Raw genomic sequence first — 69,331 nt, 5'->3', positions numbered from 1 at the left:
CCCTTATAGTTTGAGTAACTCTGTATGTCTCCTTTATTTTTAAAAATAGGTACTAAAATACTCCTCCATTCATCAGACATTTTATTTGAATTTAAAATCTTATTAAACAATTTAATTAACCATGCCACTCTCATATCTCCCAAACACTTCCATACTTCAATTGGTATTCCATCGGGTCCACAGGCTTTATCCACTTTTATTTTCTTGCGTGCTTCCTTTAATTCTAAAAATTTAATCCTTCTAGTATAATTCACATTTTTTTCTATTGCTCTGTAGTCTATATTCACGCTATTACCATTTTGACTATTATTAAAGAGATCATCAAAATAATTTTCCTATCTTTCTTTAATGTCCTCATCTTTCACCAACATTTTTCCTTCTTTATCCTTAATGCACCTAACTTGATTGAGATCTTGACATTTCTTTTCTCTCCTCGTTGCTAATCTATAAATATATTTTTACCCTTCTTTAGTTCCAAGTTTCTCATATAACTTTTCAAAGGCCTGCACTCTTGTTTGACTAATTACCTTTTTTGCTTCTTTCTTTGCTATTTTGTACTGTTCATATACCTCATTATTATCACACTTAGGTAATTTCGTATACCATTCTCTCTTTCTCTTCACTGCCTTTTGTACTTCCTCATTCCACCACCATCTCTCTTTTGAGGGTGGTCCATGTCCTCTAGACTCTCCAAGTACTTTTCTAACTACTTCTCTAATCTTTGATGCTATCTGTATCCACATATCATTGGCCTCCATATTTAGCTTCCATGCTTCGGACTCGAGAAGCTCATTTTTGAAATTCACTTGCTTTACTCCTTTGAACTCCCATCACTTTGTTCGAGCTACATTATTTCTTCTAACCTTACTTGAATTGTTCCTAAACTTGACATCCAAGACCACTTACCGACTTTGACTTGTAAAAGCTTCTCCCGGAATGATCTTACAATCTTTACATAGAGCTTTATTTGTCTTCCTGGTTAAGAGGAAATCAATTTGGCTTCTATGTTGCCCACTTTTGAAAGTCACTAAATGTGACTCTCTTTTTATAAAGTAAGTATTTGCTAGTATTAGGTCGTATGCCATAGCAAAATCCAGAATGCTTTTTCCCTCATTTCAGTTGCCAAATCCAAAACCTCCATGAACATTCTCATAGCTTTGCCTATCACTTCCTACATGTCCATTCAAATCTCCACCGATGAAAACATTCTCTTCATTCGGTATGTTTTGTATTAGATTATCCATATCTTTCCAAAACCTTTGTTTACTCTCACTATTTAGTTCTATTTGTGGGGCATAAGCACTAACTACATTTATTGTTTCTCGTTTTAGTACTAGCTTTACTAGTATAATTCTATCTACTACTCTTTCCACAGTTATTACAACATCTTTCAACGTCTTGTTTAAGATTATGCTCACACCGTTCTTATTTCTCTCCTTTTCGGTAAATAACAGTTTGTACCCTGAATTACCCACTTTCTTACTTTTCTCTCATATCCATTTAGTCTCCTGAATGCAAGCAATATTCACCATTCTCCTCTCCAAGGTATCCACAAGCTCCATTAATTTTCCTGTAAGTGATCCAACATTCCAAGTACCAACCCTGATTCTCCTCATATCATGTTCCTTCCTAATTGATCTTATTCTATGATATCTTCTATTATTCTCTATGCCTATCTGGTATTTTATTCTACTATCTGTTCTATTATCTGTCCTATGGACTAACTTCTTTACCCACACCCGTCCATGATGTGGGAACTTTTGCTTATTTAACACCACACCTGGGCGCTGGCATGGCGCGTTGTTTTTGATGAACACCCTATACCCTTGCATATTTCTCACTACACCCGGGCTCCGATGTAGCGCGTCGTAAGTAAAGGACGCCCTAACGTTTATATCATTTGAATCCATATCATAAGATGTGACGAAATTTTTACGCTGATTGTCACCTGCCGCAACCCTTCTCCTTTATCTGGGCTGGGGACCGGCTAAGCGCAAACTACTTAGGCAGAGTTATTTGACTTCTTGGTGATAATCTATTTTATTTTGTTTTTTCAAGAACCATGGTTTTTCAGGATTAGTGAGACAGACAGGTTAGTTTATTAAATCAGGATTAGTGAGACAGGCAAGTTAGTTTCTGAAATCATGGTTTATCAACACCCAAATTAAAATAACTATGAATACAACTTCCATAATTTTTTCTTTCCCTAAGATGGTTATATTCTTTGAAATAATGCTTACACTTGTCTTATTTTTTTCATGCATAGTACTGATGCTCAATAGTGTAGTATCATGTTGATGTCACCATTAATGAAATGCTTTTCATGTTACAAATTATGTCCTGGTCTCAAAAATTCATATTGAATGTGGAATGGGAGATGCTATCCTTTTTGGCATGGTAGCCCATGTGCTGAATCCTATTTTCAGGTTCAAGAATGTTAGCTATGGTTTCTTCTTTTATGAATTTTGACAATAGGAATGTAGCTTGAGAGTTGAGACATGAATGTTGTTCAGAATGTTCAACATTGCAAGTTAAGAATTAGCTTTTAGATATTTCAAAATGTTGTATCCAACATTTGCAGAGACTCTTCCACGTGGATATTGATAAAGGGAGCTGCTTTAATGTTTCAATAAGCTTTAGGGATGAGGTTTCTTCGAAGCTAAGTTCGACTTTCCTTGGACAAATTTTTAGAAGCCTGAGGCTTCTAAAATGATGTTTTCTTATTTGTTTGTTTTTGATTGAGAAGCTGCTTTGAAGAGCATTCTAACTATAAATGATTCCTGGAAGAGGACTATAGTTAATAGATGTTCCCTTCATAAGGATGATGCTATATTAGTGTGGTATCTTTCATTTTATAACTGAGCTAGGCTGCTGTAGGAGTTACCATGATCATGTGTAGACGCTTATTGAGTTGCTACTTGTAGGACTGTGAACGGTTCTCGGGGGTCTCGAACTGAGCTGAAGAACCGTATTGAACCGAACTTATTTTAATACTTTGGTTCAATTTTGGTTCTTTAGTAAGAAATGATCGGAGCCGTACTGAAACTGAATCAAAACCGTATCGAAACTAAACCGGAATGGGAACGGGAACCGTACCGAACTAAGAGTCGATTTTATACATATCCTTTTTTAGATGTATTATATACTTTTAATATAATCATATTTACATGCAATTAAGATTGTGTGTGTGTGTGTGTGTATGTATATAATTATAGACTATACACGATCTAATATTATCTTTTAGTTCTCTACCTTTTGCTTAATAATTTTAGTTATAAATATATTAAATTACCTTGTAATTATTAATTATAAGTGAATTATTATATTATATATATGTTTAATTCATAATTATATTTATATTTTATAATTAAATTTTATAGAATTAATAAATAACTTAATGGTATATTATATGATCTACTTATAATATCATATAATATGTTTGATCCTAAATTATATATATACCTTATACTTAAAGATTATATAATTGAAAAATAACTGAAAGATATATTATATGATATATTGTGTATTAATGACATACGTCAAAGGTTAAATGTTAATTCAAGCATTACTTTTTATAGAAACAATTACATAAAAATTATTTCCAAAACAGAGAACTAAACGGGAACTGAAGAACCATGAACCAAACCGAAACAATAAAGAATCAAACCGGAATCGTATCGAAATTTGAGTTCGGTTCTAGTTTCTAAGTAGACTCCGAATTTGAATCACACACCTCTCTAGCTACTTAGTCTCTAGATGAAGATTTGTAGCTAGGAGAGGCATATTTTCTTGTAAATAGAATTTTTTTTTTTAAAAAAAAAAGATCTTTTATCTGTCACTTTTTTTGGTTATTGTGAGGGAGAAATAGAACTTGTGAGGGAGAGAGGTCTGGGACACTCACTACGCAAGGAGATAAGTGGCTGTAAATTTTACACTTCTAATCACTAAATGCTGTACTTTTAATGTGGAAAATATGTTTTTATCTCTTTCATTTTTATAACCAGTTGGTTTCTCTCTGAAAAAGGAAAAAGGCTAACCGATAGCCGTGACGGTACATGGCATTTTTTCCCCAGAGGGTTTTGGGTGAAGTGATCATTTTTTAATGTATCATTGCAAAACCTGCGTAGTTCTAGTTTTGCAGCTGCAAGAATATTTTTGCTCTGTTGAGAAGAAAAAATGGCTGTTCCAAATATGATCTCATCGATTTTTATTTCTTTTGCAGTTGCCTGGACGCACAGATAATGAGATAAAGAACTACTGGAATACTAGAATAAAGAGACTGCAACGTGCTGGTTTACCAATTTATCCTCCAGAAGTATGCCTGCAAGTATTAAACGGAAGTCAAGAAAGTCAAAACATAGGCACACTGCAAACTACTGACACATATGGTCCTGATCTGATACAGACGGACCCTTTTGAGATTCCAGAAGTGGAATTCGAGAATTTAGGACTCAATCTTCCATCTTATTCCCCAACAGTTCTTGATATTCCTACTAGCAGTGCGCTGAAGCAAGATATAGGTTCCTCCAATAGTAATAGCTTTATGTTTCCAACTATGCATCCTCACAAACGCCTTCGAGAGTCACAGACCATATTCCCTAGTCTGGATGGTAGTGTTAGCGGTGGCCTCTCAGCTTTCATTCAATCAACAAATTACTTTTCTGAGAATATCACAGAATCCGCTGGTATATCTTCTCAATATGATTCTCATACTAACACCTTTCGCCAGCCACCACTGGATGTTCTTCCTGGCAGTCATGCCCTATTAAATGACAATTCTTCTTCTTCTGAGCCCTTATATGGGGCTATGAAGTTGGAGCTCCCTTCACTCCAATATTCAGAAACTCAACAGGATAGCTGGGGAACACCTACTTCCCCATTGCCTTCACTTGAGTCTGTTGATACTTTGATTCTGTCTCCTCCAAATGAACAGACCCAGTCAGAGTGCCTTTCACCACGAAGCAGTGGTCTGTTGGAAGCAGTACTATATGAATCGCAGACCAAAAACTCAAAGAAATGCTCTGGTCACCAAACTTCAGATACTTCTGTTGCACCTGGTGATGTAGAGGATTGCCCCTTGAATCCCTATGAGACAGAATGGGAAGTACATGTTGACCCAAATTCTCCTTTAGGTCACTCTGCTGCGTCAGTATTCAGTGCATGTACTCCCATCAGTGGAAGCTCATCAGATGAACCAGGTGAGAATATTTTATGCTGCAAGGCTACCAGGACTTTCTTATTAGTAATGTTTTTTGTGTTTCACGTAGGAGATGATATATTTTATATTGCAAGGACGTTCTAGGACTTGGTCTTTTCTTTGTCTATTTAACATGTGTTTCATGTAGGATTTGATCTGAAGCCTGAAACAACCAATCAGGTTTCAACCTCATACGTTAAAGAGAAAGAAGTTCTTAATCAGATTGACTTTATGAGGCCAGATGTTTTGCTCGGCTCAGGCTGGTTTGCGCTTGGTGGTGGGTGTGCTGGGAGTGCTAATGACCAACCTGTTCGAACTAATGCAGCAGGGGCATCACTCGGTGATGATATTGACAACGAAGGCTAGTAAATGGATGCTCGGAATTTTAGTCAATATTGCAAATGAGAGAAGTTGCCTATTTGTTAGCTCTGGTACTTCAATTCATCTTTGTAACTACATTCACCTTTATCTTTTTGTTACGATTGCTGAGAGGTGGCCTTTCCAAGATCTTGTGAACTATGGCGTGACAATTTATATGTTAGTATGCTCAAGTACATCTTGATTATTTCTTTTGTTGGCAGTGGTGGTCTTGGAAGATTTTATATTATGAAACATTATTGTGTTCATTTTGTGTAGTGGCAATCAATAATAAAAGATTTGCACTATAAATAATCACAAAACTTGATTAGTCTTGATGTCAGACTTGATGAACGCAGTGCTATGAATGCCATTCAAGTAGGGAATTCATTGCCGTAGAAGATCCAACTTGCCTGAGCTTCTTCTTTAAATTGCTCTATTGAGCTGGTTGGTTGTTAAATAAACTAAACATGATTATGAATCTCAGCTCAATTATCTAGGTAATTATTACACATGATCACTCAATTGTATATGTATTTTTATAAAAATTTTTGATTTAATTTTATAAAAGTTACTGTAATTGGTAATTAAAAGATTTTAGATTAATCTATTAATTAATTAATTATTTTATAAATAAAATTATCAAATTGAAGTTCATTGAATTTTATGAAAGCAATTAAAATTTAAAAATTTTTATGAAAACATTTATAAAATTAAGTCAACGCGTGTGTTATTTACTATAGTTGTTTTAACGAGCAATTTCAAGTATCTCTAAACTCAACTTAGACTTGATCATAATCTAATATCCATATCCATATTATTATGATTACAGCCTTGAAAAACATTTCCATATTATTTATGATTTAATTCTTGGACCAGACATGAATGGCTAAGCTCTAATGTCCATTTCAATTGCTACTGATCAAGCACAAGACCCAGCAGAGAGATTTTAGAAATTCTTAAAAGGAATGATTCTGACACATACATACTCTGATAATGCCAAAGAAGTTTTCCTTAATTGCTTTCCATGATCTAATTCTAGACCTGCAATGGATCAGTTGGTCAGAGCATAAATCATCTTGAAAATCTTTTTTTAAGAAAATTAGGTTAAATGGAAGGAAGAGAGAGAGAGAGGAGGAAGAGCATATAGAGAGTCAAGAGAGAAGTAAAGGGTTACAGTAGGAGGAGAAGGAAGAGAGATAGAGTGTGCAAGTTAAAGAGAGAAAATTTAGTTAATTATAAAAATAATTTTAAATATCATAAAAGATGCTGGTATGGAAGCAATACTAACACCTTGCCATGGCAATGATTAGAATTTAATTTGAAAAAAAAAATTAATGAGTGCTTAATATGAGTGATTTGATATTCTTATTCTTTAAAAGAAATTGTTATAACATTTTATCTTTTATAAACTGATTCGGCGTAAATAGAATTAATCATGATTTATTAATATGAAGGATGGATACCTATAAAATATAAAAAAAATAAAAATAAAAATAGCTATTAAGACACTTCAATTAAAATTTAATGAATTTTGTGATATAAATAGATGTCTAAAGATATTATTATTATTATTATTATTATTATTATTATATTTTAAATTGAGAGATGGCTAAAATTTGTCCTTAGCTGATCACATGACATGAGATAATTAACTAGAGTTTTTTTTTTTTAATAATAAAGATTTTCTTAAGTTTGCTTGCATTTTTAGATTCAAATTTTGTATTAACATCCTTCACAATGGTTTGATTTAAGTAATTGACTTAAGATATGTTATCCGTCAGTCAATTTTCATTACCTTCTACTAATTTGTACATGCCACTTGCAAAGAATGCGACTTGCCAAAATAAATTGATTATTTGATATGTCATGGACAAATAATATTCATTAATTGATATGTAAATAAATATATAAAAATAATAATTATTTAATATTTACTTGACTTTATTTATTCTTTTAATTTTTAAAATTTAAATTATAGAATGTTGTTAAATATTGGTTTTACTCTTTTTTATCTGATAATATATATATATATGAATTAATTTATTTTAAATAATTAACTTAAAAATATATCATTTATTAGTCGATTGTCATTATCTGATTTGTATAAGTGAATCGGTATAAATGAATTGATAAAAAGTATCACTCGGTAAAAGATATTGATTAATTAATATATCACGTGATAAAAAATATTAATTAATTGATATACAAATAAAATATAAAGATAATGATTATTTAAAATTTAATTGAGTTAGTTTATCTTTTTAATTTTTAAAATTTAGATCGAAGAAGGATGTTGAATATTGGTTCTCCTTTTTCTAATCCGATAATATATATATATAAATTAATTAAAAAATATAAATTTATTATTATTAAATTTCAAAATTTAAAATTTAATAAAATTTATTAATACTAGAAAATAAATCTATTTTTCACTTTTCTTATATATTGAATATAGTGCTTATTAAAATCTCTTATTTCACTTGTTGATTTTTGTAATTTAATTATTTTTTATATAATTATTTTTTAATTATTTATTATGTTGTTTTTTCAAAATTTTGATGTTTATGTTTGATAAATTATTTGTTGAATCTCATCTATTTATGTGCATAAGTATATATTGTGCTTCAAAAAATTAAATATTTCTAAAAGAAAATTTAGATCTTGAAATCATTTAATGTCAAAAAAATATAAAAATAATAGATAGTTTCTGTTTATAATTTAAAAAATAATATATTAATTAATTAATTTATTTATTTATTCATACTAAAAATAAAATTATAATTAACTAAAAATTTTACTATCAACAAAATTTTATAATATAATTATAAAAATATAAAATATAAAAAATATATAAATTTATATTATTTAAATAAAATTATAAATAATCTATGCAACCGGTAGATTGACCGGTTGTCATTGTAATTTCAATTAATTACGTTGAAATCTATCTCTAAGTTTTGACATTAATTTTTATTATACGAAAACAATTTTTATTTTTATTTTCATTAATTAAATAGTTATTTATTTAAATTTTAATATTTTTATTATTAATAACCTCGTAAAAATTAAAATATTTTAAAATAACACTAAAAAAATGTTCTATATAGATGTAAAAAAATAATTTCTTTCTTAATTTTAAAAGGTGAGTACCATTGTTTAGTTGTTTTGTGAGAAGAGTATAAATTCTCAATACACTCAATAATTTTTAGTAGAAATTAGTCTGAAGTGAAAAATTTATAATTCTAATTTTACCTTCATGTCCTATAGCTCCTCCCACATCTCTCCTCTCCTCTCTCTCTCTCTCTCTCTATCTCTCTCTATATATATATACATAGTCTCTTCCCTCCATGTGTCTCTTCCCATTTCTATCTCTCTTCCTCTTCCCTCTCACAATCATCATTTCTTTTTAGTCGTGGTGCCTCTCTCGTATTCCCTCTTCTCTTTTCCTCCTTTCATAACCCCTTTGCACATTGTATCGGACATTCTATTTTTGCTAAAGTTAAGAATTAATTTGTCTAATTCATTGCACTTCTCAAACAATGAAGAAGGAAAAATATGAAAAGTGCCTATGTATCCCAATATAACAAGGAAGGTTTTGGATAAATATTTAAGAGATATCAAAAAGAAAATCAAGCATTAAAAATGAATTACCATATCCATATTAAGTTGATCAACTGAGAGAAAAGTGTATATCCAACTTCTCACATACACCTATTTGGATGTCATGCGAGCAAATTGATTCTTGAGACCCCTGAGTGCCACAAATGGTGCAATGGCAAGGCAAATCCAATTCTAAAATGATTGGAAATTTCTGGGGCATCAAATCAATGCCATGACAGGCAGGAACATGGCAAATGCAATAAAAACAAAGGGCATACTCCAGTTGCCAGAAACCAAAATACATTTAAGAGCTTTTCCTGAAGGAAAAGTTGTTGGAAATTCCCATGCATGTCTCTTGCTTCAGTCAACAAGTAATAGAAAGAAACATGCAAAAAAAGCATTAGTTTCTTGCCATTGTTTACATTAAATATGAATAAAACAAGATGAATTTTTCTAAAAAATACTATACTTCAAAAATCAACAATAATCAATCCACACTATTAATGTAATATCCAGGCATAATTGCCTTCACAATTTAGGATGCTGATCTTATAATCATCAAATCTTGAAAGCCTGGATGTGATGTAAAGCTGCTTACAAACAAAGTTCTACAACAGTTGAAGACTTGAAGTTGTCTAATGGTTACCTTTGCCTTTTGAAACGGTAGCCTTGAATTTGAGGGCGTCGTTAGGGCATTCCCCTATCAGATATGAGAGGGAAGGCTGAAGCAACTCCTCTGAGCCAGCTTCTGTAGTAAAGGCAGTCTAAAATGGAGGAAGAAAGAAAAGTACAGCCAGCTGGAGTAGAAAAGCCTAAACTTGGGGAAGACATTGATGAGAACAGTGGTGAGTGAAGATCCAAAATGAGCACCTGTGGCCTTGAGGGCAGAGGATATATAAGAGCTTGAAGGCTGGAGGGAAAGGGTAGAGCATAGGCATGAAGGATGAGGGAGAGATCAAGGATAGGGGAATAAGAGAATTTAAAAAGGGCAATTTGGTCTTTTCATAACGAACTCATAGTCAAAAGCTAAAAATTAAAATGGATGGACTAAATAAAATTAATTAAAAGTTAATGAATTGTTAATATAATTATAAAAAAATAATGAATAAAAAAAATATATGGAGCTTATTATTCGGTTTAACTCATGATTTAAAAAATTAAGTTAATATAGGTTTTTAAAAAAAAAAATAAAAATAAAAAGTAAATATATAAATAGCGATAAATACATGGAAACTGAAACGAAGAGTTCTAATGGCTAATGGTTTCCAAGGACGTTCACTCACTTGTTAACGAAGAATCAAAGACAGCCTCCACAGATCCATTATTATTTGGAAATCTAATAAAGACTAACCTAATTTTCTGAGATATTGTCGCCAATATGATTCTGTCTATCCAATCCAAGAACTTCTTTCCACTTTCCCCGAAATATAGATCCCTTGCTTTTCTCTTTCTCTCCTATAATATATTTTGTCTTGCACTGCTTTTACTCTAAACCCTAATTCACCCATCTCTCATGGACGATCACGAGCTTCAAAATCAGCCTCCAATGGAGGATCCTGCTTCTCAAACTTTTAAGCTTTGTATAAAGATCAAGATTCCCAATAACATCACCTCATCCACCACGGAACCTGGTGGAGAAGAAGGAGCAGGAGGAGGAGAAGGCGGCAGCAGCTCTGGCAGCATCCAGGCAGGCCAACCTGGATATCGTGTCTGTGAGTTTTGTGGCAAGAAGTTTTCTTCTGGCAAGGCATGGGGTGGGCACAAACGACATCATCTCAAGATCATGAAGAATAATAGTGAAAGAACCCAAGAAGAAGCATCGAATATAAAGATGAAGAAACACAAACATGGAGGCTCCAAGCGGTGCAATACCGTCAAAGCAGGTGATGTGACGATTGATAGTAGTGGAAAACCAATTTGTTGTTTATGTGGAAAGATTTTTCTTTCAACGAGTTCCTTGTTTAGGCATATGAGATACCATCCTGATAGAGACTTGAAAGTGATTCAACCTCCTCCTGCTGCTCCAGGCTCTCCAAAAGATCAGATCGATCCGGCCGCGGAGATGGGTTCACAAAGCAGTATTGATTTACTTTGTTCTTTATCTGGAACCTGGCACAAGAAAGGCAAGCGAGGAATATGCATATCTGACTCGATACCTGAAGCAGCTTATGGTCTGTTGACATTATCTCGCGACATTGGTCTGGCCACCCCACTAGCATACGGTCATGGACATGGATCTGAGACCAGTGGGCTTGCAACAAAATCCTTGGGAAAGACCATTAGGTCTGAAATTGGATCTGGGTCTGGGTCAGGGTCTGATCACAGGTCTAAAAAAGATGAATACATTGTGAATTACAGTGAAGAAATTTGTGGATTGGTCAATAAGAAGAAAAGGAAAATGAGCTATATAAGCAAGATGAAAAATTCAGAAACGGAGCATCGTGAATTCAAATGCAGCTCCTGTGGTAAATCTTTCCCAACTTTTCAGCCACTGGGAGGTCATAGATCATCATGCCCTTGCAAGAATAAGAGCAATGAACATGTGAGAGAATCTGCATTGATAGATGATGATGCCTTTGCGTCCCAGGAAATTCCTGCTTCAGAAACTGATGAAGAAACAGGAGAGATTGGAGACGACGAACCAGACCCAGTAGCGTCAACCGAAACTTCCTTTCATTGTGATATTTGTAGCAAAACATTCCCTACAGGTCAGGCACTTGGTGGCCACAAGAGAAGCCACTGGAAAGCACCAGCTAAACCTCTATCAAATAAAGTAGTTTCGGGAGAAGCAAGTAATAATGTTGCTTCTAGCGAAGCATCACCAGGAGAAGCAGAAGCTACTAAGGCAGGTGAGCCGTTGTTAGGCATTGATCTAAACAAGCCTTATTTGATTCAGGGAGAAGAAGAGGATGCTTTTTAGCTAACTTCAATGGGGATTGATCATTCAGATGCTTTTGCTTTGAACCTGTTATTCAGCTTTCAGATTTTACTACTTGATTTTCAGTATATTCATCCTGGAATTTAAAAGTTTGCTGCTTTCGCCAAATAAAATAGAACTTTATGATTTATATTCCTTTATACCATCCAAGAATTATTGAACTGTCTGATTGTAATTCAACTTTTGGCGTAATTGAGCTCTTGTTGCTACATAATTTCTTCCCCTCCTTCTCATATGTATATGGAGGTGAAAAGAATGAAGTATATCTGAAAATCAAGAATTCCATATTACTTTCCAATTCAGCTTAATTTGCTACTTTTTCTGCGTATATATATATGGGCTGCTTAATGTGTTTATATATATATATATATATATATATATATATATATATACACCGATTAATTTCAATATTAAAAAATTCTAAAAAAGAAATTTACTATCTTCGAAAGCTTTTCCGGTGAAAGAGAATAAGCACAAGCTCGTAATTCCTCATACCAACATCAAACAAAGTTCAATCAAACAGCCCATATATATATATATATATATATATATATATATATATATATGGGCTATTTGATTGAACTTTGTTCGGTGTTGTTACGATGAATTACAAGCTTGTACAAAGAGCAATTCGCAATCAAATTCGTTTTGAATAACAGTTGATAATTAAATTGATTATTAAATTAATTAAATTAAAAAAATATATAATTTTTAGTAAAAAAAATTATTAGTTGTTAATAGTAACTGAAATATAATTAATTGTAAAAAATTTAGTATCTTTAATTTTATGATTTTATAACTATTTTATAAATCGATCGTTATTTATAACTAATTTAGCAATCGAAAAGTTAGTTTTTAATTTAAAAAAATATATAAAAAAATAAATTTTCAAATAAAAAATTTAAAAAAATAAATTTTTCAAAAAATTACTAAAATAATAAATATTAATAAAAATTAGTTCTAAAAATTAATATAACAATATTACAAAAAAATTACTAATAATTAATATTATAAAAAATATTAACAAAAAATTAAATATAAAAACATACTTATAAGACTTATTAATATATATATATATATATATATATATATATAACAAAAAATTACTAAAAATTAATATTAAAAATAATTTACTAACAAAAATATATTTGTATAAAAATTTTTATTTTATGAAAAAATTAAATTAAATAAAAAAATGAGAAATAAAAAGATGATTAGATAATAGATGAGAAAAAAAATAATAAATAAAATAGATGAGAAAAAAAATGATAAAGAAAATATGTTATAAAATAAAAGATGATAAATAAAAATGATAAGAATGAAAAAGAAGTTGAAGAAAAGAAGAGAAAAGGGAATAAAAGAGAAGAAAATGAGTAGTAGCAAAAAAATATGAGTAGTGGGAAAAGAAAATGAGTAGAAGTTTATATAAGCGAATTAGTAATCGATTTTAACAATCGATTATCGATTGCTAATTTCTTTTAAAAAATTGGGTGAAAATTTTTGAGGAAAAAATTTTGTGACTAATTCATAATTATCGTAAAATCGTTTGCTAATAACAATCAATTTCAATCGATTGCTGTTAGCAACTGATTTGAAAATCTGTTGCAAATAAAAAAAAATTGGCGAGAATTTTTAGAGAAAAAAATCAGTTGCTAATAGCAATCGATATTAATCGGTTGCAAATCAAAAAAAGAAAATAAAAAAATTAGACAAGAATCTTTTGAGGGAAAAAATCAATTAAGCAATTAATTTGTAAATCAATTACAGATCTAAAAAAAAAAATTAGGTAAAAATTTTTGGGGGAAATAATTTAGCAACTGATTTACAATTAATTGTAAAAATTAGTTGCTATTAGCAAACAACAAGAATTAATTGTTAAATCTAAAACTAATTAAAATAATTCTTTAATTTAACAATCAATTCTTTAAATCCGTTGTTGTTAGTAACCCATTTTAAAATAGGTTGTTATCAATAACAGATTTTAGTAACCGATTTCTTAATTGGTTGTCAATAGAAATCCATTTTAAGATTTAAAATTTTTCTAATATCGATTAGCAACCGATTTAACAACTAATTATAAATTGATTATTACTAGCAATCAATTTTAGTAATCAATTATAAATCGATTATTAATAACAATCGGTTTAATAATCGATTCTTGAATCGATTGCTAAATTTTTTTTTAAATTAATTATTTTATTAAAAAAAATCAAAATTATAAATCAATTACAAAATTAGTTACTAATAGTAATCGATTTCAATCAGTTATAATAATTTGTTGTAATTTTTTTTTTTGTTTATATATATAGTGAATGCTGCGTTTGTGGCTAAAAAAAAATCATTATGTAACTTCTATTAGTCATAAATTAATTTTTATATCTTTAAATGAATCTAATTACTTAAATATATAAAATCTTCACTATCATCACAAATTCAAATTTTAAAACTCTCTAACTCTTGAGATAGAGAAAACTCTAAAAACTTTAAGATAACAATAAAGAGATTGCAAGTCTTTCACCAAAAAGAGTACAAATCTCTTTTAAAAAAATATTAAATAAAAAAAGTAAATTTATATCTAAAAAGGTTTAGATTAATAGATTTATTCTTATATTTATTAAAAAAAAAAACAGCATCAGTGGGAAAATTAATAATGGCTTTAATAAAAAAAAATAAAAAATAAAAAATAAACAGGGGCCACTAGAATTGTGTTATATTTGAAAGAAGGTTTACTAAAAGGTTATCAAATGCAATTTTAATAAATTTATTTAATTATTTAAATATCTATTAACAATCAGCCCCATCTAAAAAAGACTGAAAAAAAGCACATGTATTAAAATTGAAACTTATAATATTTTAGATGATAATTTAGTAATTAATTACTTAATTATTATATTAAATTAATGGTATGTATTTTTTTGTCAAATGTTTTTTTAATATAATTAATTTTGAAACAATTTTACTAAAAATTTTAACTTCATTCTTCATAACAATGGATGATAAGCTAAATAATTAATAAATTAATGAATTTTAACAGTATAAAATGATATTGATATGCATTATCTTTTTCTTTTCCCCAAAGATAGGTAAGGTTTCCATTAAAATTAAGTGAAATTAAATATACTCTTTCAAGAGAATTAATATTCAACTCAACACAACTAAGCCTTTATCTCAAAAATTTAGGATTGACTATATGAATTCGCTTTCTCTACTCTAAATGATTTTGGATTAAATCCTAAAAGGTATATAATGATTTTAACGCAATTAGTTTCATTATATTCAAACTATACTTAAGATAAAAATATTAAACGAACGGTGATATTTGTATTCTTTTGAAAAGAAAAAGTCATTTTCCTTAAAAATAATTTAATTTTCCTTTGATTAGAAAAATATCAATTGATTCATTTTTTTAGTGTGGAAAAACAGGAAAAAATTTTTTATGAAATAAATAGAATCTTAGTTATCTTATTTGAAAATTAAATTATAAAAATAAAATATGAAATTTGTTAATAAAACATTAAAAATTCACAGGTTATTTAGAGATTATTATCTTTGATTATTATAGATATACTCACACCAAACAGATTATTATTTTTTATGTTATAAGAATTAAAACATCAACAGTAAAAAAAACACAACTCGAAAAATTTTGAAATTTTATAAAAAATTATATTTTTAAAAAATCTATGACTTTTATTTAAAAAAAAATTACATATTATCCAACAATAAGTAAGAATATTAGCTGGAGTACTAATATATAAAAACAAAATTTGAGGATTGCCAATTTACAGTTAATTGATCTTTGCAAAAAAAAAAATAAAAATACAGTTTGATGGTTTAGAAGAAAAGTGAGAGGAGAGAAAATTAATTTAATTTTCTTTATTTAAGAAACTATATAAGAAGGGAAAGGAAATAAGGGAAAATATCATTTTAAAAATAATTTAAACTTTTAACGATTTAATTCAAATTTTTTTGTATAAAGGTGCCTTCTCCGCGGGATTACAATGGGTTTACAGATTGGATAGTTAATAAGATAGTTAATAAGATTCAAACTTTCAATCTGATAAGAATTTTAAATGAATTTTATTAACCGAAGCAATCCTCATTGGTTAATGCCTTCTAAATTTTAATTTTATATTTACTTTTTTATATTTTATTATTTATATGGATAAATAAATCATTGTTAATTTATAAAGTAAATTTTACTCAAAGTAATGAGAAATTTTTCTAAGTTTTATTTAAAATCTTCATTTTGTATTTGAGAGAATCCATGATTTTATTAAGTAGAATTTTTAAGATAGGTAAGAATATTTTCTGTTTAAAGACTCTCCTCTCAAATAATATATTATTTTTAAAAGCCTAGTTTAAAAAAAAAAAAAAAAAAAAAACTGTATATGACGGAAGAAAGAAACAAATTGATCAACTCCAGGTAAAGAGAATAAGGGTCTATGGAAAACCATAAACCAAAAGTGACAACAGTTTTATGTTTCAAAGAAAATAAAATTCCCAAAACCATAAACAAACTCTTATTTATTACCAAGCTTTAATTAGGTTCAAACAAACCATATTTCAGCAATATGGTGACGGATTCAGTTGCTTAAAACTCAAATCAATTACAACCCAACAATTGTTAATTTTGATTAAACTTTCTTCTTGTCATTTATTTTGTTCAGATCATAATTGCTTTAAAAAAATTATTTATAAGAAATAAAATCGTATATAAATTTTTTAAGTTAAAAAGAACTAAATTTCCATACAAGCTTAATAAGTGGAGAAAATTCAATTATTGTTAAAATAATTATTTTTAAAAAATAATAATTAAGTAAAAAAATTATACGATTGTAAAAAAATTCAATTGAATTGTATAAGATTCAATATTAAATGATTTTTATAATGATTTTGGAAGTGGAAGAATCATTAAGTACTAAACTCAAAAAAAGGGTGGTAAATAGTACAAGGGCAAGCCTCTTTTTTCTCCCTTATTAAAGGGTACTTGATATTTCAACTCTCACCAATCTAAAAAAACATAAGCAGAACCAGGAAAATGTTGCCAAAAACTAAAGATGCCAAAATGGGGACGCTAGAATCAGTTGAATTTAACAATATTATGCTTTCTTCTTATATTTTGTTGAAGGCAACGATGTCGCAGCTCTGAACATATTCGCTGCATGGCTCAACTGTCAGATGCTCCTCTATGAGGGAATCCACAGATACAAGGTCATCCACAATGGTGAGCATGATCTGCAATTTCTTGATGCCATAACCAACTGGAACCAGTTTTGCTGTTACAAATCCAAAATGGAAGCATTAATTTTAGATACTGCTGAAGACTGAAGCAAACTGAAATTTATTACAAGTAATGTGTCTTAATAAATAATATCAACTCAAACCGTACATGCTCCCCATAGGAGACCAGGCATCTCAACACTCCGGACTGACTCCTCCAACTTCTTCATATCTGTCTCATCATCCCAAGGTTTCACATCCAAAAGAACCGAAGATTTTCCACCTATAAAATGAACGACAGATCAAAATGACAGAATATTCGATGACTTGTAATCCTTCACTACTAAGTACTGTAAAAACTCACCTAATTTGGACCACAAGGGAGGATCTCAATTTCCATTGCCAAAAGTTTGGGACTTTCCTAGCAGGCTAGATATGCAATTCAGAGACAAAACAGAATGTGAAACTTACTCTCTTTCTTCTTGGCAGGCTTTTTAGCTGCCTCCCTCTCCTCCGCTGCCTTCTTTTCCTCCTCTGTCTCATCACCAAATAGATCCAAGTCATCATCATCTCCATCAGCAGCAGCCTAAAATAGTTAGTGGAAAAATTGCAAAACCAACTAAGAAACAAGGAATTCATTTATTATCTTGCAAATGGAAAGTGATCAATCCTTGATCCAAATGCTCATAAAGACGAAAAGCTAACTGTACACGTTGCATGTGAAACAATAGGAAACAATAGGCAGAAAGTAAAGACCTAACGAGTTAATATTCACATAGGTAATCTATGGTTGAATCAAACTAAATCTTTGCTGAAAAGATCCAATTTTGGATTCATCCTTCAGATCATTTAATCAAGATCAGTTTTCAAAATTAAAACAAAAACACAAACCTCCTTAGCAGAGGTAGCAGCTTCAGCTGGAGCAGCAGCTGTGCCTCCAATTCTTACTCCAACAGCTTTACCGGGAAAGCTATCAATAATCAAATAAAGCCAAACCAATCAAAACAAGCATTAAAAAAATATATGCATCTTGAAGAAACCCACAAAAATAATTGAAAAGAAAGAAAAGAAAAAGCTAACCTTGCCGCAAGATGTGAAGATACACAGTCGTACCACTTGCTGGCATTGGGGGAGGCATCTCCAGGCTTCGCCAGAACAGCAGCGTACACCTTTATGTCATCCCTTGATAGTTTATCCCTAATGAGAATTGGGAACGAGGAAGATCAATTAGCAAATTCATGGATTTGCTATTTCAGAGCAAGAAATTATTTAAAAATAAAAAAATAAAAATACCCAGAAATATAAGATTTTCCGGCAAGAAACCCATCGAGAAACTTGAGACCTAATTCAGTGTGGAGATCTGAAAAAGTGACTGCCATTGCTTACAGAGGAAGATAGTAAGCGGACACGAGACAGTGGGAGCAAGAGGAGATATTGTACTTGAACATGTGATATTTATATGGGTACGGAACCTCAAAAGAAATAAACCCTAGAAATGGAATGACTTAGATATTATATGGTTTTTTTTTTTGCCGTATTTTCCGACAATTTATACTCGAGAAGGAGATACTAGAGATTTTTTGATCTCAATTGGATTAGCTATAAATATCTGAGAAGGGGATACTAGAGATTTTTTGATTTCAATTGGATTAGCTATAAATCCTTACTTTTTTACATTAATTTTAGATGAATTGATGAAACATATACAAGAGAGTATTCATTGATGCATGATATTTGCAGATGATATTGTTCTGATAGATAAGACGCGATAATGAGTCAATAGAAAGTAGAGCTTTGGAGAAGTACTATAGAGTCAAAGGATTTTAAACTAAGTAGAACAAAGATAAAATACATGCATTACAAGTTTAGTGAAGGCCAAACTGGTGATAGTGAAGGAATTAGTTTGGATGGAGTGGTACTGTCCCAAAGTAATCACTTTAAATATCTCGGCTCAGTCCTTCAAGTAGATGGAGGATGTATGGAGAATGTTAGTCATATGATTAAAGCTGGATGGTTGAAGTGGAGACGTGCTATGAGAGTTTTATGTGATCGCAAGATCCCCAATAAGTTGAAAAGAAAATTTTACCGTACAGCCATACGATCGGCTATGTTATATGGTAGTAAGTGTTGGGCACTGAATGAGTCGTATGGGTCTAAAATAAGAATTACGGAGATGAGAATGTTAAGGTGGATGAGTGGCCATACTAGACTAGATAAAGTTCGTAATGAGAGTATTAGAGAAAAGGTAGGAGTGGTGCCAATTGAGGATAAGTTGAGAGAATGAAGATTAAGGTGGTTTGGTCATGTGAAGCGTAGACATACGGAGGCTCCAGTTAGACAAGTAGAGCACATTAAGTTAGAGGATAGAAAGAAAAAAAATGGGTAGACCTAAATTGACTTGGAGGAGATTAGTATAACATGACCTAGAAGCATTACACATTTCTGAGGATTTAACCAAAATTTGTTTAGAATGGAGAAAGCGAATCCATATAGCCGACCTCAAATTTTTGGGATAAAAGTTTAGTTGAATTGAGTTGAATTTATATCTGAGAAGGCTCTCAATCAAACTCCATGGGACCTAAGCTACCAAAATATATAAAATGAATTCTCCAAATATAACCGTCACTCCTCACCCGTCTATAGTGTAGTCGAGCAAGGCGTGTTACACAGCGTGCCGGAGTACATAATCTTATCTGATTCCATTATAGTTATTGATTTACTTGTTCAAAAACTTTATCTGAGGTTTAGGCTATTTTTACTGTTTATCAAAATCTGACTAATTTAAAAAATTCAAAAATTTTAATGATAATCCGGCAGAGTGCCGGCTGTAATTTGGACTAACAGTTCTTCTGAACCTGCCAAAAACAATTTCAATATATGCTCAAATTCATAACTCAGATTATCTCAAGGCATTCTCATCAGTTTCTCAAACTCAGATTCAGTCTCAAAATTTCTCAAATTCAATCTCATTCAGAATCATTATGATTAGATAATCAATTCAAATATCTGAATCCTTATATTTCATTAACTTATATAATTTGCCAATTAAGTACATAAATTTATCAAGTACTGGATATACAAAAGAAATTATAGTTACTAATTCACATTACAATATAAGCAGTAGTTATAATGTACAGATTAGAAAACATGCTTAAAATGAGCCCTATCTACATGCATTGCTGAGAAGGTGACAACCTTGAACTCTTCTGACATTTCTGTAGATCTGGACTCCAAAAATCTCAGTCGACAGTCTACTGGTTTTACCTTCAATACCTGCGTGAGGAAGCAATTCCATCGCGCTAAGCATTTCTGCTTAGTAGTGCAATAATATAACAAGAAATAATATATACAAATAAAGAAAGAAATAAATCATAATTCGGATATTCAAGAATCAATTATTATAACTGTATTGTATTTTAAGTCTCTACGGTTCTGTAAATTGTATTTTTTTTATGTTTCTGTTGCTAATCTCTTTTACTCATTTCATTCAATGCTTAATTTAATTGTACTGAAATTTTTATATACTTAACTTAACTTAACTTAACTGCCTGAATTGAATAATATTTTAATTGAATGCCTATGTAACCTATACACTGACTAGACTGGATAAACGAATATACTAGCACTGGGTACCTAGTACCTCGGGTCGTCACACCATCGGTCACAAAGTATCTCTCGGTGTGCAAACAGTGTGACTAAAAAGCCATAAAATCAATCAGGCATTAAGCCGAGTATAATAACACAATCTGTATAGCCATAGGCTATTAAAATCATAGTATGACATAATAAGCCAGAAAACACAATATGGCGTAGAGCCATTTATAGAACAGCTGTCAGAATCCTATTGGCATGCCAACCTATCCAAACTAGTCAATTAGGCAAACTAGGGCATATTACAAGATTAAATATTTATTTCTTTATTTTCAGGGTTTACTGGTCATTATACAATTCACTGGTCAATGAAAATGTTGACCTTTTCATACATCATGCATAAGTTAATTCTAGTATCAACATGTCACAATTCACATTTCAATATGCTGCCAATATAGTGCCATTTACAATTTTCACCAGTTGGCATTTATTGCCAAATTACTTCAAGGCTTCATTGTATGTTAATGTCAAATTCTTAATTTTTGTGTGCTGATTGGTCTAGCTTAAAGTCCTATTTTTCTTGGTTTTTAGCTTCTGGTCAAAGAAGCAAAATTGTAGCTCTATGTCTTATTGCACTCTGGGCAAAATTTCAGGTCATTCTGAGTTGTATAGACTAAGATATGGTCAATTTACTAAAACTTGACATATTGCACCTTTAGTGCAAAATTTGATCAATTTTAGGTCACTTTTAGTTCTGGCAGTTTTGGTACCCTAACTTGGGCAAGCAATTTAACTTGGTTCTAGTCATTTCTAGGCTTTAGTGTCTTCATAAGAATTGTAGCTCTATGTCTTATTGCACTCTGGGCAAAATTTCAGGTCATTCTGAGTTGTATAGACCAAGATATGACTAATTTACTAAAGCTGGATATATTACACTTTTAGTGTAAAATTTGGTCAATTTTAGGTCACTTTTAGTTCTAGCAGTTTTGGTACCCTAACTTGGGCAAGCAATTTGACTTAGTTCTAGTCATTTCTGGGTTTTGGTGTCCTCATAAGAATTATAGCTCTATGTCTTATTGCACTCTAGGCAAAATTTCAGGTCATTCTGAGTTGTATAGACAAAGATATGGTCAATTTACTAAAGCTGGACAGATTGCACCTTTAGTGTAAAATTTGGTCAATTTTAGGTCACTTTTAGTTCTGGCAGTTTTGATACCCTAATTTGGGCAAGCAATTTGACTTGGTTCTGGTCATTTCTGGGCTTTGGTGTCTTCATAAGAATTGTAACTCTATGTCTTAGCTATCCATAGTAAAAATTTAAGGTCATTTGGACCTGTTTTGAGTGAGTTATGGTCATCCTAATGACTACTGTTCATATGGTCAAAAATCTGGGTTGCAAGGTTGCCATTCCGGATTTGATCAATTTTAAGGTCAATTTTTAGGCAGAATTTTGATAATATTTCTACATGAAAGTTGGCCTATTTTGTGTCTAGTTTCACCCCTCATTGGCCTCATACCAATTGGGTTCACAATTTTGCACTTATGACCTAATTTAAGTGCTGCCAACACACACAACCTGTATTTGAACATTACACTTCCAATTTTGACAATACTCCTCCTCCCAATATTTTAACATTTAATCATGGCACTTATATATATATTGTACACAATTCCAGCAAGGTATTTTGAACAGAACACTTAAATGTTCAATGCACACAATGCACCATTCAAGTTCAACATTTACTTCCACCAAAATTCAACATACCTCAATATCAATCCTACACATATACTTCCATGGCAATTACACAAACTACTCACCATTTAACACCATCATATTTCATTGATAAATTTCATAAACTCACACACAAATTCATTATATTTAAGGCTGCCCAACATGGCAGTTTACTAAAGCATCAAAGTCCCACTATTAAACCCTTAATTCAAACACTAACATATACATACTTGGATATTAACTTACTACAACTTCCATTTGAGTTAATCAACCTTAATTCCCATGCATTAGAGGTAAGAAAAACTCAACCACAACAAACTTTCATGGCTGTCCAAAATTGAATATATCAATAACTCATCAAATTCTTCAAATTTCTTCACCATTCAACTCATCTCAACCTTAATACAAACTTTAATGAAGCAAAGGATGAAAAACTAGCACTAACCTCTTTTGAGCTTGACCAAAACTTCATCAAATCCTCTTTTTTTTGCTTCCAATATATTGCCCATGATGTATAGACTAAGTTTAATGAAGGAACTTATGAAAATCAAGGCTTGAAGATGGGTAGATGAAGGCTTGTATATGGGGCGGCCATGGATGAAGCTCGGAGGATTTTCAATTCGGCAAAGAAGAAGAATCAAGAAAAAGATGAATCTTTTAGTGGAAAAATTTGTCCTAGTGGTCCTTATATACTCCACTAATGCCCCACTAATCACAATTAAAAATTAGATTAATTCAAGATTTCCTTTAATTGTAATTATGCCCTCCAATTCCCTTAAATTGCATGTTATCTTGAATTTCATTTTTCATTAAATTTTTAAAATATAATATCACTTATTTTCATGGACATTTAGGTCAAAAGTCAACTTTAGGTATCAAATGACCAAAATGCCCCTCTTCGGATCAAATTCAAACTTTTTCGGTACCACCGATTTACTCATTATACCGCTGATTTCTTTAATTTTCATTTTTCGTTTATACTAACTTATTATTTTTTTTATATATTTTCAATATTAATTACACCGCAGTAAACTTTTAATTATGTCCCAAAAATATTTCCTGGGGTCTCTCGTGATCCAGGGCTAGTCAACGGTCCTCGCCGTAACTTCCCGGTGCAGTCACCCATCGCTACAGGTTTGGCTCATTTAACTTAGTCACATTTTATCTCTTTTATTTTTTTTTTTAATTTTTCTCATCACATATTTCATTATTTTATACTTCCTCACTGTAATTACAGTATAGTTCTAAACATTCTGACTTTCCGGAGCAGACATTAGCTGTCGAAACAGTAGGATATGCGAACTACGAAAATGAAGATGTTATAATTATAGTCCATTAAACTTGAGATTTAGATCATAATGTTTTTTAATGTTTTTTATTTAATCTAATTTAATAAAAAAATATATCAACTAACTCGAGTTAGGACTCATGAGACGCATCATTAAACAATTTATCAAAATTAAAATGAAAAAATAACATTTCACCGAGTTAACCACCAATCTACTTAAATTGTATTAATCCATTTATAATACGTTTACAATTCTATTAGTAGTTCTAATTAAGTTGGCATTAATTTTTTAACTCAATTTAATAGATAATATATTTTATTATTTATGTCACATAATAATTCGATTTGACTCGTTAAATCATTTTATTCATAAATAATATTATTAAAAATAAATTAATAAATATAAATCTAATTGTTTATTATATTAAAGTTAAATATTATATTGTTTTACAATTATTTACTTTTTAAAAAGTTTTAATAAAAATATTAATTAGTTAAATATTAAAGTATCACTTATTTGAATTTTTTACATTTTAAATATTATTAAATTTATATATGATTAAAATTAATGTGTAAATTTTATTTAATATAAAGTTTTATATAGTTTAAAAGTGTTCAATTTGAGTGGCCACTCCTAAAATGCTAATTTTAATTTTAATGATTTCTATTCGATTTTGAATTTGATTTAAAAATAGTTTTTGATTTATATGTGGTCAATTTCATGTTAAGAGAGGACCCAGATTTTTTTTTTTTAACTGCAATTAGTAATTGCGTTAAACAGCCAAAGGGGCATCCAAAGACAATCAGTTTTGGAGTTCCTGAGGAAGCACCAGTATCCAGTTACAAAGAAGAATGGTTTTAAGGCTAAACTTGGATAAACAATCTGCTGTTTTATTTGGCTTTCGGTTGATTAAGGAGAAGGATAAATGTTGAAACAAAGGCATCAACCTCTTGATGGCACTAAGGAAAGCTTGAATCTCCCATCTTTGCTGCTTCTGAGAGTTCACAATCATCTTACATAGAATTGATGAATCAGTCCAATTGATCCTTTCTAAGACGGGTTTAATCTGATTTATGAGTAATGGGGCTAATTTTGGTCTGATTCGAATCCCGACCATAATACTTAGCCTTGATTTGTTTTCTCCTTTTTTTTTTTTTCTAGCAATTTTTTCTGATTTTCTTGCCAGGAAATTGGGAAAGTGAAGAATCCACTTTTTTTTTTTTAACCAACGAGGGAATCCACTCTTTGCCAATCCAACAACATGTAGGCTAGTGCTCTTAAAATGGGCTAAGCTTATTATTAAGACTCAGTTTTAGTCAGTAAATTACTGTCTAAAAGATTCAAGCCTGTTTAAAGTGGCTTAAACATGATCCAATCCCCATTTGACACATTACTCGTTGAGTCTTTTTGATCTTACCATTTAAATTATTTAAAAAAATATATATTATTTTAAATATATTAATTAGATACCATTAAATATTTTTTAAATTAAATTTGATATTTTATTTTAAAAAATCTAAAAAACTAAAAAGCCATTTAGAATCGTTGTTTCAACCCTCTAAAAGGGATATGTTCATGTAAGCATAAGGAGTGCTAAAATTTAATGTATTTTTTATTATATAATAAAAATAATAAATAGGTACTCGGTGCACGCATTACATTGAATATATATATATTTTAAAAAAAAAAGGACAAAACATGGCAATTTCATTGTTGTTTACACGACTTCTTTGCAGTTTAATTTGTCATTGAATTAATGGTTTGATTAGTTTAATTTGAACTAAGCAAAAGGTTGTCATAAACTGTAAAAAAATAAGAAGCACTTTGGAATGAACAAATGTTCAGTAATATGAAAAGAAGAATCGAAGAAACGTTTATTTTTTCAAATATAGGAGCCCAGCATGTCTGCAGGATTCTTCAATGCTCGAAGCCAAAGGATTCATCCATGATTCTCCAAAGACAACTTTGTTTCTGTCACAAAAATTTCTAGCCTCTTTGTCTTGTACTCTTGTAGCTCTGCTAACATACCGAACATCATTGCATTGGTTGAAGATGTTCTTGTCCTAGGAATGAACATACCTATTTGCCAGCTAAAGGCTTTAAATTAAATCTTTTTTTTTTCTATATAAAAACTAGAACTAGAAGTCCCTTTGGAAATCAGAATATACGCTTGAATCAACTTCTGATAAGATGTTTTCCAGGATTCGCCACCATCACTTACACAGATTCTTGGGAAATTTCTCTAGCTGTTAAGACTACAGCTTGTCAAACATGAAATCAGTAATGTAATTTCTATATATCCTAAAACAAAATAATTTAAAGTAGCTAAAGTGTTTGGAGCTTCCAAGCAGACAAGTCCAATGGAAGCTCAGAGGGTGGTGGTGATCCAGGATGCATCAAGAGAAGTTAGTTCAAGCGCGTTGAGGTGGGCATTGCAAGGCTTATCCCTTAAGCCTGGTGATATGCTCACCCTCCTTTCAGTTCTTCGCCAGGTTGAAACCCATAGTGAGACCCCTCATGCAAGAAGCAAGAAGCTGTGTAAGCATATTCACATGTTATTTTTTCTCTGAAAGAAGCAAATAGCAAACTAAATGATTAACTTATATCTTCAGTGCTCGTATTTTCGTTTACATATTTTCTTTCTTCCCATTCTCTTTAGTGGGCTGTAAAAGCAAAGTGAATTCCAATTTCATTTTTGGACCGAGTGAGAAAATTGTCGACAGAGAACCAACAAGGAAGAAAGAAAAGTATGAGAAGAATGCAGAACTTATTCAGATATCTAAGCTGTATGAAACACAAAAGGTATTTCTAATTTTGACACTTCAACCCATAAATTTGTAGATGTTTCTCATCTTCTAAGAGACTGAGCTTATGCTGATTAACCTTCTTGATGGTCTTGTGATTTTTTCAATTTATAGTCAGGCATTTCTGAAGTAGAAAATCATGTGCTTGTTGGAAAAAGTTGGGGAAACAAAGCATTTTGAGGGCCATGATTTTTTACTAGGTCACGAGGCTGTTAAAGCTAACAATATTTTTCTGCATGAAACCTCAGGTTGAATTCAAGATAGAGGTGGCAACAGGACCTTCACCAAAGGTTGTTGCTTTAAAAGCAGCAAAAAATTTGAATGCAACATGGGTGATACTTGACAGGTCAGGCAAAAGTCTCTGCAAAATTTTTTTTAAAAATAAGTCTCTCGAGAAGAGTTATGTCTCCCAGAAAATAAGAGAATATATTGGGGAAATGAAAATAGTACTAATTATGATGCTGGTTCAAGACTACTAATCTCAGTTTCCCTTCTATAGGCACATGAAGAAATACAGGCAATATTTCTTGGAAAAAATTTCATGTGGGATATCAAGAATGAAACGAAACAACAAGATTAAGCAATTGAGAGGACCAAAAACAATGAAAACCAACAAACCTGCTAAGGAGGAACTGCAGAACAATCAAGTCACCCACAACAAAATCATGCCAGGATCCCTTGATGACCTTTTCAGCGTTGAAATTTGCCCAAGTAACTAACCTCCTCAATATATGTTAACGAATGCTTTATGTTCTTAACTCCAAAAGCTTGCAGCACGTTCAATTGAGTGGAGTTGAATGACAGGTGTAACTGAAGAGAGCCATGTTCAAAAAATGACACAGAGCAGCAGAACTGAGAAAGCAGAGTGGCAAGCTAAGGAGATCTTTCAAAATCCAATGTGTGCTCTTTGCAAGAATAGACGACCAAATTTCAGTTGGCAAAGGGACTTCACATATGCAGAACTCTATGATGCCACAGATGGTTTTTCATCACAGAACTCTTTATCTGAAGGTGGAATTGGATCTGCCTTCAGATGTCAGCTGAAAAGTAATAACATGAAAATAGTTGTTAAGCAGCACAGAAATTCAAGCCCTCAGGGAGAGATGGATTTCCTATCAGAAGTCGATCTGCTGATGAAAGCTAGACATAAAAATGTGTTGATGCTGTTGGGATCCTGTATAGAAGGAAGAATGAAGCTGCTTGTATATGAGTATGCCTGCAATGGTTCAGTATACCATCACATATCAAGTAAGCAAACTAAATCTATTTTATTAGAAACTGCAACTGAATTTATTATTCATCAGCTGGAAAACCTACTTCCTTTATCAAACTGATAGTCAAGAGGTTTAACAAGACACTAGGTAAAATCTTTGGCATGATGCAGAACATTGCCCCTTGCCACTGACATGGGTGGAGAGGATGAAAGTAGCATTGGGTGCTGCCAGAGGTTTGAACTATCTACATGAAAACAACATAGTTTACAGAAATATGAGAACATGTAACATTGTTCTAACCCATGAATTCGAACCACGGGTAATGATATAAAATTTAGATACTTCACCATTGATGAGTTAAATCTTATCAACTTTCATAAATTGAATCTTGTCTTTAATGTTTATTGCATTGTCAGCTTGCAGATTTTGGGTTTTCATGGGAGCACAATGTCCTTGAAAATTTGGGATACTTAGCACCAGAATATCCAGGAAACAGGAAACTTTCGACTGAGACAGATGTTTATGCCTTTGGTGTTGTTCTGCTAGAGTTGATCTCTGGCCGGATGGTTAAAGACAAAATTCCAGGGGGAAAAAGTTTTGTGGGATGGGTAACAACCTAAACACCATCCTCAAATTATTGAAAGTGATTTCTAAAACTAGATTACCAGAAATGGAAAGGACTGAAACCTTGATTTTACTCTGAGATTTCATGTTGTAAAGGAAGTCTCAACTCTAATAACTATAAGCATTCCAAGCTACCAAGATTTCTTTTTTTTTTTTTTTCCTTTTATTTTCTTATCAAAATCTAATTAGTCAGAGTGGTTTCTCATATTGCAGTGTCACATATACAAGTGGGCCTTAATATCAACAACTTTTAGCTAGGATTATCTTATTCTCATTTCATGTTTATAATGTTATCTGTCATTTGTTTCCTTCTGTAATATACCACAGGCAAGACCGCTCCTGAAGGAAAGGAGACTTCTTGAGATAGTTGACCCTAGAATTTCCGACTCCCATGATGCTGAGCAACTTTATTGGATGGGGAGAGTTACACAGAATTGTCTCAGCAAAGTTCCAAAGAAAAGGTTAACCATGGACAAGGTAACCCATAATTGTGTGCAACTTGTGCAGTTTATAAATATCAATGAAACAACAATTACAATTTGGAGAAGATCACAGATCCTGATAGTTTTATATCAATGATTAACCATGGTCTAAAAATATTGTTTGAAAATTTTGTTAGCATATTCTGATAGTTGTATGATTTACAATTTGTAGGTGGTCTCTGCACTGGAATGCATAACAGAGAGAAAATCTCGGCATCTAATGGAAGATCTTCCTGCAGTAAAATCAGATCTATTTTCAAGTACTGCTGATATTAATGCGCTAACCAATTGATAGATGTTTTTCTTTAACATCTTCTTCAAGCAGGAGCTCACAAGCAGTGCAAAGAGTAACAAGATGTAGCAAAGATTGAAGGCAGGAAAATGACAGTGCAAAGTTTAGATTTTTTTACCGTTAGTCTTTTTGTCATGCATAAAAACTATTAATTACAGAAAATGCGAGATTGTCTGAAAAAATTATTGAAGGGCCAAAATTAAAATCGTTATTTTTTAAAATAATAGTAATATAATTATTAATTTTATTATTATTTCTTATTTTATAATTCAAAATGTAATGAATATTTCAATGCAAGATAGTTATTTTAATTATAAAATTACTAAAATTAAAAAATAAATAAACTATTATTAATATGTATAATAACTATTAATTTTTTTTAACTAATTCAAGACATGTCTAGATTCTCTAGAACTACACTCAATCAGAGCATAACAAAGCCATCCTAACAGAAGAACAAGGAGAGGAGGAGGAAAAAGCAACCATCAAAACTCATACTCATTTTTAGTGAGGATTGCGACCATCAAAACTCCTGGAAATGAAGAATGAAAACCTCATACGTACCTCCAACATGGTCTGCCATCACTCGCACCCTCCACGATGGTCCGTCCTCTCCGACTCCAATCCTCCATTTTTGGTGGATGGTCCGTCCTACCCAATCATTCAACACGCAAGGTTGCACCACCTGGATTGTGCAACCGCTCTTCAAAAAAGAGTACAGTAGGGTTGATTGGGACCCGCTTCTCTTTTTTACAAATTTTACTATTTTGCTCACGATTGATTTCGTGCTTTGGTTGAAATGTTGAAATTTTTTTTTATTATTTTAAAAAATTTTATTTTTTGATACTGCCGCCCAGCGTTCGGAAGAAGAATTTGACATTATTACTGCTCTATTAAACCTATTTTTATTCATTTTTACTACTCTCTTACTAATTTGAGCAAATAAGTCACCGCCGGGCTTATTATTCTTTTATTTTTCAAGCTTACAAGTAAATATTTTTCAAATAAGTAAATATTTTTCTATTTATTTTATTATTAAATGAATTATTATTAATTCATTTAATAATAATTATTTGTATAATAATAATAATAATAATAATAATAATAATAAATTTCCCAAATTTTAGAATTACAAAAATGTATTAACATCAAAATGTTATTTCTTGATAGAAATAATATAAACTGATTAAGTTTTATTTTTTTTAAGAGAAAATTAATATTGATTTTAATTTTAAATTTTTAATGTTCCTTTATTTTTTTTTATATATTCTTTTAATTATAAAAATTGAAGAAAAATTTTCTTAAAAATAATAAAAATGATTTAATACGATATTAAAAAATATAAATTAGAAATAATTTGTGCAGGTCACGTGCATCCATCCGGTGTATAATATTATGGTGCGATTGTGTTATATACTAATACTTCTTTGCTGTTGTATCACTATTCACGCTCTAAAAGCTAAAACCCCAGCTCCTCAGAACTAAGAAGCTATCTTTAACGGTCATTAATGGCGCCCAAAACCCTCTCCACACTTCTCTCTCCTATCTGTCTCCCCCACCAGCTTACACACTTTAACCCCAGTGTCCTTAAAATTTACACAAAACCCACTCGTATCTTCTGTAAATCCACAAAATCACAAAAAACGCCGCTCTCGGAGACCCAATTATCAGTTTCCATGCCGGAAGCCGATGGTGCAGGGGCAGCTGCTCCGACCCCAGGCGAGCAGTTTCTTGAGGGCCAAAAAGCATTTGAAGCTGCTAAACTGGTTATGAAAGCGGCTAAGAAGAAAAGGAGGAGAGAGAAACAGAAGGCTTTGAAGGTGAACTCGGCGGTGGTTTGTTGTTATGGGTGCGGAGCTCCGTTGCAGACTTCGGATCAGGAAGCTCCGGGTTACGTGGACCCGGATACGTATGAATTGGTATGGCGCTAACGTTCATGGTAGTAGGTGCTGTTTTTGATTTTGTTAGTTTTAAGATAAGAAAGGTTTTCGAGTTTTTTTTTTTTTTTTGTAAGTTTTTAATTTGATGGTGTTAGCAGAGCAAAGTAAAATTTGGTTGCTTTTTAAGAGTTAGAATTGATTTATTTTGGTTTTTAGTCAGCTAGTGAATGATTTAAAGTCCCTTTAGCTGGCATTTCACGAAGCATGTGGTTTGCTTGGGAAGCAAATTTTTACCTTTTGTTTTTTCTCAACTAGTCCTGTCATTTATATATATATATATATATATATATATATATATATATATATATATATATATAAATGCTTGATGATTAGATAGTATCTTAGGTATCAATTGATTGCTATATGTGATCCAAAATGAGAATGTGGTGAAATTTGCAATTGTAATAGGGTGAAAGTGCTTATGATTTTTTTTCCTTTTTTTGTGCAGAAGAAGAGACACCACCAGCTTAGAACTCTTCTTTGTGGGAGGTGCAGGCTTTTATCTCATGGTCATATGATAACGGCTGTTGGTGGGAATGGAGGGTATCCTGGTGGGAAGCAGTTTGTTTCAGCCGAAGGGCTTCGGGAAAAGCTGTCTCACTTGCGTCATGAGAGAGTTTTAATTGTTAAATTAGTGAGTGCTAAATTTTGAAACTTCCTTTAAAATTGTTTATACTTGTGGCTCAAAAATTAGAGAAAGAGATTTTCTATATGTAACTGGCATGAAATCTGATATATTATTGATCTCTGTGAAAAATTAGGTTGATATTGTGGACTTCAATGGCAGCTTTTTGGCTCGTGTGCGTGATCTTGCTGGTGCAAACCCTATAATATTAGTTGTGACCAAGGTGATTTGTAGCCTTATGAATTATGATTTAGATTAATGAATTTTACGGTAAAGTTACTCAGATTCTTCATATGCTCTACCGTCAGGTTGATCTCCTTCCGAAAGAGACTGATCTTAATTGTGTTGGTGATTGGGTTGTAGAGGCCACTACTAAGAAGAAGCTTAAGTAAGTTTTCTCTCCTTGTTTTTGCCTTTTAAATGCCCTAGTGTTGACTTCATGGAGCACTTCATTTGAAAAATTACTTCGTATTTGAGGCTTTTTATTGCAATAAGTTTAGTCTATTTTCCTTCTTTCACAACAATTTTGAGCTTTCTGCATGAAGGTTACAAGTGATTTCAATTCTAAACCTGTAAGCATGGATTTGAATGTTTCTGATAAAGAGTGGTCTTTTGTTGCAGTGTGCTGAGTGTTCATCTTACAAGCTCAAAGTCATTAGTTGGAATTACTGGAGTTGTCTCAGAAATTCAAAAGGAGAAAAAGGTGTTTTTCTCCACTAACATATTAAAGAATACAAAAATTTTTGTGAACTGTTTTTGTGGGCTTTTTTATGTTATAACTTTCGTTGATTCCTTCTCTGCACATAATTTCCCTTTTGTTATTGTGTTCCATTCCTTTTGGTCCCTTTAGTATTCTTTTCGATTCATAAAATAGGAAAAAGAAATTCATATCTTGTTCATATGTACATGTGAATATTTAACTAAAAGAAAGAAGGGGAAAGAAGAAGGAAGGTTGACATGTAATTTTAATGCCAGAAGATAATGTGTTCTTTTGTTGTATGCAACTAGTGGATTTGTCTTTCTATCTATCAACTGTATTTTTGTAGTTGTTGTGATAGTATTGCAGTTCTTTTTTGTCTCGTTATAGCTCTTATTTTGTTGTCAGTATGAACTTAATATATAATTAAACTTAGATGTTGTGATATGATTTCGTTAGATTTTTCATCAACTTAAGTTCTGGGTATTTATATTGGTAGTTGTTGCATCTTTGTCAACTGAAGCTCTTAGTATTTATACTTTTGGTGCAGGGCCGGGACGTTTACATTCTGGTTGGTAACTCTCTTAACTGGAAGCTTCACATTGATTTGTCAAAGTAGGATTAAAAAAGTGATGGTTTTTAGTGAGTTATCATGGCATTGATTTATTATTTTACGTTCCTCTAACTGGGATGAATTAAATGCTTCAATAACTTAGAAGGATCTCAAATTAACGCCTTACTGATATTACTTATGCTTTAATCATATGTAACATTCACCCTTCTTTTCTTTCTTGTGTTTAACTGAATATAGAATGAAACGGAGTCTAGGAAGCAAAGCCCCACTGAAATTACTTATGCTTTACTCATATGTAACATTAGCCCTTCTTTTCTTTCATGTTAAAAGCTGTTGTTGTAGTCTTTTCTTTTCTACCACATGATTAAGCTCAAATTCTCAAAAACATTGACTACCATCATTTTTGGTCTGTTGTGTAGCTCGTAGAAGTCTCATCATGCTCCTAAGTTTTGGGAGACATTTGCTAGTATTTTTCCTATACACTGAGTCATACAGGAGAGAAAAGAGCGTAAAGAGCTATCCATTTTCTCTACACATCTTTTGGTTATACCAAGCAATTGATGCATTTGTTTGTGACATTCTCCCCATTTGTCTGATTGGCCAAATTTCTCACCTCTAAAGATCGATTTAGAAGTTCAACTTGTAAAAAGAAAGGTATCTCCCTTTTGACTTTACTTTTGGTTGAAATCTATCGGGTGGCTTGATATTAGTGCAGAACAAGAGCTTTTACATCTTTTTGAGATCTGAAGGAATGCTTTTTGTGTCACCTGTCCCTGCCAACTTACTTCTGTACAAGTGAACAAAATTCAGAATAATAGGCTGAATGTGTTTCCCCCCTTGGTGAATCCTTCATGAATAATTACTTGGATTTATAAGTTGTTGTTCATGCTTTGGTTTCGCAATTTTTAAACCCAAAACATGTGAGTCGGCATTTGTTGATATTTAATTTCATCATTTCTACAGGGTTCAGTTAATGTTGGGAAATCTGCATTCATCAATGCTTTACTGAGTAAGTCGACCTTATTTTCCTCATTTTGATCAAGGTTGAGGTGAAGGTAACACTATGTTTGAAAACCAAATGAAGGGAAGGAAAAGGATGAAAACAACCTTGATATTGAGGGTAACATGAAAGAACATCATTTTTAAACACAAAAATGTAGGATTGCTTAGCTTTATCTCAAGTACTAAGTAAAGATTACCTATCAAAATTATCAAATAGACCAACATAAATCTGAAAGAAAGAGAGGTTTGGTTTTCATTTAATCCCAACTTGATATTTCTGATTTTGTTTGGTGTCTAGCATATTGAATGAGTAGAGCTTGTGCCACTCAAATCATGCACTGTAAATATTTGTCTGCTTTAGAAAATAGTGTTTCCCACTGTCTACTGATGTTGTAATAAAATTTTTACAATATTTGCAAATGACATTATGCCATATGTATCATAGTCTGTTGCATGTCCACTATTGTTAGGTCTTCTGGACTTTGCTATTCTTTACAGCTCGTTTAGGAATATATTTTTCCCATTGGTTTTTTTTTTTCTCTCTCTTCGATAAGTTGTTTCCCATTTTTTAACTTTTGGTTACCACTGGGTTTTGAAATCAGAAATGATGGCACAATGGGATCCAGCTGCTGCAGCTGCTAGAAAATATAAACCAATACAATCTGCTGTTCCTGGAACTACCTTAGGTCCTATTCAGATTGATGCCTTCCTTGGAGGAGGGGTATACTGTTTTGTTACTGCATTTATGTACACTGGAGCTGTTTCCTTGTGAAGTTTTTTGTTCTTCAAATATTTCTTTCGAGAGTGGTTTTTATAAATATTTTACCTTTTTCTATCTACAGAAATTGTTTGACACGCCTGGAGTTCATCTCCATCACAGGCAAGCTGCAGTGGTTCATTCAGAAGATTTACCTATCCTTGCTCCTCGAAGCCGTCTGAGGGGTCAGTCTTTTCCAGTATGTTCTCTTCAAAGTATCCTTCAAGCTTATACCTTTTCTACTTAGCCAAATTACAATAATAATCTAAACATTTTCCCTTTTTTGTATTCTAATCCAAATGTTTAAATCTTGGCACAGTTGTTAAGAATTTCAAAATTTGTGAAAATTTTATTCATGTTGGGGAAAATTTTATTCATGATGTGGCAAGCCATGTGGCATTTTTTATTAGTAAATAGTGGGATCCACATGCCACATCATCTAAAATTTAAGGGGGAAAAAAAACCATGGCCAACCCCTTCCTTCTACCTCTCTCTCTCTCTCTCTCTCTCTCTCTCTCTCTCTCTCTCTCTCTCTCTCTCATAACTTTAAGAATTCAAGAGCAACTCTATGCAAGCTTCTTCATGGAGGATAACAAATCAAAATTTCAAAAGCAGAAACACGAGGACTCAAAGTAGTGCCATGGTAGCAGCTATTGTCGATGGTGCCATGGATGTAGCTAGCTAGCTTCAACGACAAGAGGGGATTTTGGGTAGGATGGATCGAAGGGGGGTTTTGGTTGTAGTTTGCAAAAGAAGGGAGAGAGAGATTTGGGTGTAGTTTGCAGAGGAGGGAAGGGACAGATCTAGAGAGGGAGGATTGAGAGAGAGAGAGATAGAGAGGGTGGGAGCAGAAGGAAGGTAGAAGGAATGGGTTTACCATGGTTATTTTTTTAGGTGATGTGGCATGTTGATCCCACTATTTATTAGTAAAAAAATGCCATTTGGCTTGTGACATAAAATTGAACACACTTTTCCCAAATTGATGTAAAATTTGGATAAATTTTTATGAATTTTGAAATTCTAGACAATTGTGCCAAGATTTAAACGCTTGGATTAGAATGCAAAACGTGAAAAACATTTGGATTAATATGGCAATTTGGCCTTTCTGCTCTATTTTCTGAGCCTTTATTTTACCTTACCAGAATGCTAAGACAGCCTCTGAAAATGGGGTAGCAGACAAATTTGAATCTAATGGATTGAATGGATTTTCAATATTTTGGGGAGGTCTTGTGCGAATTGATGTTTTGAAGGTCTCTTTCTTCTGATTCTCTGAATTCCTTATGGTTATACCGGTTATGTTTGTCCTGCCATTTTTCTGTGCTCAGTATGCCACAAATCTTGGTGATTTCAGGTTCTCCCAGACACAAGCCTAACTTTCTATGGCCCCAAGGCTTTGCAGATTCATATGGTACCCACTGATAAAGCTGATGAGTTTTACGAGGTAATTGAGACCGGTAAAGACTAATCCTAAGTTGGTTACCTTTCATGCGGTCATTCAAAATTTAGAATAAGAGAAAGGCTATTTCAGGCTTCCATTCGAAATTACATCCTTGTGACTTCTAAACTTTTTTGTGTTGTGATTTGCTATTTATCTTACATTTTCCAATGTTATTGGAGAGGCTTCTGTGTAAATGTTGCAGAAAGAACTTGGAGTTTTATTGACGCCTCCTACAGGAAAAGAGAAAGCAAAAGATTGGAAAGGACTGGAAATCTTACGTGAATTGCAAATAAAATTTGAAGATGCAGAAAGGTTAGTAGTTTGTAAAAGTGATCATATATATACAGAAGGAGCACCACTTCCAATATTTGTGGTGTGATTTTATATGAGCCAAGAGAATCAACAAAGTGTAACATTCTTTTCCTTTGCATGGTCAGACCTGCAAGTGATGTGGCTATATCTGGTCTTGGATGGATTGCCGTTGAACCAGTAAGCAGATCACGTCGAAAGCCTGATCTTAATTTAGGGGAAACTGTCAAAGAATTGCATTTGGCTGTTTATGTTCCAAAGCCAGTTGAGATTTTTGTCCGGCCTCCATTGCCGGTGGGAAAAGCTGGAGCAGAGTGGTATCAGTATCGGGAATTAACAGAGAAGGAAGAGGAGCTAAGACCAAAATGGCACTACTAGCCTTTGTTTTTATGTAAGTTCTTTTTGTATAACTAATACACAGACTTTGAAAAGGAAAATGCCATTATTGTATAAATTGTATAAAATATAAAGATTTAGGCTGTTTGGTGGGCCAGAAATTTCCCCATATTATAGCTCAATTAAAATTTTGCAGTGCAAAAAAAATATTTGTCGATTTGAGTTTTACTTATAAAGACTTCATAAAACTGCTCAGTACTAATAAAAGACAAATGAATATATATATATATGACTTTGCTATCACCGTTGTATACAATTCGTGATTTTCCATGCCTGCTTTGGAAAATTCGAGGGGCTAAATATAACAAGGCTTGCCCTTCATAATTCCAGTCAGTTTATGCACAAGCAAAATATCTTCATAAATTTCCAGGTTCCAACAGTGAATCTCACTCATAAATGGCTCTTATTGCAAGATTTCTTATTAGGGTCTTCCTCCAGATGTCATTATTGGGTAGTTATGGTTTAGGCCATCCTGATATTGCTTGAAGTCCATATCAGTGTCTCTGGAAGACCCTTATGGTAACTTGAATTCATGGAATTTCAATAGCAGCAGCATTTGTAACTTTGTGGGAGTTGGATGCTGGAATGATTTTCAAAACGATGTGTTCAGTCTCCAACTTTCTCATATGGAGCTTAAGGGAAAGGTCCCTCGAGGCATAGTTAACTCTACTAGATTAACAGCCTTAGACCTCTCTAAAAATAACCTTTCCGGTCATCTTCCATCTGATATTGCAAAAATCTTGCAGTTTGTGACATTTCTTGTTCTATCCTCCAACAATTTCAATGGCGAAATCCCACCAGGTATTGCAGATTGTGTTTTATCTAAATGGCCTGAGACTTGACAGCAACCAGCTCACAGGTCACATCCCACAGCAACTTGGATCACTCACCAGGATTAAGACATTTAGTGTTGCTAGCAATATGTTATTTGGTCCTGTCCCACGTTTTGTTAATGTCAATATTACGAGTGAAAGTTATACAAATAATACAGGACTTTGCGAGGCGCCATTGTAACCCTGCAAAGAGCTGCAAGCCAGGAAAATTTATCCTGAACATCCATTCAGAGATGGGTTTTGGGTTGGCTTCGAGTTTTTTACACTCTCAGTAATGGTTTTTTTCTTTTCATATAGGGCAAGTTTGGTTTACTTGGAAAGGAAGGGAAACAAAGAAAGAGAAGTTGTTGCTAATAGGAAATTGACAAATGAGAAGCACCTACAGCAAGCAAGCAAGAATGGTACACTGATTTGTCTGTGTGCAATGAAAAATTCATGACATTGTTGTAAGATTATTTTTAATTTATTCTTTTTTAATTGATTCTTTTTTTTATTTTGTAATTTTTGTAGATTTATATGTTAGAGAGCTTGGTTACAAGAATGGATTTTGAAGAACTGAGCATGGCAGCAAACAATTTCAGCAAAAACAAAATCATAGGGATAGGAAAGATGGGAGCAACGTATAAGGCTACAGTTTCTAATGGGAATTGGTTCCTTGCCATTAAAAGAATACTGGACTCTCAAAATTTTGATAATGAATTCATATCAGAGGTTGTGACTCTTGGTAAATTGAAGCACCCTAATATAGTGAGACTCTTAGGTTTCTCCTCTGAAGAGAAGGAAAAGCTTCTAGTATACAAGTATGAGCCAAATGGAAACTTTATGACCAACTGCATTCCATGGAAGGTTCTAAGGTCATGGAATGGCCTGTAAAGGTGAAAATCGCTGTCGGCCTGGTAAGAGGTCTGGCATGGCTCCACCATAACCACTACTTGCCAACTGCTCATCTTAATATAAGCTCAAAATGGGTCTTACTTAATCCTAAGTTCGAACTTATCAAATTTTACAGGTGCAATCTTCTTGAATGCCAATGATAAATAAGTTGGCGAAGAGTAAAATTTGTGAGTTGGATTATGTCAAGAAGGATGTTTATAGCTTTGCAGTTGCGCTTCTTGAGCTTATAACAGGAAACGAAATAACTGAAATGAATGATTCAAGAAATCTTGAAGAGACTTTTGATATCTGTTATGGTCTTGATGAAGTTGTTGACAAATCCTTAATTGGGCAAGGATTTAATGATGAAATTATTCGGTTGCTTAGAATTGCATGTGAATGTGTGCAGCCCCTTGCCCGATGAAAGACCAACTATGCTTCAGGCGTACCAAAAATAAGGGCTATGGGGGAGCATTATGGCCTAATAGATGATCCTGAGACATTAGCACTGCCAATTATAGAGGCGGATCCTTGGAGAAAAGAGATACAATGAAGAAGGACCAACGTTTCCTTCAAACATGGGGAGATGGGGATCATTTATTTCTGGGTAATCTCATTTTTATCATTAAACTAAGGTACCAGTTAAAATTATTGGAGTTGTAGCTTTGCTCTTTGCTACTATAAATCAGTCTAATAAAAGAGAAATATGCGTAATAATGTTGTTTTTATAATGACCTGTTTCCCACATTACTAATTATTAATAAAAGCAATGACGAGTTGGGTCACAAATTTAGGGGACAAAATAACATTACTATGTATAATATTATAAAAGGGAATTGAAATTAATTGGAATTAATTGGAACAAGTGATTTCGTATATATATCCATCAATTTTATATAATTTTGATTTTTTCAGGGTCTTTTTATTCTTTCAACTTTTTTTCATTATTTTCTTTTTTTTTTTATCGACTTCTTTACCTTTGCATGCATGTCTAATCATTAAATCTCTTAACTTTTTTTGTTTTGATCTTCTTAGCTTTGTTATCATTTAACGCAGACAAAAAAATGTCAGTAGATAAATATGACCTTCATATTTTTTTTATTAGTTTATGTAATTAATAATGAATAGCCTTGTATAGTATATATTTATATTTGTACTTATATTTATATTATTTTTATTTAAAAAATTGTGTGCTTTTTTTTTTTTTCACAACACCTCTCAGGCCATTGAACAGTATAGCTGTTAAAATGAATAGTCAACTAGAAGGTGGAAAAATTGTTTGGCCATGTAGAATGAACAGTGAACTGGGTGTGTGGCAAGTAGCCAATCCAGTGGATACAAAGTGATGAAGGTACTCAAATCAAGGAGATGATGCTGTTAAGATTTCTTAAATATATTTGTTAAATATTATTAAAAATTAAATTTAAATGAAATTTGATATATTTTAATAATAAAAATTTAAAATAATTTAAATATTTTTTAACATTATTTAAAATAATCATTATTTTTTTTAATAAATAATTTTTTTTATAGTAACCTACAAAGACATAATAATATTAATTATTTAAGCATAAAATTAGTCCATTTTGGAACCAAGATATTCCCGCATGCAATTTTCAATTTGAAAGCCTTTCCCCATAAACCATGACATCAACTTGAAGCCTTGATTTGCAAGCTCACCATAGTTTTGTTTATAAAAAAATCAAATAAAAAAAATGCGTTTACCAATGGCTTGGTAGAAATTTAAATAATATGAAAATTTGATTTTTTTCTCTCTTAAAAAGTAATTATTATAAAAAAAAAAATCTTAATATTTGATAAATATAAATTTAGAACACTTTTTAAAAAAATAATAATAAATTTGCATCTCAAAAATAATAACAATGATAATATAGTCCCAGAAATATAGAAAAGGACAAGAAGTAGAAAAATAAGGATGATGAAGTTTTGATACCTTTCTGGCTGTTCAAAATTGACTGCAAAATTGATAGATAAATAGATAACAAATAAAATAATTAAGCATCCATTGGAATTCTAATACTTCTTCTATACTATTTCAAACCAATTAATCCATGTGCTTGAGATTGCAACTGCAGGGCTAGCAGCCATGGCTTCCGCTCATTTTCTCTGCAACAACCATGTCTTCCACCCTTCTTGCAATTCCTTTGCCAAAAGCAATCTGCCTTCGTTTAGGCCAAGTGGGTCTGTCTCCTTTTACCAAAGACAAAGGACCCCATTTGTCAAAGCCTCCAAGAAGCAGCTAGAGGTTGTTCTTCTATCCATCCATCACCCTTTGTTGTTTGTGCTTTGAATTTTGTTGGGTTTGGTTTTTTAATTTGGTGGTTGGTATTTAGATAGTGTATGATCCCGATGAAAGGTTAAACAAGTGGGCAGATGAAGTAGACAAGAATGCTCCTCTTTCAAGGCTCACTTTGTTCTCGCCTTGCAAGGTTATTTATTTATTTTTTCATTGCTTTTAAGTTTGAATTCTTAGAGGTCTCCTTTTTTTATGGTTTAATTTTTTGGCCCCATATTTGTGAAATTTGGATTGCTTATGTAATGCAGATTAATATTTTCCTCAGAATAACTGATAAGAGAGAAGATGGATATCATGATTTGGCATCTCTCTTTCATGTAAGTTTATCCCAAGTTATCACAACCTAAGAAAGCAAATGGAAACAAAAACCTTAAGTTATCAAAATTTGGTCCCTTTTTCTGTCTCCAGGTAATTAGCCTAGGAGATACAATTAAGTTCTCTTTATCTCCTTCAAAATCCAAGGACCGTTTATCAACTAATGTGTCTGGTGTACCCCTTGATGAAAGGAATTTGGTAAGGCATGAACTAAATATATTGTTATCTTTTGATTTTTCCTATCGTTTATACCATTGGTTTTGTGGACTTTCTGTTCCCATCATTATTTTTCTCTTTGCAGATTATTAAAGCCCTTAACCTTTACAGGAAAAAAACCGGCACTGACAGCTTCTTTTGGGTAAGGAGCATTGCGGATTATTATATTTTCAACAAATTTGTTTCATGATCTGTTTTATGACTTGAATATAGTGATTGAAGAATTTATAGGAATACTTTTGAAATTTGTTGACAGATTCATCTAGATAAGAAGGTGCCTACCGGGGCAGGGCTTGGAGGTGGAAGCAGTAATGCTGCAACTGCCCTATGGGCAGCAAATCAGTTCAGTGGTGGTCTTGCCACAGAGAATGAACTGCTAGAATGGTCAAGTGAGATTGGTTCAGATATATCCTTCTTTTTTTCTCATGGAGCAGCATATTGTACTGGTCGGGGTGAAGTAAGTCTTTAATTTGCTTTAAGATGCAGCCCTAAGATATAATTCCCTATTTTGTTCTACATTCCAACCATACTCTAAGATTGGAAAAGATAATCATTTATTCATGGACTCTGCTGAGATTTTGCTTAGTCTCCTGAGATAGCTAAATAGAGTTCCCCTCTTTGCAATGGTTTCACAGTGAATACAATGGTAACCTTGGTCCTTCAGATTCATGGATCATCCTCTTTCTGAAGCTCTCTGGGTGGTTTGATTTGGTCTTCAAACCCACTTGTGTTATCTATTTGTTGTCACTGCAATGAAATTAGTGCTGTTGTATAATGCATATGTATTGTGAGTCTGTGTCTCTGTGACCCTAGTTTGGCAACATATTGAGGAAAATATGGCCATAAAGAGGGTAGAATGGAGTAAAAGGATTCATGCTGTCAACCCTAACCAATTTATGATTAAAGCTTAGGTGAATTGGACAGTCTATCAAGCATGACAATATTTGGGCTATTAGATGCAATATGTTTCCTTGAGAGAATCACTCCCGACTCATGTTCTTGTTGATCAGAGCATCAGATCCTAGTCAATGTTGCAGGCATCGAGAACAAGTACTGACATTTTTGCACAAGACAATTTGAATCATGTAAAACTTATTTCTCATAGTAATATTAGAAGCATACAGTGTCATTAACATTATTGATCCTGCATTTCCAAAGCAACAGATAGACACACACGACTCTCTATTTGGTTTCCAAATTAAGGTTTTTCTCTCTTTTGTCCAGATTGTTCAAGATATTCCTTCACCAGTTCCTCTAGACCTTCCAATGGTTCTCATAAAGCCCCAGGAGGCTTGTTCAACTGCTGAAGTTTACAAGGTAATTCACTTTTTATATATTGTAATGCTTTCACTGCTTTTATATCAACAATTTTTTTAATAAGGAAACTTTGATTTCTCAGCGTTTTCGATTGGATAAAACCAGTCAGGTTGATCCTTTAACTTTACTGGAGAAGATCTCAAGGAATGGAATATCTCAAGATGTTTGTATCAATGATTTGGGTAATAAATTATAGGGATACTTGATCTTTGTTAATTTTGCTTTTTCTCCTTTTACTTTTTTTGTCTTGGTTTTCCCTTCATTTTTTCTTCATTTTCATTATTCAAATATGCAATCTGAGCTGTAACAACCCTACTGGGCTGTTTTAGGTGTGTGGACAATCAGGTGGCTTCAGGTTTGACTGTTTGAAAAAACATAAATAGATAGATATATAAGTAGATGAGAAGCACTCAGATGAGGCAGATAACCAAAACTGAATGGGAAGTGCAAGTTTTGTTCAAAATAATAAACACAAAAAGACCCCTCTGCCTGAGCTAATTCATAATCTGTTGAATAGGATACAACCTGATTCTAATGGAAGCAGTATCAAAATCAATAGGCATACTTACCATGGAAAAAGTTGGAATCAATCACTGATGACACTACATTTGTGTTAGTTTGGACAGCCACAATGCATTCTTATTGCAATCCAACATTTTGTTTTTCTTAATTGTGGGTGATAGAACATTTAATGTATTCTCATATGTGTTCTCTGCAGAACCTCCTGCATTTGAAGTTCTCCCATCTCTTAAAAGATTAAAACAACGTATAATTTCAGCAAGCCGTGGACAATATGATGCAGTTTTTATGTCTGGGAGGTACAAATACTAGATTTTCCTATTTGTATGTCTATGGCATAAATAAGTAACACATTTAACCTGCTATTATCATTTCCTTAATTCATATAGGCACGTGTAAATGTGACCAGATTCACGATTATATTTTTAGTTTTCAAGTTATTTGCATCCCATTGTTTTCAAGCATGATGCCAAATATTCCCTTAAATCTTGCAAGTGACTTACATAATTGTAAGGAGGACTACAGTATTTTAATGCTTCTCCGAGTCCATTTAACTTAAATGATGGTAAGGAGGACTAACTGTGTTCTAGTGACAAAAAGAAACTATAAAAGTGTAAACAAGATACTATCACAAAATGTATGGGCATTCATATGGACTGATAAAGCTTTATTAAATCAGGGTATGTATTTCATATTTCTAAACTTGACATGATCTTGCTGTTTGTGTTACCATTCTGAGTGTAAAACAAGTTATAAGCTCATAGCTACAATTAACTCTTAAATTAACCATATCTCTCCGGTACAAGTTACAATGTCTGATTCTTCCTAAAACAAGTTACCAATGCGTTCATTTTTCTTATGGTCCTATGTTGTATATCCAAACATCCATCTGTCATGCTCATTTTTTGGATATCAGCATGTGACAAAAAAAAGGACCAAATTGCAGTTGATATGACTCCCCTTTCTAGTGCTATCACAATTTCAGGAACTGTTTCCCAAGTCAGTTAGCAGAAGCCATATATACGTCTCTTCCTGAAAGTAGCAATGGCTTGTTTGGAATATCTCATTGTAATAGGACTAGAAAAGAATTGAGCATTTTTAAAATAATCATCTTATTAATCTCTGAAAGGATGTTTGCTTAGTGTGAACTTTCTTGTGCTCCCTCCCTCTATTTCATCTTGCACTCCTCTTATTCTCCTTGTTTTTATTGGCTTTCTTTATGAACTTCTCTTGTATCCTTGCTGAATTTCTTAACAATTCGGAACAGGATTGACCTTAATTGATTTCCAAACCCAACACCCCACTTGATTGTTGTCTGAAAATGCCGGCAGCTTATATTATGATTTCTGCATTCTTGTTCAGCCACATTAAGCCTGTGTCTGACTTTCGAACATAGTTATCTACAATTCATTAACCGTGTCTCCTTTATTTTCCATTTATCCTCTATAAAATACTTGTATGCAGATTTCATGAAGCTTTCCATGTCAAATATGGTCATGAATGCATTAACTAATGATGTTGATGGCTTAAGCATGTGCCACATTCACATCATATTTAAGACTTCGGTTTTTATGTGGAAAAGTAGCATGGCAAGGTTAAATCATGTTTAAGCTGTAACAATCTTAAATCCACGAGGAAAATAGGTTATGGAACACTAGAAAATAAAGATCTGAAAATTTCATTAGTTCAGCGATCTTTATAAGCAGTACATGATAAGCCTGTTTCTGAGGTGTAGCATTGTAAGATCATTTGAATGTGCTCATAAGCCAAACGAGCCATGTCAATAATTTTGCAACTTTTATTAGGATGATTGAAGCTTCTATAAAGGTTAATCATTTGCCACTATCTTTTTTACCGATTTATTTGATACAGCGGAAGTACCATTGTTGGGATTGGTTCGCCAGATCCTCCACAATTTATATATGATGATGATGACTATAAGGATGTTTTCTTGTCAGGTATGTCTGACTAATTATCCCTATCTTACTATTTGATTGTCTCACTATTATTTCTGAAGCCTCAAGCAAATTACTAATGCATGTGAAGTAGTCACCTTGTGATGTAGAACCACGTGGAAATAAAAAAACTCAAATTCTGTTAATTCTCAGTTGTCAATATCAATAATAATAGTCTAATAAAATACCTGGATGATATATGTATTTTTAGTATAATATTAATTCTGCTACTACTAGGATTTAGAATTCAAAAATAAGAAAATACTAATCTAATCTGACGAGGAATATAAAACCAACATTAAGTAGAAAAATACTAAATCTAATAGAACTCTTCAAATATTCATAAATAATAATTGAATTCCTGACCTTCCTAATTGTACTGGAAAATCTGAATTGAAGATTTTAAATATGCTGTTAAAATTAAATCAAAATCATTCTTAAATTGAGTTTTCCTTCAGTGCATCACCTTGTTTAGAACTACTCTCATCAAACAATTGAGTAATGTAACCACCGGTATGTATATGATGTGAGGCTATTTAGTATTTGGCATGATGCAGTCACTCAAATATGCTTTGCTTAGTTGAGTTTTGTATTATTATGATAGCTTCTGTGACATGATGCACCAAGCTCTAATTAACTAAAGGCTAATTCCTGCAATAGACTGTGGTGACCTATAATCATGGAGGAATTTATTCATCAATCAAATAATTAAAGGGAGGAAATGAAAATACAAGATACCACTTATTTTGTGTGGATACAGATAACAAAAGTCTTGCATCCTTGTCCATGTAAGTGTAAAAATAATAATATGAAAGAGAACTACAGAAATAAAAATAAAATAATGAATTAAACACTTTTAGGGTGAGTTATGGCCTAATGGAACTCCTAATATAGAGTTCCGAAATTAATTTCACTATGCAGAATAAAATTGTATGGTTAATAAAATGAGATAACTGGCATTCATTTAATTTTATTCCTCTTATTTGTATTCGTTGCCTTTGTTCTAAGCTGGCCTTGAAATTGTCTAATTGCAGAAGCTAATTTCTTAACTCGTGAAGCAAATCAGTGGTACAAAGAACCAGCTTCAACTGCTGCTTGCAGCACACCATCTGATTTTTCCCAGTCTGTTGAGTGACTTATATCTTGTAAGAAAAATGATCATGAATGTTACTTTGTGCCGATGGTAGTTTTGTCCATCTTAGGAATAGTTTTTAAAGTTTATTGTCATGAACAAATGAAAGCAAAAGCTCATCTCAAATATTGTATTAGTTGCAGTTTCACAGGCAAATAATTCCCGACGAATTGTTCACTTTGCAAGCTACACAACCTTTTTAAAGCTCATGAAATTTTGTAGTCAGGAAAGAATAAAATACCTTACATTCTGAAAGTTCCACAGGCAGAAACTAACCGAAGCTGTGTATATCCAGTGATCAATAACAATGTCTTGATAATCAAAATAGCATTGGATACTTCCACGTTATGTCAATCGATAAAGCTACTATTACATAAAAAGAATTAATTTTTTTTTTAAAAAAAAAAAGGGTGAAAGTAAAGCGGTAAGCCAATGTCGTCACATCCTTGATAATCGCAGTTTGTGCTTCCTAGCTATAGTGGAGCCAGCTATCTTTCATGATTCCATGGGGAGGGGAAATTGGCTTTTTGACTTAAAAAATGGCTGATGTTCTCCCGCAAATTCGCAGGCTCATGCAAATGGGATTCCTGCCGTAGACAGGTCAACAATGTGCCGAGTTATATAATAGACAACATTCTTGCCCCCAAAACATGTTTCAGACAAGCCAGTCAAGAATGAATTGTATTCATTTTTTTTTTACCTGAAAAAGAGTTGTATTCGTTGATTGCCTCAAAAAGTTGAGATTGAATCCCTGTTTTACTACCATTTCCCTTGTTGAATTGTTTTGAATTGGATGAGAGGCTGCCCATGCTTTTCAGTTACGGTTCAGTGGGCCTCAAAAAGAATATTCCAAAGATTCTTGGTATCGAAAAGTAAATTGAATGCCAAGAGGTTTTTAAATTTTTTCTCATTAAAATCACGCAATAAAGTTAACTTTTTAATACTATTTTTAATGTTTCTAATCAAGTCAAACCATTTAAGCAGCCAGAAAATCTATTAAATAACTGATCCAGTTTTAAACAATGTAGTGAAGTGTTGAAGAATTTGGCCAGGTTAAGAGAGTTCAAGTAATTTTTTATCCATCCTTTTCTCAATTACTTCCTCTAACCAAATCAGACCAGCCCCAGCCTTGTCCCAATGATACTTAAATGTTACACAAGGGAGAACAATAGAGGACTCTTGGATGCTTTTTTTTTCAACTATAAGCACATTCACCAACAATCAACGCAAAAGTATGACAAGAACCAACACCAACATCAAATTCAACATATTTTCCAGGTCTTTTTCTTTTTTCATTTTATTCATTGAAATCATGCGCGCGCCCCCACCCCCCTCCAACTCTACAGTGAAGGAGACGAAACAAACTGCCTGGGTAAACTAAAGAGATCATTCCCTTCAAATGGAGATGTCCATTCATGAGAATTAGCTGCAGATGTTTCTGGATTGACCACTCCAACGTCCTGCAATCCTGGAATGCATACATCATTCCCACTTGCAGCTGTTCTCATTGCCAACTTAGCACCCAAGCAAGTGGTACTTGAATCATATATTTGGGTGCCATTTTTTAAAGAACCTGGCGCCAAACACAATCCACTAGGCCTTGGCAAGGACAAACTTCGATCCACACTCCAGTCTATGCTGGTGTAATCTAACTGAGCCATAGAGCCAGCAGTGCTCCAGTCAACTGGAGAAGAGGCACCTGATGAACCAGCTGAGCCACCCAACCCGGAGAAGAGTCCAAGAGATGAAGCAGCAGCAAGTGTAGGTGATGCACCTGTTCTGCTCCATAAGCCATTTCCTCTGCTGGTTCCAGGAGAATCCCCAGGGCTACTGCCTGGAACGAAGTGTTGCTGTTGCTGATAATGAAGTTGATGGAACATCTGATTAGAATTCAGATTGTTCGGACTGAGGCTTCTTGTGGTGGGAATATTTGGCATCAAGCAAGTGGACTTCACAACATCGACACCATTAGTAGGATGCCAACTGGCAGCAGTTCCAGGAGAAGAAGAACTTATGCTTGTAGCTGGAACCTGCTTTGCATTCACAGATTGAGGTCTTTGCATCATGATGACTGGTTCCCTAACTGTTGCAGGGTGAAGATTCTTATATTCACTTCCAACAGCCACAAAACGTGCTTCTGTCTTGGCTGGAGGAGGTGAGACCTGCAAAGGTGATGCCAAAGAATAAGAAACAGTAGGACTTGCTCCCACACTTGGCCACCTTTTCTCAGCAGGCACTGCACTTTGCTGAGGTTTTGCCCACTCCAACTTTGGTTGTATTCTCTTTAAAGGCTGCAGATTTTTACTCCCAGACTCTGGAGATCCTGCTACGGGAACCACTGTCTTTGTGTAATTAAAATCTTTGTCATCTCTTTTTTGTTGTATCATAGAAGGTGCATTGGATTTCTGTTGTTGTTGTCTCACCATATTCTGGCTAACTGCAACTGAAAGTTTACCATTACTGACTGTTGGAGGATCACCAGTTTCTTCTGGCTTAGGGGGAGCAGCAGGTGGATCTAGCTTCAGTTCTCTTAAACTTTCTGCTGCCGTGTCAAGATCACCTTCAGAAGCAACCACAGCTCTTTCAACCTCCTGCTTGCTGCACTTGTATCTTATTTCCATCTGGGCCATTCTAGCAAGCTCTTCTGATATGTCAATTTTCAAATTACTCCCACCAAGGTTTTGATCCCGGTGCTTATCCGCATCTTCACCCTCTTCAAATAGCCAAGAAACAGATTCTTCTACTTTTCCTTCATTTAATATTAGCGCCATTGTAGCCCGCTCATGTGAAAATCCCATTGCAACAAGCTGTTGAGCAAGTGCTTCTAGCTTTCTTGACATTAGATAGCCACTGCACCGCTCATGCAATTCCTGGGCTCGCCTCTCTTTTTGACGCTGATGCTTCCTCTCATTCTTTTGACGGATTTTTTCCCTCTTGTCATTGTCAGCCCCTGGGATTGTTTCCTGCTGAACAGTAGGATTCTTCTCTTTATGATCTTCTGACTCACCAGACCAGCTGCCATTATTTGAAACAGAATCATACTCAACCCCAGCTCCAAGTGAACCACCAAAGTGATCATCTGTCTCATCTATGTTCTGGTAACGACCATTAGCATGCAGAGGTGAAGGAGAGGATGTTGGTACTGTTTCCAGTGCATGAAATGTTCCAGAAAGTGGATTGTATGCACTAGCTGGTATACAACTACCTGCATTAGTAGGCCCAGAAGGCTTCGATGAAGCTTTCTGGGGTTCCTTGCCAGCCCTTTTGTCCTTGGACTTGGATTTTGATGCTGGAGACATTTCCTCGAAAGCAATCTATTCCTGCAATGTTTAAGATGTCCCAATATAACAAAATCAACATCAACGAATTCCACAATATTAAAGAAACTTGCACAAGCACCAAGACAACAGCCATACATCATTTAGTGAAATGTTAATCAGCTATGAATGATAGTTGGGATAAACTAACGCACCAAAACAGTAGATTCATGATTAGGAAACTATAAGGGGAGAGTCAACTTTTGTAATAAGACAAACAATAACATGAGAAGTAGTTGACTCAAAAAAATTAGCATTCTTGATTGTTTAAAAAATGCCATATCAATCATCCAATCTGTTTAAGGAAGAAAAACCAAAATGTAAAATAGTCCAACAAGAAGAATTTAAACATAAATCAAATAATTGTTTCAATTATTAGGCTGGACAATGAAACCAACAATGTGCAGCCAACAGTTTGACAATGTACTCTATGATTTGCATAATTTCAAAGCAGCATATCCTGTTAGGCAATGAGATTATATGGAACACTAAGTGTGCAATTGTGAATTTGTAACTTAGGTTGCATAAATTTTTGTGGAACATTTGATATTTCATAGTGAATTTGCTATATCATATTTAGGGATTGAATTGAAAGGAACCATGAAAATTCAGACGCCTCTACAAAGGATAATGCAAGAAAACATGCACAAATTTGGTAGACCTCAAACACCAAACAAAAAGGGGGTTCAAACAAAGGGGGAATGTGTACTAACAGCCAAACAAAGGGGAAAAAACCTAAGAGTATCAAGTTTGTCTCCCATCTATCTCACTCCTGAGCAGCAAACGTGTAATAACAGCCAAAGCTCCAAACAAAGGGAGAAAACCTCAAACACCCAGGTCCATCATCCAAAAAAATTCAACAAAATGAACGACCATTTGATAATAAAAACCAAGAGTATCAAATTTGCTTCCTATCTATCTCACTCTTGAAGAAATGCGTTCGACAAGTAGAAATGAAATACAACTCAACAGCATTTCCCAATTAGCATCAACCTACTATCTCAAACAAAATCATTCGACTAAAAAAAAAAAAGCAAGATCCATCAGAAAATTTTCCCAATTCCCAAATTCTTAATCCCAGACGCAAATTCGAATCCCTAACTTAATTCCTAAAGTAAGGCGATTGTATCAGTGAATCAAAATGAAGCGAATTTGACAAAAAATACATGTACATAAAGAGAGCGAAAGGGAGGAAGAGAGAGAGAGGCGGACCGGTGGAGAGAAACAGACGACTGCGTGATGGATGGAAGGATCGCGATTAAAGTCGGGAAGGAGACAATAGAAAGATAGGTATTTCGAGGCCCAAAAAACAGAATCGATAGAATTAGGGTTTGAGACAAGAAAAAGAGAAGGAAAAAGATACTGGAAATGATAATTCCGAAACTCTTATTAACCCACCAGGTACAATACATGGATGGCCCCACTCTCGCCCAGTATTTTTCATTGTTTTAAAAAAAAAATTAATTATGTTTTTTATTTTATTTAATTATTTATTTTTATGCTTTTATATATATATATATGGAAAAAAAAGAAATAGAGCTTGAAAAATGACAAATTTTGGGTAATGAATTACAGAGAGGCCCCTGTACTGCAATAGCAATAAAATATTTAGTATTTTGTTTTAGTCAAAATATTTTTTCTCGCAATTGTATTGTTTGATAATATAATATTTAAAAATTAAATGAGTAATTAATTAAAAATTATTCTCTTAATTTTTAGAGATTAAAAAAATATTTTGATTATAGTCAATTAGATATTGTTATTTTTACTGAATATTTTTATTTTAAATTACTTTATAAACCGCTAACCTCTAATAATTAGTAAAACATGACCGGTAGTAATAGGGTATTTGACTTGACTTATAAAAATTAACTAATTTGATCTTATAAATATTTAAAATTTTAAACAGTTATGTGTTTAGTTACAATGCTTATGAGTGACTGATAAATAACTAATATGTTTAATAAAAAATAACTTACAAGTACATTTATCATTGAAATGGCTAAAAAGAATATTAACTAAGATTTATAATTAAATTTTAAAAATTAAATCAGGATAATATAATAAAATATTTTATCAAATCAATTTATAAGTACATAACTTACGAACACCAAAATAAATAGTTGGGTTCTCAACTTATTTTTTTTAAATTATTAAAATAAATAACACAGTCTATTTTTATAACTTGTAGATTAGTTTGATTAGCTTATAAGTTAAGACAGACACCCTTTAAAATAGTTAATAGCCAGCAAATATTACGGAGCTTCATTTACTAATGTCAAGGTATGTTGGTTTGCTTTGTTAAATACTTTCCATTTTATGCTATATTTAGGATTCTTGAACATTAGGCTATCCCAATACTACTAATTAATTATTGGGCAAAGTATATTTTAGTACTTTGTACTTTGGCCTTTTTAGCATTAAGGGCATATACTTTATTTTGTGTCAATTAAGGATATGAACTTTGACTCCATTTTCATCGTAAGAACAAATTGCCAACAGTGTTAAATGATGCTAACATGACACTAATGTGTGACGTAGCGCCATGGATTATACAGTGATGATGTGGCATGCCACATCAACACGTGTCAGCACCATGTCATACATAGTTGCCACATCATCAAATTTTATATCATATTTCATGTTATCACCTAAGTGTAAAAAAAGTGAAAGTACAAGTCCTAAATTATAAAAATGTGAAAATTCAGGTCCTAAATTGAAAAAAAAAAAAAGGCAAAGCTCAAGCCCTAAATATTAAAAGCATAAAATTTTTGAAAGTACATAAAAAAATAAAGAGAGAAAAAGAGAGAGCGAGAGAGAGAGTGTAAAAAAATATGGAGAGAGATAGAAACAAATTGACTCTCTTATGTGTCTCTCTTCATCTTCCCCTCTCCCTCGTTTCTTTCATTATGTCTCCCTCTCTCTCTCTCTCTCTCTCTCTCTCTCTCCTCCCTATGTCTCTCTCTTTCTCTCTTCCTATTTCTCTCTCTGTCTCTGTTTAAAACTTTTGCGCTTTTAAACATACATGAAAAAATAAGAAAATAAAGAGAGGAATGGGGGAGAGAAAGATAAAGAGAGAGAGAAAGGCATAGGGAGGAGAGAGAGAGGACTTATACTTTCACATTTTTACAATTTATAATATATACTTTCACCTTTTTACACTTAGATGACAAAAAAAATTATGGCATAAAATATAATAACATGGCACTTATGTATGACGTGGCATGCCACGTCATCATCATATCATTCATGGTGCCACATTAGTGCCACGTCATACATGGGTGGCGTGCCAACATGTCACATTAGCGTCATTCAATATCGTTAACAATTTGTTTTTACAGTGAAAATGAAGTCAAAGTTCCTGTTCTTAATTGAAATAAAACAAAGTATATGCCCTCAATGCTAAAAATGCTAAAGTGCATGGTATTATAGTGCACTTTGCCCTTAATTATTTTATTTATAAATTATTAAACATTTAATTGGTTGTTTTATTTTTTATGTAAATTTTGTTATTTCAGTATTTAAATTTTTATTTTTATAATTAACTGTTTTAAATAAAAAATTAATTTTAACTTGTTTCCTGTGGAAAATAATTTCGGTTGTTTTATAGTTTATAATTTAAGTAGGCGTGCCAGATACTGAGTATATCTTCTAAATTGTACTCTGACTTCTAAATCAAATGATTGTGAGAAAATTTCATCAATCTCATAAGTAAGCGAAAGTAAGTGAAGTGAAATTGAATGCTTTGATTAATTGATTGCAAAATAAATATAAGTTTTGAAATTAAATACGGAAGTTTTGAAATTAAATACGGAAGATTAATATAAAGATAGAAGACATCTGAATTGTTATTTGATGTAAATTGTTTTTTGATGTTGGATTTTTTACGTTATTGCTCATTGATATTCCACATTCTGTAATTGTTAGTAGTTAACTGCTCACTATTTATAATTTTTTTAAACCTTTCACAACCTTCGATAACTACCCTTCTTCAGCTAACCACTAATTATCTATTAACTTCTCCATACATTTATCTTTTAATCACTCATAATTACCTATTAATTTATTTTTAGGCCTATTGTTGGAGCGGCGCGCCGCCACCACCCATTTCTCACTCCGCCAGCATTCTCTTGAAAGAAGCCTCACAAGTTGTCATCCAAGAAACATCACTAATAGTCTCTCACTCTAGAAATGTCCTTCTAAGGAGACAAAGAAAGGTCTCCCTATGACAACGATCCAGATTTGCGGAAGAGTCGATGACCAAAATTCATTCAAAATTTTTGTGCTTTCAAGGTTAGGCAGTTTGAGTAACCAATTATAGGACCCCGTAGATGATCGTCCTGATGGCCTAAAAACAGAATGCACCCTTTTTGTGAGCTGAAAATAGAAAGCCTAAGCAACTAGATGACAAAGCTTCTCTAGACGAAAGAAGAGGGAAACCTCCTCCATGGTCCAATCTTCTTCTATTGTTTAGTAGAAGCATGTGCATTATTCAGTTATAATCAAATAATTAAATTGAACTAATAAAATTTAATTATTTGATAAGGATAAATTTGATTTAATTTAATTTTTAATTAATAATTATAAAAATTTTCAGTTATCAGTTATAGGAGTGACAATTCGGGTTAATGGATTATGTTGGTGTCGTGTCAACACGCAACACGAATACGATTAAGGTCGACACGAACACGACACGATTAATAAATTGTTTCAAAAATTTAAACACGAACACGACCCTTCTAATAAACGGGTTACACGATATGACATGATTAATATTAAATTTTATTAGGTGTATTCAACATTACACGACCCATCTAACACGAAATAACTCATTTAACACGGTTTGATATGACTTAACCCATTTAACACACTACATAAGTCGGTTCATGGGTCATAGTGGGTCAAATGAGTTAATGGGTCATGGATCAACACACGACACGAATATTAAATCGTGTCATAAACATGTCGAGTCGGGTTAGCGGGTTAACCCGTGACATGACACGATTATAACCGTGTCATAAATGGGTCGATACAACTTTAACACGAACACGAATAAGCCTAACTCAAATCCTATATTTTCGTGTCGTCTTCGCGGGTCGTGTTCAAAATTGTCATCCCTAATAAGTTCAATTACTTTGATTTGATAACTGAAATAACCAAATTTTAATTAATTAATATATTATAATTATTACTCTTATGATTTTATATTAATATTTAATTAATAATTATTCTCTTATTAATTAATATTAAATCATATTTATTATTTTTATAAAATAAAAAATTATAAATATATTTTTATTAATATTTTATTAATAAATAATTTAAATATATATTTTATTTTCTCAATTAATTCAATTATAATTAATAATTGATTGAATATCTTGAGTTCGATTAAATTTAATTTTTTTTATTAATTTTAATTTAATTTAATTATTATTTTTAAAATTAATTAATTATTCAATTAATTAAAAATGCAGTTCAATTTAATCAGTTAAGCTAATATTTTTTTTTTGTCTGAAGACATAATTTGACATATTGATAAAATTATAAAATCATAACAATTTAAATCAGATAAGCTAATGGTACCCCTAAATGTTGGACAGGAAACGGCACCGTTTCTGAAAAACACAAGTACACAACTCAAGCTGATTTGATCCCTCAATCCCCCTCCCTCCTGTTGCCTGCACCTTGCTATCCCGGCGGAGGACGGTGCTGCATAGACCATAACCACCACCAAACAAAACCTAACCAAGCTATAGCTAATAAGCACCAACGAAGGTCACCGTCTCCACTGCTTCTCCAAGGAGCAACATAGTCATGTCTTCGTTTTGGGTGAAGGAAGTTTCTCAGAGCACATTGAAAGTTTTACAGAAGTAGGGGGATTTCTTAACAAAGAAAAGAGTCGAAGGTTCAGATTTCTCAAATAATTTTCTGCGCTAGAAGAAATGTTTACAAATAATCTGAGGCAGGAAGAACGAACTGGAAAATATGGAACTCCAAGACTCCAATACCTTCAGGTTTTCTATTTAATTTGTGTTTCTCTTTATTATTACCCATTTTCCCCATTGCAGGAGATTTGGGCATTTATATGTGCATTCAGTAATTATCCTTGGTTTTCTCCATGTTCATTACAGGAATTAGTGAGCCAGTTTCAGAGTGCAACAGATGAAGGTGTGCTTGCTTTGCAGTTTTTCTTTTTTTGGTTTAACTGCCTCAAAAATATATATATTTTTTTACAATATGCTCCACTAAAGCTTGACAATTTGAAAGCTTAGTAGTGGTTACAACACTGTCTTCTTTACACTCTGTTATTATTTTGACTCTGACAGAAAAATACGAGTTAATTTGCAAATATTTCTAGTAATTTGAACAATTTGCAAATGTTATTTGACAACATCTCTTATCACATGGCCATTCCATTGGCAACTACTTCTTTCCTACATTTTATTGTCAATTGTGAAAATTTTATGAAACGGTTTTTGTTCTTGTGGTTGCAGAAACCAAAGAGAGAATTGTTGCTAACTTGGCAAACTTTGCTTATGATCCTTACAATTATGCATTCTTACGCCAGGTTCAGAGCTTTTATGTTGTTGTTGGAACTATTTAGTAGGGAATGTGAGCTGTCTTTTACATATGTTGTCCCACATTAACAGTTTTTGTTTGTATCTTTGTCAGCTCAATGTTTTGGAACTCTTCTTAGATTGCATAACAGAGCCAAATGAGAAGCTTGTAGAATTTGGGATTGGGGGTCTATGCAATTCTTGTGCCGGTAAGTCCAGCAACATAAATGTTTTGCTAAAACACAACCACACTTTTTTCCCCTTTAAGCTACCAAGATTTTTTTGCTTCATTTGAAGTTATGCTTAGAGCTGACTATCTTTTTATCTATTGTAGATCCATCAAATGGTGCAGTGATCACTCAATGTGGTGGTATACCCCTTATAATCCAATGTTTATCAAGCCCAGTTAGAAACACAGTAAGTGAGTGATTCTTTGGTTTCACCTGCTTGCCTCAAAACTTTCTTAGAGGAACTTGGAAGTTCACCTTGGGACTTAAATGGGAGAATGCACATTCAATTGCAGGGAAAAAAATACATAATTTTTTTCCTCTAAAAGGCAATTGCTAATGCCTCTGTTTTCCTGGTCCACTCTTTCACAATGGCTATGCACTTGTAACTTTTTATGAAAACTAAAAAAAAATGGTGGCTTTTGGTGGTACCTATATTTCAGTTTCTATTCATCCTTCATGCATCGGTAAATTGCTCCTACAGGATTTTCTGGGAGCATTTCTATAGTTCATTAATAACTACAGAAACAAATAATTTGCTTTTAGCTTGTTATACCTGATATTATAATTACTTCAAAGGTATCAAAATAATGTACAGTTGTGACTATCTGCTAAATGCTAAGTTTTGATGTTCTAGGCTGTCCATGGCTTGGTTCAAACTAAAATGTACATAACTATTAACTAATGATGATTATGATGTCAAATATCCATTTTTTCTCTTTACTCGCCTCTCACACCCCAACCAAACCCCCCCCCCCCCCCCCCAAAAAAAAAAAAAAAAAAAAAACTTTTCTTCTCCCCTATGATGCCATCGTTAAAGTGTCATTGGCCATGAGTTACATAAGAGTTCTTTCTGTCTACTTTTCTTCAGAAAAAAGCTGTACGTTTTTTTTTCTAAAACTTTGCTAACCTTTCAGGAATTAAGGAGGGTACTGGAATCATCCCTCTAAGGTTGCTTTGTTGAAGATGTAACTAACTTTGATGTTAGGGACCAAAAACTCACAACTTTTATATCACTTAGAAGCATGAATTAACATCTGGTATCACTATTGCAGGTTAATTATGCTATTGCTGCTCTTTACTATCTTTGTGACTCATCTAACAAGGAAGAGATTCTAAAGCCAGAAGTTATAGATGTCATCAAGAGGTATGCTGCAGCAGAAGCAGTAAGTGTAAACTTCAGTAATCTGGCAAAAGCATTCCTTGACAAGCATGTATCTGAGAACGAGTTTGACAAGGGCTCCATGGACTCTTGAAGGAATGTCTGTTTTCTTTCAAAATTGGTTTGGTTATACAATATAATAAAAGAGTATGTATTTAATGAACTTTTGATTTAAATTTTGTCAAGGCAATTTTACCCTTGGTTTTGTGACTATTAATATGTCTTTTTCATCTTTTTTTAATTTTCTTATAGTGTCGATTTTGTATTGTGTAACATATTAATCTATCGTAATCCTTAATCTGTGTAGATGAACAGACTCAAGAAATATATAGAAAAAAAAGGGTAAAATATTTCCCACAATTCTTAATGAATTACTTGATAAGAAGGAAAAGATAGATGAAAATTAACAATATCAAAGGCAAGTAGTTCGCATTTTTAGTCTCTTACTCCAACATTGAACTAGTCTCTTAAATTCCTTGTGATCAAATGCTTGTGCAGCTTCTGCAGCACTCGATATCTGCATGTCGTAGTCCTTCAAAAGCTTCTTTGTATAGGACATCAAAGTAGCAATAATGGAAGTATGGAAAGAAGATATTGGAAAGAAGATATTGGCACTTTGTATTGTACCAACTGGTGGAGAGCAAGCGTGGCTCAGGGACTCATGCTTGAGGTATCTACTTGACAAGTTTACAACAGTTTTGCTGCAAATGACATTATAATTTTTTTTTTTTTTTTTTTTGCTTTCTGCTTCAACATCAGACAAGTAACAGTGAAACAAAAGAAGGAAAGGGAAAAAAACTTGGGTAATTAACAAGGCAAGTTACATGATATTGTGCACATTTTTACACTTGACTAACATCAGCTTCTTTGCTTTCTGATGAGGATCAAAGGGAAAATGACTCATGATTTCCCCAAGCTTTGTCAAGTTTCCTTCTTCATCCAATGCTCACAAATAATCTAGCATCTCTAATACAGGAGCAGGACCGCAGGAGGGTCCATAAAATCAAAATGCACCAGATCGTCAATTCCAAGGGTCTCTGTGTTAGACCTGTACTTGCAAAGTTTGATCTCAAGATGAAATCACTGAGGCTTCTGTGTGTAGAAAATCTCCCCTGGATGTGTGGCATACCAGGAACCCTCATCCTCATCAGAGCTGCATCATTAAAATAACCCTGAAACTTCTCTGCCTGTAGTGTGGCACTTGTAACAACTAGTTTGATCTATTTCTTAGAACTTCTTTAAGAATCCCAAACGGCAAATCTGTTGCTAGACTTCTTTCATCAGTTTAATATTTCAGCACTGTTGTCTTACTCCTACAGTGGATACTATAGCCAACCTCTTCACCAATGTCCACACCTTTCTTCTCATCAGCAGCACGTCCAGAAACAGAAATTACAGATACTCTACAAGGCTGCAGGATGCATGCATCCAATTATCATCATCTTCCAGCTACGTTTATCTGATGTTTCTATGTCTATAGCTTCCAAACAAAGTGAGGAATTTGTAACAGGAAGATAAACAATTTATATTATCTTCCATGTTGAATCCCAAATCCAAACGAATGAAACAGCTAAGTAGTATATTATTATCTTCAGAGCCGTCAAGAACAGTCAGACCCTTCCTCTTATCTAATATTTCATAGTTCCTATGTAAATTATCCCAGCCCACCGAATTATCAACATATTCAATTTTGCATCAGATTCATTGTTTTCTCTTCATCTTATGAGCCTAGTAGGAGTAAGAGAGAGTGCCCATTTTACCAGCTGAAAAACAACCTGCCCTGTGCTGTCAATTCCTCGTAGGAGACACAAAACCCACCTAAGCAAGAATTTACATTCATTCTCTGATAAAGGAAACAATGGCTGATCTTTCTTTGTTCTTTGCTTGATGATTCTCATTGTTATTTTCTTACAATAGGGAGCCACTGGTACATGATGCTAGGAAGATACATGAGAAGTTTCAATGGCTTCAAGCTTTTGAAAATTTCCCCAGTGAACATATATATATTCATCATGCTCTGAAGCAAGGAATCAATCATGCGTTTTGGTTTTGGCATCATCAGAGCAGGAAAATAAACAAATATATGTCACCTTTTCTTCATAAGTAGAAAAAAAATATTTCGAACTTGGTTAGTTTCAATTGAAAACCTACTTTAAAAGAAGATATGGCTTGAAAATTTTAAATAAATCAGGTCTTAATTTATAATATTTAACTTGAAAATAATATGTCCAGATTAAAAATTAATAAAAATAATAATCAAATTTGAGAAGTCCTAAACTAAAAAAATATTCAATAAAAAAATAAATACATATATTTTCCTTATAATTATGTTATTTAATTTTGTTCGATATTTACTCGTTCTTTATCATTAAAATACTTCGACCTAATTTAAAAGGCATTTTATTTGTGAAATTTTTATAATTTTTTTCTTTCTCAAGTTACGTTTATTTCATAAAAAATAATTTCTTCTATTAAAGAAAAGTAAGTTATTTTTAAGAAAAATAACAAGAATAAATAAATTTTTATTTTTTAGTCTTTGATAATTTTATTAAAATATAAAAATACTTATATATATATATATATATATTAACATATACCATAATTTAAATTATTTTTCACAAAATAAATGAAGTTTTAATATTTCAAAATTTTAACAGGAAAAGTCGTAAATTAAATTTTTTTTGGCATTTAAAAAAAAAAGAAAAAAAAAGTAAGTGGGCTTTTGGGTTGGAGGAGTCCAAACCAGGCCCCGACCCAGGCCCAAGCCAAAGCTAGACCACCAGAAAAGTTTCCGGAGGAGAGAGAGAGTTTCTTTCCTTCCAATCCTCTCCCTTTTCAAGTATTCAAATTTAATTCCATCTTCGCAAATTTACTCCTTTGTATATATATACGTATCTTCTTCTCCTCTATGAGGAAACTCACATACTCACTACGCCAAAACTACGTAGGATTTTTCTAGGGTTTCACTTTCACCTGATGATTTTTTCTTTTCTGGCAATTGGGTTTTGAATTGACTCCATGAGGAAGAAGCTCGACACTCGTTTCCCGGCGGTAATCCCTCTCTCTCCTTCTCTGAGTTATATAAAGCTTCTTTTTATTTGCTTCTTCTGCTGCTTTTCATGTGTTATGTGTGTGTTTTCTATTTGTTTTTGCTTATAGACTTCTGTTTCGTCAAAGGGTATTCAATTCTATATGAGACGGCTATAGTAGTAGTAGTACTATAAGTATTTAAGATGATGGGTTGTCGTTAATAATGCTCCTTCTGGTTTTAGTATTGGATAATTTTTGTTATTGAATGTGTTTTATTTGAGAGAAAGTTAGCTTTATTTACTTTACGTGATGATTGTTTTAGTTTGCTTTGCTGCTGTTGTCATGCGGTATTACCTGAATCCCTCCTACGTACCACGAAATAAAAATATTATTTTAATTAAATTTTTTTAATTATTAGCATATGTAAAATAGGCTTTATCGCAATAAATTAAAAAGTTAAATAAGGCGAATTAGAATTATTAAATCTTTTGCTTTTTATTATTTGAATTTTTTATACAGTTTAAATTTTATAAAATAGAGATTTTGAATTATATATTTTTCATGTATATAATTTAAAATGAATTGAGCAATATATTTGAATATATATTGATCCTATATAACTAATTCTATCTCAGGTATTCTGTATCAGTACCCGTATGGCACGCTAATTACAAATTAGTTAACACTCCACTGCCATGGAAATTTGAAGAAGACCCTCATAGATGATTTAACTGTAATTTAGATGGAATCCAAACTGTTAGAGAGAAAATCCCATATTGAAAATACGGAAGGATACAAAAAAGGCTTATATGGTGTTTGGGCCTTTTTCAACTAGTGGCTTATAGGCTGTTTGTTTGGACCGGGTGTCTTTCAAACAAACAATGCCTATGATTGAAAAACATGAAGTTCTTACTACTGAATTGAAACAATTTTAAGAGTTGGCCGAAATTGAAAACTTTTGCTTTCATCGCATCTAAATATGTTTAAATGAAGTAGTTATCTTGTTGTTTAGCTGAGATTTCTGTGTAAGGTGCTTTTGTAGATGTCTGTCATTTGTTTAATGCTTGGTATTTGGTAATGTTTTTAATTCGTGTTTTGAATGGCTTACCACTTTCTTGTGTTGGCTGATAATTACTAATTTACTTAGCATAAACATAGTATGAATGTTATAGATGTAGTGTTTTTATGCATCAGATTTTATTCTTAGCTAGAAAGGACTCGTGTATAAGCCATACTATGCAGTCCTTATCTTTTCTTCACTGTTAGCTAGAATTATGATTCGATTCAATTCAATTCTTTATCCAAGTGATTCGAATCTATGAGTGAATCACAAAATGTACTTGAATCGTGACCAAAATAAATAGGGTGAATCAATATAAATCAATCCGAATCTATTATTTTTATAAAGGTTATTAATTTAAGATTAAAGTTCAACTAGTTTGGAATTAAGGGTTAGTTGCTGTTGTGATTATTACTTAATTATAGTATATTAATATATTTTGGCCTTTTAATTTAACTCACTATCTTTTTTTATTATTTAATTATCTGATGAAATTTAAATTGGAGTTTTAACACATGCACAATGATAATACATTGTCTACAATAAGAATATATTGTTCTATTATAAAGCATTCTTTTCATTAGCTAAATAATAATTCTATATTTATCAAAATATGTCATTGTGGTAGTTTTTACACTTATTTTTTAGAACATATCTTTTTTAACTAATTTTGAGAATTTTTATCGAATCTTATGTTTTGATTCAATTCTCGGTTCACGAGATGAAGATTTCAATTCTTGATTTGACAACTATACTTTTCTTACCAAACCAATTTGAGGAATGATGTTGGGGAATTTATTTAGTTGTCCTATTTAATACATCAAGATGCGTGTGGGCGATAAATGGATATTGCTTAAATTGCTGCATGCAATTGATTTTTTTTTTTGTGCGTGTGTGATTTAATCATTATATTTTGGGTCTGATCATGTGCTTCATCTTGGTATATATATATTTTTTTATTAGGCTAGGATTAAAAAGATTATGCAAGCTGATGAGGATGTGGGGAAGATTGCCATGGCTGTGCCTCTTCTTGTCTGTGAGTAACTTTTGGCATTTTTTTCATGCTTATAATTTTTTTTACTTTTCCCCTTGCCAGGGGAGTTAGTGAATGATTTACTGGTGAAAGGATATCTTTCCCTATTAATTTCTATGCCTCATTTCTGTTAATGACATGGGCAGCTAAAGCTTTGGAGCTATTTTTGCAAGATCTATGTGACCGGACATATGCAATAACTCTGAAAAGGGGGGCCAAGACCTTGAATTCATTGCATTTGTAAGTCAATGTTTTAGTTGTCGTTGGTGATGCTTATGTTGTTCTAGGTGCAAGATGGCAGATAAAAAAATATTTGATATCTCTCTCACACACAAACAGTGCATGTGTATGTATTAGGAGTTGTTATTATGTCCTTATTTATGAGATTGAGTGGATATATTTTTTGTTTTTGATGTTTTCCTAATTTTGATGCATAGAGGTAATCTAACTTCTACTGTGAAATTTACAGGAAGCAGTGTGTACACACATTTAATATCTTTGATTTTCTGAGGGAAATTGTTGGCAAGGTTCCTGATCTAGGAGGTTCTGATTCTGCTGGGGATGATCATAGTGTTGCTAAAAGAAGGTTTGAAATGGAGTCTTGAATCTTATTATTATTTTGTTAAGAAACCTATAGGTTTAATGACTAATAAATTGCTAATGCAATTCAGGAAAGTTATTGATGATGAAGACAATGATTGTGATGAGGATTTAAGTAGGAGCAAAATGGTAAGCTTTGGTGTTTTCCATTGAAATTGAAAAGGAGAAAATATTATTTTAGTTGGATGACTGCTTTATCTGTTACATTTTAGGAGTAGTAATATTGTATGTAATCAGGTGTTCTATTTCACGTTATCTTCTGTTTTATAATCTATATGTGTGTCAGTTCGTCCATAATTGCATTAAACCTTGGTACCGTAATTACTTTGGCAGCATGAGACTGCTCACACAAGTGGCAGTGGCAGAGGAAGAGGCAGGGGCAGAGGCAGAGGCAGAGGCAGGGGTCGTGGACGAGGTAGTAGAGCTGTAGAGAGGGAGACAGTTGCACAGTGTGGGAAATTTGAAGATGATGCAGATATTAGTCATCATGATGACAATCACAGTCCAACGATTGAAAGGCTAGATAATGTTGATGAACCTGAAGCCTTGAAGGAGAATATCCTAGCAGCAGGTAAAAGTACGCAAGCCCCAGTTCATGACTTTGATCTGAATGTGGGCTTGGATGAGAATGGGGAGTCTAAAACAGTGTTAACTTCTGCCCCCACAAGCTTGACAGCAAAACCTACTCCTGTAACGAAGCATGAAGAATTGCCTGGCTGGTCACTTGCAGACATAGAAAAGATGGATATCAATCCCATTCATCTAGCCAACATAGATAGAAGCATAGTCGAGGACGTGGAAGATTATGATGAAGAAGGCTGAAACCAACAGGTCTTCCCTGTTTTACGCAGTTGGTTACACCCCATAGGTTTTTAGTCCTGTTATTATGTAGATGTAGATCCACAGGTAGGATTGTTAAGGCTGATGCTGATAATTACTGTAGAAGTGGTAGGACTGAAACAATTAATTTAGATTAGACTGAAAATGGAAGTTTCATTTGGCATTTCCAGAAGCTTGTAATATATTATTTTTGTAGCATGAGCTGATAATAGTTACAAACGTTATTGGCTTTGCCAGATTGCCAGGCATAAGGAGATTAATCATTCTTGTACCGTCAGGAAGTACATGGGTATTGAAGGGTGAAGCATCTCAAGGATTTAGCTTCCTTTAAATTCAAGTATATACAATTTTTCAAATGTATTGTTCTGCATTTGAATATATTCTTTTAGTTGAAGATTTTATTCTAAATTTGCAAGACAAGGAACTTTTATTCATATAAACCGTCTGATTAGCATCTGTTAAGATAACTATAGTTTTCCCCTGTAAAATTGGGTTACTCCAAGCTGGAAGTGATCCTGGAAAGTATTTTCTCTGCAAGGAATTGTCAAAGCCACCCATCGGATGGTCAAAGCCAAACTCCTCTTCAACATTTCACAACAATTATCACACCAAATGGAGGCTTTTGTTTATTGGTCAAATAGATATAGAATTTCATTGAAGAAAAGCAATCTACCCCCAGGGGCAAGTACATAGCTGATTTGCAGCATTGGATGACAGGAAAAGAAGGTATCTTGTGAGATTTTCCACGCAAGAGAATGAGCAAAACCATTACAAGATCTCTTTACATGACTGAAATTAATTAATAACATGGAACTCAACAGCCGGAAGCCGAATATTTTCAATCGCCCCTTAATCTGTAATGGCGGGAGCTCCCATGTATCGCTTGAATGACAATAAGTACGTCCCCTTCAATCCTAACCCTTGAAACCTTTTTCCTTAGCTAGAAGAAAGGCCTCCCCGAAAGCACACGCTTCCTCCTCCATAAAAGGATCAGTTACTGCTTTGAGGCATTAACAACGCCAACTGCAGGGATCATCAAGGTCGTTGCGGCCTATAGAAGTGGCTCCCAAATGGAGGCATTCAGTTATGATAAATCAGAATTTGCATTTGTTACGTCGTGCAAAATCCAACCAATAGGTAAACATAATGAGAGCGTGAAGATTGAAGAATTTGATTATACATTATTACAAGGATGCAAGACAAAATAATAATATAATAATGGGGTTTTATTTTCATCAATTTTATGAATTGTATTATAATTTTTTCGCTATGTTTACAAATTAACATATCCCAATACACGTCTCAGCGAAATGACATTGCACAAGCATATAAATCTTTAGCAAATACCGATCTCATCAGTTGTCATCCATACAAGGGAAACGGAGGTGGGATGGGATAAGCAACTAAAGAAGATGAACAAAGATCATACATAAGGTAGATGTAACCAATCATAAATATCCATTGTTCACAGAAGATTCAAATTACATATTTGGAATTCAAATTTAGAAAATACAATTCCACTTGTGTCAAAGGGAAATCCTCTCGACATTATTCTATACTTTATATTTTGAGCATCAACTCCAAGCACAGCAACCTATACACTGTCTTCGGTCACCTGAATTGAGAACACATCATCAGCACCAACAATAAAAGCGAGTCCACAAGGCCAAATTATTGCCTACCCTAAGCATGCAAAACAGCAAAAGGGACAAAACGAGTATGATACATCCAGGACAGGTATCTCGTACAAAATGGTTAGCATCATAATGCAGTTGATACCTGTGAACCAACAAAATTATAATGGTCAATCAGAATCCAAAGTCTGTCATTTAATATCCCCAATTTTACCAAACACTAGCCCACCACCGCACAAAGAACACATTACTCAAATCTGCCCTCCATTAAATAGTAAATACTGCACTTAGAGATTAACAGTCGGCTTAAGTAATGACTATTATATAAGAGCATTTGTATTTTGAATTTTTACAGATTGATGTCACACCGGTGAAAGTAAATGGAGTTTCTATTATAACTTTGTTTTCTTACAAAGTAGATCTTATTTTGTCAATAATTATTATAAATGAATTGCAATTATAGAAGCAGAAATAATATGAGTTGACATCATTAAGTAATGAGTTGTCTAATAAAAGATTATCATACAGGAACCCTAGGAAGAACAATACAGTAGATCTATGGTGACAAGTCATATCTCCAGATCTCCAACACAATATATAACGATGCCAGAAAATCTACACGGTGAAATTGAATTCATAAAACATAAAGTTAATGAAACATTTTAACAAACCCCAAAAATTGTATCCCATAAGGTGTTTTCGAATATATGAATTGTCTTTTCTTGCTTTTCTATTATTGAGCACTGTTTAAGTAAAACCAGCTATTGGATTCTGCATTTACACACTAACATAACATCAATTCAATTCTTCAAAACCCAGTTACAACAAAAAGCCAAACTTCAGCCATTAAAAGCATTCCTTTTCATCTGAGACACGAAGTTCTTCATATTGAACTCGACTATAGTCAACTAATAATTTCCTATCAAGTTTCAAGAGATATTTTCAGATTTGACATGTTTTAACATCAAATTCACTAAATTTCCAAATGCTAGGGCATCGCACTTGTGCTTAAATCAAAGCAGAGTATGTAAATTTACTAGCAGTTACCCAGCTAAGCTGTAGAGTCTGAAGGGGCATCCCCAATTAGCTTGAATTCCTGGACCTCCTTAAAATTCAACCATGGCTTTTCCCAAACCTTGGCTTCGTAAACTTTCTTTTGACCGCCATCAGTTACCTCCAAAGTAATATAGTAAATGGTCCCAGCCACCACCTGCTGCTTTGCATTCACCACTTTCTTAAACTCCAGCAGCGCATTCTGTTCAAAGTTCATACCATGTATTTTCAGAGAACAAGAAATTGAAAGCTTAAAAATTCAACTAAAAAAAGAAAATTCCAACTAATCAAAATTCCTAATGAAAATTATTTTTAAAAAATTACAGAAATGAAATTCAATTAAAAGAACATATTTCAAACCAAAATTAAACAATAATTCAATCAGCACATAAAAAAATCAACAAAAGAGGGAAAAAAAAAAGAAATAGAATTAAACTGGAAAACCATCATCGTCATCCTCATCCTCAAAGTCAAATTGAATGAAATTCAGATCTTAAACTGGATTGAGAACCTGTTTCTGGTTGTAATCATCGACAGCATAACGAGCGAGGCTATTGATCTCAACGCTGTTGGCCGATCCCTCCACTTCCGTAACACCTCCTAATTTTGCCATTTCCTTGGAATTTTCTTTTCTTTTCTTTTCTTCGATGAGAAAATTTTAATGGTAGAAGATAAGCTGCAGTTATGGAAGGCCAAGAGAGAGACACTGATATTTATAGATAGGAAACAAATCGCATTTTTTTTTCCCCAAAACGCGTTGTTCAATTCGCGCCGTTTTGAGATATGTAGATGCTGCGCTCTATGCCTTGTTCGGGAAAATAAAAATGTAGACCGAAAGCCTGGGAAAGAGAAATTTTTTCTTTTTTGGAAAAAAAATTATAAATCCTTTACTAAATTTTTATTTTCCTTCCCTCTCATCTCGTGGGCTCTTTCCTCACACTCACAGATGGTACCCATAAGATATTTTCGGACACTTTATATTTTATATTTTAAAGTTTTCTTCTTTATAAAAAATTATTTTTAATTAACCAAAAGTATCACAAATAGTAAAAAATATAAAAAATATTTTTTATGAAATTATTTTTTTATGATAAATAGAGTTTAAATTATTTATAAAAATATTTAACTTAATTATTAATTAAATATATAAAACTAAAAAGGTAATTGAATTTAGGATAACGTGAATAGTATATGATGAATTTTAATTAAATTAAAATAAATTCAAGTATTTATCCTAACATGTAACCACAGCTGTTTGGTATTCTTACAGTTGCCAGCATGTCACCAATCATGTGCTCGTTACAAAGTGACGTGCGGGGCTCTAAAGTGTCAATGTTGACTTGTAAAGGATAATTACAGTAGATTTTGCTGCACTATATAATAATTTATAGATATTATCTTCCTTAATCGCTACGTATCAAATATAATATTAAACAGATATTGAATTTTGATTGGTCAATTGAGGAATCAGCACGTGGTAATCGCCAAACCATCAATGGAGTTGTGGAAGCCAACAGGTTTTGATCCCGACGAGGACCGGCCAAGTTCGCCAATAATTTGCGTATTAGGACAACACTTTGAAATAATTATTCCGATTCATCCTCCAGCTTTAAAATTTTGCTTTTTTTTTTTTCACTCTTTAATGTCATTGGTATTTCCATTAAGAATATTTATTAATATAAGATTAGAATATAAGGGCAAAATTGAGTTAGTAGAGTTAAAAAAAATTTATTTATTTTAATTAAAAGAAAAAAATATTATATATAATAATAATAATATATTATTTATTAAAAATTAATAATGAATGTAAATTTTCAAATGAAGATTGAATGTGATTTTAGTATGCCACTCAAATGTGATTGAATATGGTATTTACAAAAAAAAAAAAAAAATTGAGTGAGTCAATTGACTAAACTCATATATATGTATTATACTTTTGTACCTCTTTAAAGTTTACAGTTATAACTCTTAATAATATCTTTTTCAAAAATCAAACATAAATAGTGAGTATCACCATTACATTTAATATTTATTAGTTAATACTACTTAAATTTTAATTATTATAATAACAACTATCCTATTACTATTAAAATTCCAAATCTTGGTTAATATTGATATTAATTAAGAAATAAAAAATTAATCAAATTAAATTAATTCAAAGAGAAACTAAATTGAAATTTAACTTAAATTTATGGTCTTCAATTATTTATCACCGTCGTTAAAGCTCAATGATCTACTATATACAATAAGAATA

General features: G+C 32.7%; 9 protein-coding genes, 1 long non-coding RNA gene and 1 pseudogene across 17 annotated transcripts in view; 7 read left to right on the top strand and 4 right to left on the bottom strand.

Moving 5' to 3' along the window:
* Positions 1 to 5,823, top strand: part of LOC110662663 (transcription factor GAMYB) — a 9,446-nt gene extending 3,623 nt beyond the window's left edge. The window contains exons 3-4 of the mRNA XM_021821715.2: positions 4,223 to 5,198; positions 5,346 to 5,823. Of these exons, the coding sequence (XP_021677407.2) occupies positions 4,223 to 5,198; positions 5,346 to 5,563 (1,194 nt within the window). The 3' untranslated portion in view covers positions 5,564 to 5,823. The remainder of the gene's footprint in view (positions 1 to 4,222; positions 5,199 to 5,345) is intronic.
* A 4,847-nt stretch (positions 5,824 to 10,670) lies between these two features.
* LOC110663862 (uncharacterized) lies at positions 10,671 to 12,077 on the top strand. Its single transcript, XM_021823317.2, has one exon. It carries the CDS (start codon positions 10,671 to 10,673, stop codon positions 12,075 to 12,077), a length of 1,407 nt encoding a protein of 468 aa, XP_021679009.2.
* Positions 12,078 to 17,041: 4,964 nt separating this feature from the next.
* LOC110662671 (elongation factor 1-beta 1) lies at positions 17,042 to 18,775 on the bottom strand. Its single transcript, XM_021821729.2, has 6 exons — positions 18,612 to 18,775; positions 18,399 to 18,515; positions 18,210 to 18,288; positions 17,790 to 17,904; positions 17,488 to 17,601; positions 17,042 to 17,374 (listed from the first exon to the last, which is right to left on the bottom strand). Exons 1-6 carry the CDS (start codon positions 18,695 to 18,697, stop codon positions 17,211 to 17,213), a joined length of 675 nt encoding a protein of 224 aa, XP_021677421.2. The 5' UTR covers positions 18,698 to 18,775; the 3' UTR covers positions 17,042 to 17,210.
* Positions 18,776 to 25,726: 6,951 nt separating this feature from the next.
* On the bottom strand, positions 25,727 to 30,137 carry LOC131174474 (uncharacterized). Its single transcript, XR_009144789.1, has 4 exons — positions 29,911 to 30,137; positions 28,052 to 28,192; positions 27,353 to 27,950; positions 25,727 to 26,464 (listed from the first exon to the last, which is right to left on the bottom strand). It is a non-coding gene; the product is annotated as an uncharacterized LOC131174474 (long non-coding RNA).
* A 627-nt stretch (positions 30,138 to 30,764) lies between these two features.
* On the top strand, positions 30,765 to 37,193 carry LOC110662682 (NO-associated protein 1, chloroplastic/mitochondrial). Of its 3 annotated transcripts, none has more exons than XM_058137957.1 (13): positions 30,765 to 31,265; positions 31,735 to 31,920; positions 32,048 to 32,134; positions 32,220 to 32,299; positions 32,533 to 32,614; positions 33,159 to 33,179; positions 34,146 to 34,191; positions 34,787 to 34,905; positions 35,027 to 35,140; positions 36,084 to 36,191; positions 36,293 to 36,395; positions 36,582 to 36,691; positions 36,817 to 36,959. In XM_058137957.1, the coding sequence occupies exons 1-12, from the start codon at positions 30,855 to 30,857 to the stop codon at positions 36,659 to 36,661; spliced, it is 1,437 nt and encodes a 478-aa protein (XP_057993940.1). In that variant the 5' UTR covers positions 30,765 to 30,854; the 3' UTR covers positions 36,662 to 36,691; positions 36,817 to 36,959. The 3 variants fall into 3 exon arrangements, with proteins under 3 accessions (XP_057993940.1, XP_057993938.1, XP_057993939.1); XM_058137955.1 differs by having other exon boundaries at positions 30,766 to 31,265; positions 36,293 to 36,382; positions 36,817 to 37,193; XM_058137956.1 differs by lacking the exon at positions 33,159 to 33,179 and having other exon boundaries at positions 30,766 to 31,265; positions 36,293 to 36,382; positions 36,817 to 37,193.
* Positions 37,194 to 37,469: 276 nt separating this feature from the next.
* Positions 37,470 to 39,441, top strand: LOC131174478 (probably inactive leucine-rich repeat receptor-like protein kinase At5g48380; annotated as a pseudogene).
* Positions 39,442 to 40,768: 1,327 nt separating this feature from the next.
* On the top strand, positions 40,769 to 46,738 carry LOC110662704 (4-diphosphocytidyl-2-C-methyl-D-erythritol kinase, chloroplastic/chromoplastic). 2 transcript variants are annotated; one of them, XM_021821787.2, is made up of 11 exons: positions 40,769 to 41,056; positions 41,145 to 41,240; positions 41,356 to 41,424; positions 41,516 to 41,620; positions 41,724 to 41,780; positions 41,895 to 42,095; positions 42,863 to 42,955; positions 43,038 to 43,137; positions 43,674 to 43,773; positions 45,347 to 45,432; positions 46,464 to 46,738. In XM_021821787.2, exons 1-11 carry the CDS (start codon positions 40,898 to 40,900, stop codon positions 46,562 to 46,564), a joined length of 1,167 nt encoding a protein of 388 aa, XP_021677479.2. In that variant the 5' UTR covers positions 40,769 to 40,897; the 3' UTR covers positions 46,565 to 46,738. The 2 variants fall into 2 exon arrangements, with proteins under 2 accessions (XP_021677479.2, XP_021677484.2); XM_021821792.2 differs by having other exon boundaries at positions 40,908 to 41,056; positions 41,373 to 41,424.
* An 891-nt stretch (positions 46,739 to 47,629) lies between these two features.
* Positions 47,630 to 51,248, bottom strand: LOC110662675 (uncharacterized). The gene is made up of 2 exons (XM_021821742.2): positions 51,091 to 51,248; positions 47,630 to 49,881 (listed from the first exon to the last, which is right to left on the bottom strand). Exon 2 carries the CDS (start codon positions 49,858 to 49,860, stop codon positions 47,902 to 47,904), a length of 1,959 nt encoding a protein of 652 aa, XP_021677434.2. The 5' UTR covers positions 49,861 to 49,881; positions 51,091 to 51,248; the 3' UTR covers positions 47,630 to 47,901.
* Positions 51,249 to 55,490: 4,242 nt separating this feature from the next.
* LOC110662727 (uncharacterized) lies at positions 55,491 to 59,137 on the top strand. Of its 4 annotated transcripts, XM_058138126.1 has the most exons (9): positions 55,491 to 55,895; positions 56,013 to 56,049; positions 56,376 to 56,449; positions 56,554 to 56,647; positions 56,773 to 56,855; positions 57,721 to 57,812; positions 58,326 to 58,497; positions 58,587 to 58,642; positions 58,803 to 58,939. In XM_058138126.1, exons 1-8 carry the CDS (start codon positions 55,824 to 55,826, stop codon positions 58,632 to 58,634), a joined length of 672 nt encoding a protein of 223 aa, XP_057994109.1. In that variant the 5' UTR covers positions 55,491 to 55,823; the 3' UTR covers positions 58,635 to 58,642; positions 58,803 to 58,939. The 4 variants fall into 4 exon arrangements, 3 of the variants coding, with proteins under 3 accessions (XP_057994109.1, XP_057994108.1, XP_057994110.1); XM_058138125.1 differs by lacking the exon at positions 58,587 to 58,642 and having other exon boundaries at positions 58,803 to 59,137; XM_058138127.1 differs by lacking the exon at positions 58,587 to 58,642 and having other exon boundaries at positions 55,492 to 55,895; positions 58,718 to 58,951.
* Positions 59,138 to 60,654: 1,517 nt separating this feature from the next.
* Positions 60,655 to 64,798, top strand: LOC110662717 (uncharacterized). Its single transcript, XM_021821800.2, has 6 exons — positions 60,655 to 60,878; positions 62,881 to 62,953; positions 63,097 to 63,190; positions 63,420 to 63,536; positions 63,622 to 63,679; positions 63,884 to 64,798. Exons 1-6 carry the CDS (start codon positions 60,846 to 60,848, stop codon positions 64,370 to 64,372), a joined length of 864 nt encoding a protein of 287 aa, XP_021677492.2. The 5' UTR covers positions 60,655 to 60,845; the 3' UTR covers positions 64,373 to 64,798.
* Positions 64,799 to 65,816: 1,018 nt separating this feature from the next.
* LOC110662748 (cysteine proteinase inhibitor) lies at positions 65,817 to 68,020 on the bottom strand. Of its 2 annotated transcripts, none has more exons than XM_021821852.2 (3): positions 67,589 to 68,020; positions 67,072 to 67,279; positions 65,817 to 66,005 (listed from the first exon to the last, which is right to left on the bottom strand). In XM_021821852.2, the coding sequence occupies exons 1-2, from the start codon at positions 67,688 to 67,690 to the stop codon at positions 67,076 to 67,078; spliced, it is 306 nt and encodes a 101-aa protein (XP_021677544.2). In that variant the 5' UTR covers positions 67,691 to 68,020; the 3' UTR covers positions 65,817 to 66,005; positions 67,072 to 67,075. The 2 variants fall into 2 exon arrangements, with proteins under 2 accessions (XP_021677544.2, XP_057993648.1); XM_058137665.1 differs by having other exon boundaries at positions 65,956 to 66,169.
* Between the last annotated feature and the right edge of the window lie 1,311 nt (positions 68,021 to 69,331).

This window comes from Hevea brasiliensis, chromosome 16 (assembly GCF_030052815.1).
Source record: "Hevea brasiliensis isolate MT/VB/25A 57/8 chromosome 16, ASM3005281v1, whole genome shotgun sequence".
In the NCBI taxonomy this organism is placed as follows: Eukaryota; Viridiplantae; Streptophyta; class Magnoliopsida; order Malpighiales; family Euphorbiaceae; genus Hevea; species Hevea brasiliensis.
The sequence above is the reverse complement of the archived record's forward strand: the minus strand, read 5'-3'. Positions and strand labels throughout refer to the sequence as shown.

Bases quoted from the DNA above. Each gene is read 5' to 3' on its own strand.
- LOC110663862 (XM_021823317.2), top strand. From the start codon at position 10,671: ATGGACGATCACGAGCTTCAAAATCAGCCTCCAATGGAGGATCCTGCT.
- LOC110662671 (XM_021821729.2), bottom strand. From the start codon at position 18,697: ATGGCAGTCACTTTTTCAGATCTCCACACTGAATTAGGTCTCAAGTTT. The intron at 18,289-18,398 runs GTTAGCTTTTTC...GATTATTGATAG, and splicing joins TCTTCACATCTTGCGGCAAG to CTTTCCCGGTAAAGCTGTTG. The intron at 17,602-17,789 runs GTAAGTTTCACA...TTCATTTTATAG, and splicing joins GCCTGCCAAGAAGAAAGAGA to GTGGAAAATCTTCGGTTCTT.
- LOC110662682 (XM_058137955.1), top strand. From the start codon at position 30,855: ATGGCGCCCAAAACCCTCTCCACACTTCTCTCTCCTATCTGTCTCCCC. The intron at 32,615-33,158 runs GTGTTTTTCTCC...CTTTTGGTGCAG, and splicing joins AAATTCAAAAGGAGAAAAAG to GGCCGGGACGTTTACATTCT. The intron at 36,692-36,816 runs GTTAGTAGTTTG...TTGCATGGTCAG, and splicing joins AAATTTGAAGATGCAGAAAG to ACCTGCAAGTGATGTGGCTA.
- LOC110662704 (XM_021821787.2), top strand. From the start codon at position 40,898: ATGGCTTCCGCTCATTTTCTCTGCAACAACCATGTCTTCCACCCTTCT. The intron at 41,241-41,355 runs GTTATTTATTTA...TATGTAATGCAG, and splicing joins CTTTGTTCTCGCCTTGCAAG to ATTAATATTTTCCTCAGAAT. The intron at 43,138-43,673 runs GTAATAAATTAT...TGTTCTCTGCAG, and splicing joins TGTTTGTATCAATGATTTGG to AACCTCCTGCATTTGAAGTT.
- LOC110662675 (XM_021821742.2), bottom strand. From the start codon at position 49,860: ATGTCTCCAGCATCAAAATCCAAGTCCAAGGACAAAAGGGCTGGCAAG.
- LOC110662727 (XM_058138125.1), top strand. From the start codon at position 55,824: ATGTTTACAAATAATCTGAGGCAGGAAGAACGAACTGGAAAATATGGA. The intron at 56,450-56,553 runs GTTCAGAGCTTT...TATCTTTGTCAG, and splicing joins ATTATGCATTCTTACGCCAG to CTCAATGTTTTGGAACTCTT. The intron at 58,498-58,802 runs GTATCTACTTGA...TCTCTAATACAG, and splicing joins CTCAGGGACTCATGCTTGAG to GAGCAGGACCGCAGGAGGGT.
- LOC110662717 (XM_021821800.2), top strand. From the start codon at position 60,846: ATGAGGAAGAAGCTCGACACTCGTTTCCCGGCG. The intron at 60,879-62,880 runs GTAATCCCTCTC...TTTTTTTATTAG, and splicing joins TCGACACTCGTTTCCCGGCG to GCTAGGATTAAAAAGATTAT. The intron at 62,954-63,096 runs GTGAGTAACTTT...TGACATGGGCAG, and splicing joins GGCTGTGCCTCTTCTTGTCT to CTAAAGCTTTGGAGCTATTT.
- LOC110662748 (XM_021821852.2), bottom strand. From the start codon at position 67,690: ATGGCAAAATTAGGAGGTGTTACGGAAGTGGAGGGATCGGCCAACAGC. The intron at 67,280-67,588 runs GTTCTCAATCCA...AACTTTGAACAG, and splicing joins ATGATTACAACCAGAAACAG to AATGCGCTGCTGGAGTTTAA.